The 63,668-nt window shown below is 42.6% G+C and overlaps 3 protein-coding genes across 3 annotated transcripts; all 3 read right to left on the reverse strand.

Annotated features, from left to right (window-relative positions):
- Positions 1-8,271: 8,271 nt before the first annotated feature.
- Positions 8,272-18,776, reverse strand: LOC134405497 (vomeronasal type-2 receptor 26-like). The gene is made up of 6 exons (XM_063136741.1): positions 18,631-18,776; positions 16,056-16,347; positions 12,686-13,546; positions 11,506-11,733; positions 10,435-10,561; positions 8,272-9,173 (listed from the first exon to the last, which is right to left on the reverse strand). Exons 1-6 carry the CDS (start codon positions 18,774-18,776, stop codon positions 8,272-8,274), a joined length of 2,556 nt encoding a protein of 851 aa, XP_062992811.1.
- A 9,985-nt stretch (positions 18,777-28,761) lies between these two features.
- Positions 28,762-41,612, reverse strand: LOC134405498 (vomeronasal type-2 receptor 26-like). Its single transcript, XM_063136742.1, has 6 exons — positions 41,443-41,612; positions 39,876-40,167; positions 36,555-37,412; positions 35,282-35,509; positions 34,703-34,829; positions 28,762-29,660 (listed from the first exon to the last, which is right to left on the reverse strand). Exons 1-6 carry the CDS (start codon positions 41,610-41,612, stop codon positions 28,762-28,764), a joined length of 2,574 nt encoding a protein of 857 aa, XP_062992812.1.
- Positions 41,613-45,275: 3,663 nt separating this feature from the next.
- LOC134405499 (vomeronasal type-2 receptor 26-like) lies at positions 45,276-60,535 on the reverse strand. The gene is made up of 6 exons (XM_063136744.1): positions 60,369-60,535; positions 58,663-58,954; positions 55,858-56,652; positions 54,863-55,090; positions 53,554-53,680; positions 45,276-46,204 (listed from the first exon to the last, which is right to left on the reverse strand). Exons 1-6 carry the CDS (start codon positions 60,533-60,535, stop codon positions 45,276-45,278), a joined length of 2,538 nt encoding a protein of 845 aa, XP_062992814.1.
- Between the last annotated feature and the right edge of the window lie 3,133 nt (positions 60,536-63,668).

Genomic DNA, 63,668 nt, shown 5'->3' on the forward strand with positions numbered 1-63,668 from the left:
ACTGCAGGAAGCATTTAAATGATCCTCTATGTAGTCCATGGGTCTATTTTTCCTATAGTAGATGGTAGAACTTGGATTATATTCCCCACCAGGTACCAATCAATTTGTATTGTGAAGAGCTGAACTGTTTTAACAGGGACACAATGTTGTCAGTCAACTGGACACACACTGTCCAAAATGTTGTTCGTTGAAGTGTTTAAAGGGAGAGGCCATTGCACACCATCAGATTTTCTGATTGTATTGTACACCAGATTCTACTTATTTATTACATTTCTATTCCACCCAATAGCCAAAGCTCCCTGGGTATTGTACACATTCTGTTTCCATTGAGCAAAGTTAGAATTGCCAAAGGTGACTTCCACCCTCCCAAGAACTAATTTCCCAGAAAGATCCTGGGGTGGGGTGGGGTGGGGGATCAGTTCCCCTGTATTCAAAGGTTGCCTTGTCATCTTTGGACTCTGCGACTCCAGCCATGAGGGCACTTGCATGCCACAGTCACTCACACATCATCACAACTTTAAACTGCTAAAACAGGCCAAGCCCCTTTAATAAATAAAGGATACTGTTGTTTTTATGCTTCTTATGTTTTCAAATTTTGTATATTTGTTTTTAATGTTTACTGTTTTTAACTTTTGTAAATTGCCTTTTTAAACATTACAAAACTTAGAAGTTATATACACAGCATAAGTGTATATAACTTATAGTGCCTAAAGAGGAAAAAAAGACACATAGTTATGGGACTCAGCCACTTAGCAAAATGCTGACTTCCTCTTTATTCCTTCTCCATCTTTTAGGCAGGCTATGCATGTTTTTTCTTTTCCAAAACATTTTACAAATGTTTCTGATTGAAAACCAGGAGAACGGGGGCTGATTTTGTGTTTTCACAAGACTCTGCTGACTGACAGAAATATTCTTCTGGGGGGGTGTTCTAAGAAATCAAACAGAGGCAATTGTCAATGGTGCAGTGATAAATTGTGAAGTGCAAATGATCACTACCATAGTCAAAGGGAGTTCAAAAAGGCAATCATTTGTGTTGATCCATAGCTTATGTGTGTGTATGTACATACATACACCTCCCTCCACTCCATGTGCATGAAAAAAAAAAGCAGTACATGGAAAAACACCCAATTTATTAAGATCAGCAGACAGTCATAGAAAGGCGGGTTGGTCAATGGCAGCATGTTGAATTTTGGTTGGAGAGACCTGAAGTTGCATGAGAAAGGGAAATAGAGGGGCACAATTTGTCGTCAGAGAGTATAAGACAGGAGTAAAGACAACTTGGTGCCCTCTATATGTTTTGGATTACACCTCCCATATACCCACACCAGCAGGGCCAATGGTCAGGGATTATGGGATATTACAGAAGGGAAAGGAGCTACCCAAGGTGCTGAACCTAGTTTAGTGGTGGGGTTCAGCACTTTGGATAGCTCTTGGAGTTCTGGCTGTTTCTAACTGAAATCCAGAATAGATTCACAGCCCCACCGAAGTTGGAACCACCAGCTTCAACTGGTTGTGGGCCAGGTCAAGGTAGCAGGTGGTGCTTCTGGTGACAATGGTCCTCTCCCCTTTCCCATTCCAGTTCCCCCCGCCCTAAACTGCAGGATACGTTAACAACACCACTACTACAGCTAGCATCTCATTCCATCAGAAATAATGGGAATTGGCATGATCTCTACACCCCTCCTATGATAACTAGCCAGGGTGTGTTTTTCACCAATGGGGGTCATAGACATTGTAGTTCAAGCTCATGGTCTCTGATGGAAGCATCTCTTGCAGTTTAGAAAAGTCCTGGAAAAAGGCAGAGGCCTCTGATGTCTTTCAAGTAGCTATGAGTGAAGCTGCCACCTGCTATCCTGCCCTCGACCCCAAAGGAAGCTTCGTTGCCTTGACCAGGATGGGGAAGGGGATCAGGACCAGACAGTGTCAGGCAGGGAGGAAAGTGGGAGAGAGGGATCTGGCCCCTCGAGCAGTCTGTTGAACATCATCCTTGGGAGTTTCATTATTTGATTGGAGTTCTCAAGGGAGGAGGTCAATTTATTGGGGGATGTTGACAAGCAACTTCCTGTCCATCTATCTCTACCTTCTTCCAAGCTCTCTTTGCATATTACTTGTATGAATAGGGTGAGTGTTCTGAAAGGGGCAGTGGGGATATATGTTTAGACCCAGGCCCACTTTTTCCACCTGCGCTGTCGCTCCTGCAGGTAGGAAGGTGGGCTCCATGGAGGCTCCATGTGCAATTTATTCCTCTGATTATGCTGAATTCTAACATGAGTGCAGGAGGGGGCCCGCTGGAGAAGTTATCCGGAATACAGTGACCTGGTTCACACACAATGAGACCCATGGGTTACTTAATTGTTGCCTTACCAAGAGTTAACCCATGATTTGGCTGCAAGTCGATTGAGGAAACTCCAGGTAGGTTTTTTTTCAATCCCTGTGTTGTTGTTGTTGTTGTTGTTGTTGTTATTATTATTATTATTATTATTATTATTATTATTATTATTATTTATTTATTTATTTATTTATATAGCACCATCAATGTACATGGTGCTGTACAGAGTAAAACAATAAAATAGCAAAACCCTGCCGCATAGGCTTACATTCTAATAAAATCATAATAAAACAATAAGAAGGGGAAGAGAATGCACCAAACAGGCACAGTGTTGTTTCCCTCTTCCTTCACCCACTCCCTACTTGTATCCCCGATACCCTTGCAGCACTGTAGTACTGACACATAGAGCAGCTGTTTTTTTTTTTTTTTTTACTATTCTTGTCTTCCACGTAGCCTGTCAAAACACCTAACAGCAACTCATCATTGCTGTTCCACTCTCCCTCATATTCTGTTTTTCTTTTTGAATTAACATTTTACATTCTATCATTACTGAGCATGCTCAGTTCCCATTGGGCCTTTTTGTTTTGTTTTTCCCTTGTTGTTTTTTAACTGTTTGTATTCTGCAAACTTTGGGGTTTTCCTGTGCTGGAATACAGGCCTAACGTTTATAAAATCGAAAATGTTTCAACAATCGTGCTGAAATTTACATGTGCTAGAAAGAAATGTTGGTTTTACATACATTTCCAGCCCTCCCTCATGGCCCCTTACCTCTTTTTTCACCCTTCCCATGGCCTCTTCCTTTCCATTTTTTTTTATCCATTGCCAAATTTCTGGTTTCCATGTTTCCCCCCATGGTCTCATCTATTTCATTTCCCATCCTTCCCCTACCTTCGCTTTTTCACTCCACAACACACAGGCACAGCTCAGTTACTGCTGGGCATTCTCTGTCCCTACCAACTGACCCAATCAGGATGGATTTGGATATGCACAGTAAAGGCCCAGCAAGCAACACCAAGGAGCAGAGGAGCAGTACAGGCTAGGGCAGGAATGGCCAACTTGTGGGCCTCCAGATGTTTTAGCCTACAACTCCCATTAGATTAAAAATAAAATAAAATAAAATAAAAGCAAGCAATCTCTGGTAGATGGGACTAGATAGCATGGTGGGTGCCATGACAAGTCCCGGGGAGGGGGGGGCATAGATAAAGCTAAAGAACAAGTAGAAGGAAGAGGTGGGCCTTGAAGATGTCCACCACCAGCAGTTGGACAACAGACAGAGCAAGGCAATGAGTCTCTTGTTCACAATCTTCCTCGATTATGAGATGTACCATTTTTCTATTTAAATTATAATTATTATTTCTAAATTTGCTTCTATATAAAATATAAATCAAAACCAGTTCGGAACTGGAAAGTATTGAAATACCATGACAATGTAGAGGTTATTTGTACCTGTCTAGGGAGGGATTTCCATAAACATGGGGCCACCACTGAAAAGGCCCTTGGTTGGATCCAAACATAGTCATATATAGAGTAGGCGCATTAAAATCAGTGGAATTTTAGTTAGTTCTTCCTAACTTAAATCTGGCTGATTTCAATGGGTCTACTCTAAACATGAATGAATGTGGATCTAGCCACATTCTAGCTGGCAATACCTTTCTGGGATGTGACATTAGCCTGAAGGCTTCGTGGCTCTGAACTTTCCCCTCCTACCTGTGCATTTAATTGGACTAGTGCCTGCCAATCTGTAACTAACCCCAACCTTGGCCTCATCTACACCAAGCAGGATATAGTACCATGAAAGCAGTCAGAAAGTGGTATATAAAAGGCAGGACCCGCAGTACTGCTTTATAACAGTATTGAAGTGCACTGACAACTGTTGGGGGCCATTGACACATACCATACACCACTTTCATACTACTATATTCTGCTTAGTGTGGCTCCTGCCTTTTATATACTGCTTCCATACCACTTTCATAGTGCAACATCCTCCTTGGTGTAGATGAGGCCCATGGTTAATTGACCTGTGTAGCTTAATTGATGTGTGTACATTATGATGCTGTCCATTATGGAGTTCAGTTCCTGCTCCTGCTTTGATACTTCTATACGCACCTTTGCTGCTCTTCAGCTATATATTTCACCATTCTGCCTGGATGGCTGCTGTACTTTCTAGAACATTTACTCTTTCCCCTCAGTACAGAGGCACCATTTCTCCTCAAAATGGTTGCTACTTTCCCACTACAACTGTCTTACCACCGAAGATCTGTGCTTTTCCCTGTCACCTATCCATGTCTTGACGGAGCTGAGAAAGAATCCAAATAGACACCCCAAGGTGTGTGTTGATAATGCTTTGGAGAGCACGTTCCCAATTAGAGTTACAGAAAGGGCCAGGATGAACAAATAGAAAGAAAGATGACTGGTCATTTCATGGGCCTCCTTTACACATGGTTGTTTCTGGGGTTTTTCTTTCAGGACAAGTTCTATATGTTTCATTCTACAGCCAGCAGATGGTGCTGCGATACCAGGAATTCCAAAATTCATCAAAAATCTCTTGTCACATTTTCCTGCTGAGGATTACAAGGCTATTAAAGCAAGAAAGCTCAGGAGGAGCACTGGAAGTTGATGATGTCACATAAAAAAAGGTTGGGAAAAAAACCCTGAGTGACAAATCACAAGCGCACAATAAATGCATTGTTGAGAAATGCCCTATGTCAACATGAGGGAACAGCCATGTGTCACCATTGCACCAAACCACACTCCTGTAGCAGTGTTACTTGGTCATGTTCAAGTCTCACGTCATTATCAATCTGCATGTGCTCGTTCCTTAATAGCACTGTTGGAGTTGATGTAGACAAGGTTGGGTGAGAGTTTTCGGGGAGAGCAGAGTTGGATGGGGCCAGTTATGCTGAAGGATAGAACCTCTCTGAAGCTGGAGGTGAGAACTGAACAGACATCCCAAGGATGTGGAAAAGGAAACTCAAAACATGTGCTTTGGTGGCAAGCCACAAGGAGGACAGGCATGCTGAACATAATGGGTTGGTTTGGGTCCAGATTCAGCAATACTTTGGGTAGAACCATTGAAATCCATGGGGCTTCAGTTAATCATGACACACTAAAGACCCATTGATTTCAAAAGGGCTATTCTATTCCAACCTTCTCTGTTATAGCCTTCCTCTACATTCCCAAAGCCCTTTTTTTGGCTTTAACTTTTAAGAATTTGTGCTCTTGACCAATGGAGAACCCTTGCTCAGAATTCCTGTTACCGAATTCTATGGAAACATTCCTGCAGAAAACAAAATTATTTTTGCAACCCACAGATTTCTTGGCACCATATCTGTGTGTCTTCTTTGGGAACCTCCTGTTCTCTGGCTTGCTTAATTCTACCTGTTTTTTCTTTGGCTACCTTTGACCTTTTCATTTTAGTAAATAATGAATTTTAACCCCATAATATCCAAACCAAACTATACATAAAATTATATTACATTTCTGTTCGTTCACCTCCCCCTGCCCCCAATCCTGCAACGGGATAACAAAAACCACAGCAGGCTTGGGGGTGTGAATGCACATTTTGATGAGCATCACCATTCTTATGTAAATTCTCATCCATACCACCCCTCCCCTGCCACATACACACTGGGGGGAGGAAGCACTGGGGGAGGGAAAGACCCATAGGAATTATGTGTTTTTATCTGGTTGAGCTTTAATATTGTATTTTATATTATGGTTTTATACTGTTGTTTTATACTTTGAATGTTTTTAATTTTTGTGAACCGCCCAGAGAGCTCCGGCTATTGGGCGGTATAGAAATGTAATAAATAAATAAATAAATAAATATGTGAGAAAAAGGTACAAGGAACAAAATCTATATTGCATACAATAATGAAACAGTCACAAAGCAGTTTCAACTAGTTCCAGTCCAACTCAATATTCTTTTATGGTGTTCCGCAAGGAGTTTTAAGCATTATAGTTTTTTGGCGGCTGCCATTTCCCCCTCACTCCATTAGCTAATGATCTACAAACATCCAACTGGTAACTGAGCAGAAATCAGGTTCTTTGAGTGTTTAACGGGAGTGTTGAGAAAGCCCAATTCCCTCTCATGCCTGCTGCACAGCCTGCATCCCTAGAGGGAATCTACACGTCGTACTGAAGGTGCCTGCGTGCGCCTCCAGTGCGCCCTCAAAACGATGGTGTAGATGGAGAAAGGAGATGGAGGAAGAGGCGGAGGAGGCGGCGGCTGGGGAACTGGCCGCGTCCTTGCCGCTGGTGCCGCCCCACCGGCCTCCTGCTGCCGGGGTAAGAGCCATCCAGGTCGGAGAGCTCGGCGGATGCAGAAGCCAAGCTCTCCGACCCGGGTGGCTCTTACCCTGGCAGCAGGAGGCCGGCGGGGATGTGGCAGAGGCGGCGGCAAGGATGCGGCCGGTTCCCCAGCCTCCTCCTCCTCCGCCTCTTCCTCCGTCTCTTCTTTCTCCGTCTACACCTTCGTTTTGAGGGCGCACTGGAGGCTGTATGACGTGTAGATTCCCTCCTAGAGGAAAAACAAAACAAAACCTCATCCTGGAGGGCAAGAATGGATCAGGAGGCAGAAGCAACAGCTCTTTGCCTCCAGTTGTTTGTTAACATGAAGAGGATGCTGCCAACATCTTTTCCCTCAGTGATCTTGGGAGTTGAATTTAGAGATGTGAAAATCAGCAAAATTCAAGCTCAGTGAAGTTATCTGAATTTCATCTAAAAGCTCATTCCTACTTGACTTCATATCAGATTGCAAGTTTTTCAGCACTGCATGAAACTGTGTATTTTTGTGTTTCATTTCCATATGTATGCATCAACTGTGTGCACCTTTGAAGTCAACACATTCATCTCTCATGGATTAAAGCTTGTTTGTGTGCATTTTTTTTTAAAAAAAGTATGCACATTTTTGAAATGTACACATTTGTAACACTTTTTGTTTTGGTCTCCTAACTTACAAATGTATGAACCACAGACTTAGGCCTTAGCTAGACCTAAGGTTTATCCCGGGGTCGTCCCTGCCTGCTCCCGGGATATCCTGCGTGTCATTTACATGAACAGGGATGACCCCGGGACGATCCCAGGATAAACCTTGGTTCTAGCTGAGGCCTATGTCCCTTTCTACACCTCCCAGCATTCTGGGAGGGAGGGGAAGGCTCTTGCGATATCTTGATCATGAGAGCCTCCCCCAGCCTGCACATGAGGCACACAATGTCCTGGGAGGAAGCAGGGATGTTGCGGGTGCCTGTTCCTGATCCACCAAAAATGTAAGTTTTTTAAAAACAACCACAACCCTCAAATGGCCCTCCCAACTCTCCCTGCCATCCCAGGGGTGGCAAAATTTCTGCCACCATCTCCCCTGATGGGCATGTAGCTGCACCGTGTGGCTCCTGCCCATTTTTGGTGGCGGGATGTGCGCCCACACCTCCTGCTGTCTTGGGATGATCCTGAGACCATGGGAAGAATCAGGTTTTCCCAGGGTTTATTTATCCCTGGGAAAACCTGTGCCCATCCCCCCTGCCCCCGGGAGTCCCTATGCATCATTTGGATCCACAGGGACTCAGCCACGACCAGCTTGGACTATCGGGCTGGTGTAGAAATGCTCTTAGTTTAAGTCCATGTTGAGCCCGGATGGTGCAAACAGGGCAATTCCAGATTAAAAAAAAGAAATTGAAACAAATTTCTTACACATCCCTAGTTGAATTACACACCTCATAATCCCTGGTTAAAAAAGACACCAGAGCATTATGCTGTCAGCATCTTCACTAACAGCTGAAGGAGAAGGAGGCAACAACATCTCCCATTTTGTCAGCCCCCCCCCCAATGATGGGATTCTCCCCCATGTGGAATAGGGCAGTAAGGTTCTTCACCTAGGAAGCACCCATCTTTCAAGACTTCTGACATCCCTACCACCAGCTTTTCCTGAGGGAGAACGTATTCTTTCATCTTAGTGTTCTTATTAGGCAACCCCTTTTGTTCAGCTCAGGCCTCAGTACAATAATGTAGCATTTAGGGAAAAAGATGAAACCCAATAATCCAGCACTGGAGGAAAAAATGGCAAAGATCTCCACGGCCACCACATATTTCCCTTTGGTGCTCAGGTAGGCTGGAACAAAGGATAACCACACACTGCAAAACACGAACATGCTGAAAGTGATGAATTTAGCTTCATTGAAACTGTCCGGTAACTTCCTGGCTAAGAAAGCTACCGTGAAACTGACAATTGCTAGGAAGACCAAATATCCCAAGACACAGTAAAACAGGGAAACAGAGCCCTCATTGCATTCCAGTACAATTTCCCCATCCAATGAATGCATGTCTACATCTGGGAATGGAGGAGATATACTGAGCCAAACTGTACAAATGCCTGCTTGAATCAAGGAGCCGGAAAGGGCAATAGAATTGGCCAGGCCTTTCCCCACCTTTTTCCTCATCTTGGACCCTGGTTTGGTAGCCATGAATGCCACAAGCACAGTGATGGTTTTGGCCAAAATGCTGGAAAGGGCCACAGAGAAGACAATGCCAAAAGCCATTTGTCGAAGAAGGCAGGCCGCCTTTCCAGGCTGTCCTATGAACAGCAATGTGGAGAGGAAGCAAAGAAAGAGGGAGATGAGGAGGATGTAGGTGAAGCTCCGGTTGTTGGCTTTGACTATGGGGGTGTCCTTGTGCTTCAGAAAGATTCCAAGCACCAAAGCTGTGATCAAAGAGAAAGAAATAGCCAAGATCGTCAAGGTGATGCCTAAAGATTCTTCATAAGAGAGGTAGCTTAGAACCCTGGGAATGCATTGATTCTGGTCCTTGTTGGGATACTGATCTTCTGGACAATTGACACAGGCATCCATGTCTGAAAGAAAAGAAAAGGAACACTGAGTATTTATTTCAGGATACTGGCCAGCATTTTCCTAATAATGTCTATTGGTACAGTGAGAACACATTCCCCCCCACCCCAACCAGTCTTCAAAAAAGGAGACTGGTATTCTGAGCTGGTATTCTGTAGTTGCTATTTTTCTTCTTCTTCCTTTGAGGAAGGAGAATCCGTATTCACATCCCATCTCAAGTTATGAACACAGTAGTCAGACTGTGGCAAAAACCACTTTTTCTCCATCTCAGGCCATGTTTGTAATGCGGAAGTATTAACGATATTAACCTTCAAAGGCCTTAGCTAGACCTAAGGTTTATCCCGGGATAGTCCCAGGATCGTCCCTGCCTGCTCCCGGGATATCCTGTGTGTTATTTACATGAACAGGGATGAGCCCGGGATGATCTCGGGATAAACCTTGGGTCTAGCTAAGGCCCCAGTCTTGTTGTAAAAGTTATTGTTTATGCAGCACTTTTCGCTTGTATGGTTGTTGTGATGGTGATGGTTGTATTGTATTATTATTTTTCAATAACGTGCTGCCATCCTAGATTGGAAAGCACTTTAATACCAGGGAATATTCTAAAGGCACGTAATACCTTCCCCCACACCAAGCTCTTGAAGCTAAAGAAATCTGGGTCTGATTACTTAACATAAGAAAGGCCATGTGGGATCAAACCAAAGGTCTATCTGCTACAGCAGTCTGCTCTCACAATTGCCAACCAGGTAGCTCTTGTTCCCACAGAATGGACAGGGTGCATTTGTGTTCCAGTTACTCATATTCAGCATCATACGGCTTCTGATACTGGACATCCTATAAAGTCACCATGATTTCTAGCCATTTATAGCCTTGTTTTCTATGAATTTCCTTTAAACCTTATGTACACTGCCTAGAGTTCAATTATGGAAGAAAAGCAGGATATCTATCTAATCTACCCCAACATAAAGGTCTCTTGAAGATGGTCTCATTGAAATTCTAGTTCCAGAGCTATGATTGATTGACATCTGGGCAAAGACCTTCACAATGGCTGGGAGGCCAACTCCTCTCCCTCTATATTTCAATAGGCATTTGGCCTATAGAGTGCCTGATACTCTTTTATGTTATCTAAGCTTTTAGGAAACTTCACTGTCCACACCTCTTACTTTTAAACTGTTTTTAAAAAGCATGGTTAGATATATACATTAGAGGGATACACATTCTTGAAGTGAATAAATAAATAAGGATCTCTCTGTCTATTATGCCTCTTACCTTTCTGGTGAGTGATCATCCCTTCTGGACATGGAGCACAGTCATAGCAGCAAAATTTCTTTCCTTCCTTCTTTTTCTTGTGAGAGCCAGGATAGCAGTTGTCATTGCATGCAGAAAGAGGTGGCACCTGCACAGAAGCATGGAGGGCTAAAGTGTTGGACTGGGAGTTGGGAGATCCAGCTCTAGTCCCCACTCAGCCATGGAAACCCACTGGGTAACTTTGGGCAGTCATAGGCCTTAGTTAGACCTAAGGATTATCCCAGGCAAATGGAGGGGTCGTCCCTGCCTGCTCCTGGGATCCCCTGTGTGTCATTTGGATGCACAGGGATGATCCCGGGACAATCCCGGGATATAGGCCTGGTTTAGCCATGGCCACAGACTCTCAGCCCAACCCACCTCACAGGATTGCTGTTGAGAGGATCAAATGGAGAAGAGGAGGAGGAGGAGGAGGAGGAGGAAGACTACGTATGATGCCTTTTGTTCCTTCGTGGGTAAAAGGCAGGATATAAATGCAATAATAAATAAGTAAAATAACAGAATGTGCGATCTGCAAATAGTAGACTGTTGACAGTGATTAAATGGTGACGTTACAGATTTGAAGCAAATTTCTCTGAGCTTTGTTGGGAAATTTGGGGGTTCATTGAAAGCTGCTGCAAACCTGAGCAGAGCTGTACAAATAGCGGAATTCTCTTCCTGCTCTGACTGAGGGAGAAGGATCAACACTTTCTTTGGTGGATAAATGCTCTCCTCTAGTCTTTTTTTTTCCAGCCAGGGATCATTGAGCACAATCTCAGGAGGTTCACTCCACTCAACTGTTTTGGCAGGCAAAGATCACATGATTGAAGAGATCTGCCTGTGCATACTATACCCATGGATTTAAGTGTAACTGAAGTAACACACACTAACATTTAAAGAGCATTCTTGTCCCCATAAGAACATAATGTCCAGAGCCTAAAATTACCTAACTGTACCACTGCATAGATAACAAGGTTTGGTCATAAAATCTTTTCTATATGAGGTTTCAATGAATGGGCAAATTTAAATATTGAAGCATCTGCCATTGTGGCTCACCTGATTAAAGCTTTTATGCCACACAATTTGGTCTTCATTAATGGTTAACTTTTTGCCCGGAGGAGCCTGGGGATCCAGTCTTCCAACTTTCACTCTAACCATCGTCGCATTGGAAAACATCAACCAGTTTGTAACATCAAACCATGAAATGAATTCTCCATTTTCATCAAAGTGCACAGTGTCTCCAGCATCGTTATTGAATGAGGTGCTGCTTAGAAAGTGATGGAGCTATATTGAAAGAAAATATGAACAAAGCGGTCTTGAAATTACTGCAATGAACTTCAAAAAGGCCTGTATCAACTGACATATGGAGTCTTCTTCTTTAGGAAACCATGTGTGCAATTTCATATTTTTAGGGACAGATGTACAACTTGTATTGAATCAGTACAAATGTGGAATAAAAAGCAGGAAATAACAGTATAAAAGCTGTAAATGGAATGTGGAATGTGCCCCAACAATTATAAGTGCACTGCAAGACTCTTATAAAGCAGTAGTGTAGATCTAGCCTAGCTGTCACTTACCTACCATTTGCTTCATGTGGATGGCTGATTAGAACTAATAATAAACTTTAAAAACTCATTCTTTAATACTGGGTTGATTCCAGACTATGTTATGCTTACAGAAGACCCTACTGATTATAGAGGGTCTAATCTAAGCATGACTAAATCTGAATCCAAACCAATTGGTGCTGGCAGTATTAATTCAAAAGGATTTGCAAAAGAAAACCCTTTGTTATCTAGGGTTTTACAGACTCAGTGTTTTTTGCGGGCAATGAGGGTGTGGTTGCAGCAGCAAAAGTCCATTCCTTGGCTTAGCACAAGTACATTCGTTCAACTCACTGACTCAGCAAGCTGGGGAGAACTGCCTCACCCTGCTCTTTCGTCAGCAGGACCGCCCCCAACAAAGCAACATAGCGCAAGGAGAGAATGGTGCTTTTATTTTATGTGGAAAAAATAAATCACACTTTCCCTGCCCGGAAAAGGAAAAAATGGAGGGGAAGAGGCAAGGTGACTGCATGACAGGCACAACGTCATCTTAGTATCTTGTTTCAAAATGGCAAACAAGGCAGTATGAGAATGTAATAAAACACTGGTGTGATGGAGCCCTTCCACCGAATTAGAAGTCCCTTTACCTCCAGATATTAACTAACTTTGCAAAAAAAGTGTTGAGGTGCAATTACCTGCCATGGTTGCACATTCTGAAGTGCCAATTTCCCTTCTTCTAGCCTTGTTCTGCTATGTTTGGAGCCGAATTTGTACATGGCATGCAAAGCATGTGCCACAGCATAGACAGCATTGTAGACATTGTAGCTGTGGCCGGTCATGTTCATTTCAAACCAAATTCCAGGAAGAGTCTCCAACTTCTCCTCCTTTGTACAAGTTTTCTTGCTCTCATCAACGACACCAGACATTCTTAGTGAACAGATGAATGCCTGTTCCCAGAAGTCCTGGATGAAACCGTCTCCTTTGTCCCAGCCAGGCCTTATCATCTGGACAAATCTTTGGAATCCTAGTGGCTGGTTTGAGTAAACAGTGAAGGAGATGGAACCATGGAAAATTTGCATATCACAAATCGTTTGAAGACTTAATGTCGCAAAATCCCAGTGGGATGTAACAATCCACACCTTATCCTGTATTGGTAACTCAAATAAAGGTGCTGAAAATAGCAACACACTCAAAAACTGAAAGGATGGAGGTTCTCCATATACAAAGTATACATCGGCTCTGCTCTCTGAGATAATTTTATAATTTCCCCACTGCTGTGGAATTATGTCTATCAAGTCATCCACATAATCCCATTTTGGTATTTTGAATATGAAGGCACAACAGATGTGATTCTGGGAAAGCATTGGCTCCATGGTCTGTAAAAACATGTTCCCTCTCTCATTATCCACAGCAGAGAGCCCAATCCATGTCCATCGGAAATGCTGAAGTAGCTGCACCACTCCCATGTACTGTTGGGCTTCATTTGGGACCATCTGGTACAAAAATGGGAACAAGGTTTTGGCACCTTGTGATGGCAAAAATGACCCATACGTGATCTGAATAAAAGTATTTTTCAGATAGATTATAACTGAATGTTAAATGGGGAAATGTATATACTGAATCATCTGTAGCTATGGCTCACATGATTAGAGCTTTTATATCTCACAACTTCATCATTGTTATTGGTTAACTTGAGGTGCAGGGAAGAACTCACTGTCCTCTTCTAAGTGACTTCCATTCTGGTAGAGCAAATGCTTTGAATGCGGACTTTTCAATCTTGATTTTTCCAGGTAGGAAAGAATCCAGCTTGAAACTCTTGAGAGCCTCTGCCAGTGAGTGCTGACAATACTGAGCCTGATGGGCCATTGGTCAGACTGTATAAGACACTTTCTTAATAACATAAGAAGTGTCATGCTTGATCAGACTCAGGACCCAAGGCTCTGGAACTCCCTTCACAGGGAGGCTAGGCTGGCTCTCTCTGTGCTACAGTTTCAGAGGCAGGCAAAAACTTGTTTTTGTTTCAGTAAGCTTTTGCAGATGCAAGGTGAAATAATGAGACGAGACAAGAAATTGGTTTTAAAAAGGGCTGCATTTATTTATGAATTTCTGCAAAAGAAGATGGAGGCCTAGGCGGGCATCCTATGTTGGCCAACATCTTGGCCATAACTGGGATCAAGTGAGCCATTCATATCCTGACCAGTGACGTGTGTCTATCGCCACCCATCAGGATGGTAGGCCTTCTGATGTCACTCCTCCTCAGGTTGCAAACTCTGATTGAGTGAGTAAGGTTGGCCTAAGAGGTAACCCTTATCCCGTCATCTGGTGCTGCAGGACTCCCAGCTGAGGGCCTCAGGGATTACCAATCACCTCAATGGTGCCTAAAAATGCTCTCCAACCTTGCTCCCGATGCCTGCACGCCTGCCCCCATCAAAATGCGACCAAATTCAACTAATTAACCTAGTTAATAGTCCCCTGTTGTCTTACAGTGTGAAGTAGGTGAAAAAACCTCCCAAAAGAAATGATTGAGAGCAAAAAAAATCCTACTTGGCCACCCTAGGGGCAACCGAAGAACTCACACTGTCTACAGGGAGGGAGGCAGGGAGCCACAAAAGATGAAGAGCAGGCTGGGGAGGAAGAGCGCTCCTTAAATAAGGGCTTCCAGTCCCCTCCCCACGTCCATGGTGCCAAAACGGAGGCAGTCAATGGCAAGCCTCCCTCGTCTCTCTGACCTCCCCCGCAATTGCCTCCCCACGCCCGGGTTGTAAGGCCTTTGGAACTATGCTGGACCCGTGTTAATGTATTGGATCCCCCCTTTTTAACCTGCTAGTTTTTTTAAATTTTTTTTTGCATGTTTTTAAGTTTACTGTAGGTTTATTCTATTTTAACTTTTGTAATTTATATTTATATGTTTTAATTGTACATGTTTTAATCTTGCAAACTGCCCTGAGTCCCAGTACTGGAAAAAAGGTGGGATATTATTATTATTATTATTATTATTATTATTATTATTATTATTATTATTATTATTATTAATCATCATCATCATCATCATCATCTAGTCCAGCACTTTGTTCACACAGTGAGTAACCAGCTGTTGACCAGGAACATACAAGCAGAACACTGTGCAACAGCACCCTTTCAATTATTATTATTATTTATTTATATAGCACCATCAATGTACATGGTGCTGTACAGAGTAAAACAGTAAATAGCAAGACCCTGCCGCATAGGCTTACATCTCAAACATCTCCCCCAGCAACTAGTATATACAGGCTTGTTGCCTCTGGTCCTTTCCTAATAGGACTTGTGTTTTTTTTATCCCCTTCACCATTGCTCTCCTTTGAATCCATTCCAATCTGTGTATAGCCGTAGAGTTTGTCACCCCGAACTTGAATCTGTAGGCCGTGTTTACACAGAAGTAAACTTCATCGAGCTCCTTGGGGTTTACTCCCAGAAAAGTGTCTATATGGTTGCAGCATAAGCCTTTTGTTATTTCAAAGCTCCATTACACTACTGACATTAATCTTGAGAACCTTATCTTCCATAGTACTGCCAAGCCATGTTTTAACACATCTTATTGCTGTGCAGGACTTCTCTTTCATTTTGTTGTTTTTGTCTAAATTCAGAACTTTGCATCCATCTCTGTTGCACATCACTTTGTAAATTTCTGCCCAATTTCCCATTCTATCATGTTAATTTTGAGTTGACCCCTATTCTCTCAGATGTTAGCTACCCCTCCTCTTTTGTATCATCTGAAGCTTTGATGAGGGTTCCTTTCACACCTTCATCTGGGTCATTGTTTAAAATATTGAAGAGCAAGAGCCCAGGAGAAACCCCATGAGCACCCCACCCAAAGTGTTCTTCCACTTTGATAATGGGCCATTTTATGGGCAACTTTTTCTAATGAGTGGTGTGAATCCACTGCACAGCATTATCTGCTTGCCTGCATTTAACTGTTTTTTTAGCCAAATGATCCCCGAGGTCTTTGTCGGATGCCTTGTTGAAATAAAAAAAGATGGTGTGCCACATTTGTGAAAGCTCCAGATCAACATGCATACAGCTTACCTGTGGGGTCTTATAGGTCGCTGAAAAGATGGCCATATTGGCAGAGACTTCAGAGCTGCATCCTCCAATGAGAGCTATCAGATTGTTGTGGTTGTGACACTTGAAGTTGGGGACAAACCTACCCTTTGTGGAAAGCATGTTAAGGGTGGCCTTAAAGGTCATCCTTGCTGTATCGTAGCTATTGAGGATGTGGAACCCCAGAGTGATATTGGGTAAGATTTGAGGATTCTCATTGATCTCTTTGACAGCAAATGCCAAAGCCAGGACATGTTGGTAGTTCTTAGGCACTGAACTGGAATAAGAGGTACAGGCTGTTAAAACCCAGAACAGCAGCACCACCACCACCATGCATTTATAGCCTATGCAATGAGAGAGGGCATTGCAAGTGGAAAGTGTGAAGGGGAGTGTAACATAATCATAGTCCTGTAAATGTTTGTGTCGAGTTGTAAGATTTTTTCCAGGTATGGCAGAGTTAATGGAATGCTGGTGTGTGAGTGATAGTTGGGAGGGGTGCATGAATGAGAGGAATTTAAAGTGTTCACAGTTCAATGGTCAGACAGGGTTTAGGGTGTCAACTAATATACATCTAGTGAGAGTGGTTTTGGGTTTAGAAGGGTTAGGTATATTGGATAGGACTATGTATAAGATGCTTAAATAATAACCTCTGTATAAACCTTTTTGTATATAATATGATATATTTTTTATAATTTATATAATTCTGTGTGTCAGCTTGATTTGTTAACACTACCAAATTAAAAACACACACACTATTTTCTTGTTCCTACTCCTACATAAGTTGAAAGAAATCAATTAAACTATTGGGTGTCTCATTGACACAAGATAAAAGGGCTGAAGTTTTGAGATTTATTTATTATTTGTTAAAACATTTTTATCCTGCCCTATTTAATTGGGATCTCAGGGTGGCGTTCAGGTAAAATCAATTCAAACAGCATAAAACCATAAACAATGTATGCAACTAAAAACATATTAAACCATTAACAAGCTAAAACCAGTAGAAAATTTAAAAGCAATAAAAACAATTAAAACTACGCAGCGTTAGGTAAATTTAGCCCTCATTTTAACTTAGCCACATTTTATCTTTGGCAGGATTTACACTACTGCTTTAAAACGGTTTAAACAGTAGTGACAACTGTTAGGGCCCAGGACACACAGCATATACAGTTTTCAAACCATTTTCAAAGTGAAGTATCCTGCTTGGTGTAGATCTGGCCTTGGTGCTGAAAGAAAGCCAGCATTGGCACCAATCGGGATTCCATGGGGATGGCATTCCACAACTGGGGTGTCACAACAGAGAAAGCTCTCTCCCATGTCCCACCATAATGTATGTATCGCATTGGTGGGACACAGAGGGAGGCTCCTTCAGCATATCTCACACATATTTGTGTTTTTGTGTACTGATTCCAGCATGTGGAAACTGGTGGGAGAATAACAGGAACATCACATGGGCCACTATAAGGTTCCATAAACCCATCTACATTTGAAGGAAGTAGCCAGATTTGTCATAACAGTGAATGGCGCCTTATGGCTAATCCACAAATTACTTAAAAACACATAGAGCATGCCCTGTTCACTCTGAAATGCATTAGTACAAGAACATAAGAACATAAGAAGTTCCATGCTGGATCAGACCGAGGGTCCATCTAGATCAGCATTCTGTTCACACAGTGGCCAAGCAGCTTTGGACTAGAAACCCACAAGCAGGAGCACCCTCCCACCCATGTTCCCCAGGAACTGGTGCACACAGGCTTACTGCCTCGGATAAACAACAAATGGGGACAAATCTGTGCCTGCAAATGCCTATATCATACACATTCTCTGGTGAGGGAGTCAGATATGATTGTGGGTTCCTCTCAAATGTGATTTAAGATTCAGCAATGACCCAGGCTTGACCCTGTGCAATGTAGAAATAACCCAGGCAAATTACAGGGATAAAAATAATAGGAAGAATGAAAGATGATGATAGTTATAAAATATACCAATATGAAATGACAAATTTTAAAAATGACAAGGCTGAAGGTGCATGAGAGGGCCCCGAGATGGAGACAACTCTGATAGGGAATGAGGAGAAATATGACAAAAATTAAATATGGGCATATCAAAAATACCTGGTTATTCTGCAGAAATCCTAGAGAAGCATTTCCCTACATTGTATCCTCTAGATATTTTGGCCTTCAATTCCCATCATCCTCAGCCTTTGTAGCTAATGGTCAGGGATACTGGGGGTTGTAGTCCAAAACATCTGAAGGGCACCTGGACAGGAGAGGCTACCCTAGAGAAATGAGAATGATCCATTCATTCCAATGGGCCCTGCAGAGGAAAACTCACTAGTAGTTTGTATCTAGCAAGATAAAGTAGAATGCCTCTTTTCTCACACCATTAAGTAAATAAATTGTTACTAAAACACAGTGATGCATTCTCAGTTATTATTGTCTGAATTTATTACAATGAGAGGAAGAGAGGAGGAGGAGGAGGAGAAGAAGAAGAAGAAGAAGAAGAAGAAGAAGAAGAAGAAGAAGAAGAAGAAGAAGAAGAAGAAGAAGAAATTATGCCTTACTTAGTTTCATCATGCAACACCTGTGTGGGCTGTTCTGTGAATGAGAGGATATCATAGAAGAAGATGACCTGAGAAACAATCTCACCAATGACAAGGTCACCAGGCTGATAAAATTCGTGAGGGATAGGGAGGGGATCCTCAGGCATGGTGCAATCAATAGAATGGGTCTTGCATGTTGTATGACATAGCAGTAGAAGCAGCAACACCAGCACCAACATGATCCAGTTGACAAAATGTCCTCTCCAAAATTCATTTCTCATCTTTCCGTCAACAGCTTTTTATGTATGTATATTATCAGTTTTGCTATGGCTTCCCATGAATTGGAGATGATTTACACTGATTTATTGATTGGCCTGTTCTGCAATATATTTACTAGTATCATGTTCTTACTGTCTCTTCATCCATCATTGCCCTTGAAGAGTATATTCTGCTTATCTGCTCAAACCGAGTGAGAATTATAAGCATCTTTTTCTTTTTAGAATTATCTTATATAGCTTTCCATCTAAATAGGTTACAATAAGTTTGCATAGTTGCAGAAAAGAAGTGTAAATTCCAGGACTGATACATTTTTACCTTTTTTTAAAAAAGGTGATGATAACGGTGGTAAGATAATGGCCAAGATGAAGAGGATATAAAGGATTGCTAAAAAAATGAAATAAAGAAAAAGCAAGCTACATTACAGCACTGTAAAGGAGATAATGAATAACTCATTAATCATATCCAGTTCTTCGGAGTAAGAAACCAGCAAGTGAATAGATAACTATACAAGGAGAGGGGATGATGAAGAAGGGGAACTCACAGTATGCCTGTTGATGAGATTAAAAATCATGATAGAGTCAGGTATTGGAAATAGACCTGAAGTTAATATAAAAAGGAATTGCTCATACAGATGAATGACAGATCCTTGTCTATGCCCAGATTGGATTCTGAACAACATGTGGAGTTTTATAGCCCATCCACCCCCGATGATGATTGTTGATCTCGCTGGGAGGCTTTGGAATTCCATTGTGTAACAGAATGAAAACAGCAATTTACCCAATACAGAGGCAAATTATCACTTCCCAAATGTGTTGTGATTTTTTGAAATTGCATCATGGATGGATATTTCCTTGAATCCTGCACTTAGTATTTTCTTTTTTAGGGATAGCAAGGAGTAAGTGGCAAAGAGACAAGAGCTATGTTCAGCCACAGCTCAGTCATAGATAGCATAACCTGAAGGCCCAGGGCTGGATCTGCACAATTCTTTTATAGTGGAATTGAAGTGCACTGATAGCTGTTGGGGCACATTGTACATTCCGCAGTCCAGACATTACACTCACCGCTTTCATTGTGTTATATCCTGATTTTTATTCCACATCATCCAAAATTCTGCAACAAATGTCATTGTGTGTCACATGAGGTATAAGTGCACAGGAAGAATATAGCATTACCGTGATGGCATTGTAATGCCTTGAGAGATTTACACTACTGCTTTATAGAGGTACTGAAGTGCACTGATAACTTTAGGGGAACAATCCACATTCCATATTTCACTTTCTTTGTGATATTTCCTGCTTTTTATTCACATCCGTAATGATTTGATGCAAGCTGTAGAGCTGGCCACAGTATAGATGAGGCCTAGGTTGTAATACAGAATCCCAGTCTGGGTAATTTGTGCCTGTGCCTTACCAGTTTGAAGTGCAGCTCATTCAACAAATAATTTCCAATTATTTTTTGTCTCATCTATGCTTGTGTACAGTATTGTATTTTTTTTAAAAAAGTCATATATTCATGAATGTTTACACTTTACAGATAAGCATAAGCAAAAAGAAAAGGTCTCTGCCCCAAAGAGCATCCTGTCTCAAATTTAACATGATGTGTGTGTATGGTATGCATGGGGAAGCAGGTTTGCCAATAGGATTCCCTGGGCCCATGGCTTCTAGGCCTGTGTCATTTAATATTGTGTTAAACTGTTGCTCTACTAGGTTTTTAGGCCGAATCCTCTCTAGCTCCATTGCTTAAGAACCATTTGAATGCAAATGAACTTGTGGAGATCCAGACAACCCATTGGGCATGCATGGTGGGCACATGCAAATGTACACACACTCATACACACTCTCTCTGCCATTCCCTCTCTTTCTTTCACTTCCTGTCCTCCTAGTGAACTAAGAAAAGGGCTCCTCAGTGCACAGACAGAAACTCAAGGAAGCTGGGGGTGCAGGAAGAGAACTCCAACTCACAATGGCCAGACCTACCCCAAGCAGGGTATAGCACTCTGAAAGCAGTTTGGAAACAGTATATGCCACGTTAGGGTGACCAACTGTCAGGATTTCCCCGGATTTGTCCTGGTTTTTGTTCTTTCCATGGTGTCAGGGGGGATTTTCTATAATTTTCAATAATGTCCTGGAATGACACACCTTCCCCTTTAAGGCTGCCATTAGCATGGCAGGAGGGAATGACATGCTTTCTTGAGGCACGTCGTTCCCCCACCCCGAGCTCCAATTGAGGTCTTAAAGGGGAAAGTGGGTCATTCGTGGACATTATAGAAAAGGCCCCAATTGGAGTGGATGGTGGTGGTGCCGAATGAAATCCTTTCCCCTCTTCCACTCCAATCGGGTTCTTTAAGGTGGCGGGGGAATAACATACTTTCTGCAAGACTCAGAAAGCTGCTTCCACACACACACACACTAGGTGTCCTCTTTTTTGGTTTCCCAAATATGGTCACCCTAGCTTATCTGCAGAAGGAAATGGCTCCCAATAAATGAGCCAGGCGGCCATCTTATTTCAGCCAGGCAGCCATCTTATTTCCAACATTCCAATCTATTTGAGACAGGAGTGAGGGGGGAGGGTGACGCTACTGAGCATGCCCCATTTAGGAGTTATGAGTCTGTACTTACACTTTAATGGGGCAAAGAAAAACAATGGAAGCGAATTTTGAAAAAAGAAAAGCCATTCCACCAACTAGAAGGACAGGGGGACAAGATCCCACCACTGGTTTGAAGGGTAAGGGTTCCAATTTGGAGCTTTTAGTGAGCAAAAAAAGTGTCGCCACCCGGAAATAGTAGGTCATTTGGATCAAGAGAGGTTTTTCCCATTTTCGTACTTTGAACTGCCATCCTGCCCTCAATATTTCACAAATCTTCTTGAAACACGCAGGGTATATAAAACCAGCATTTCTTTCTGGCAGGTCTCTGTTTCAGAAAGATTGGTGAAACATTTTCCATTTTATGAATGTCAGAATGACCCACCTCCAATTTTGGCCTTAACATGATGGAATGCTCTTTTCACTGATCGCATATAACACAGGGAAACACTCCTGTGTTTCCCTGTATTAAATTGCTACTGAAACACAGTGATGCATTCTCAGTTATTATTGTCTGAATGTATTACAATGAGAGAAAGAGAGGAGGAGGAAGAGGAGGAGGGGGGAAGAAGAAGAAGAAGAAGAAGAAGAAGAAGAAGAAGAAGAAGAAGAAGAAGAAGAAGAAGAAGAAGAAGAAGAAGAAGAAGAAATTGTGCCTTACTTAGTTTCATCATGCAACATCTGTGTGGGCTGTTTTGTGAATGAGAGGATATCATAGAAGAAGATGACCTGAGAAACAATCTCACCAATGACAAGGTCACCAGGCTGATAAAATTCATGAGGAATAGGGAGGGGATCCTCAAGCATGGTGCAATTAATAGAATATGTCTTGCATGTTGTATGACATAGCAGTAGAAGCAGCAATACCAGCACCAACACGATCCAGTTGACAAAACGTTCTCTCCAAAATCCATTTCCCATCTTTTCATCGACAGCTTTTTATGTATGTATATTATCAGTTTTACTATGGCTTCCCATGAATTGGAGATGATTTACACTAGGGGTGTGCACGGACCCCCCGCTCCACTTCACTTGCAGATCCGCCATTTTCCGGATCGGGCCGCTCTGCCCCGCCCCCGCTCCGCCCACTTCCGCTCCGCTCCGCTCGGAGCTCCGGATCCGGATCCGGAGCTCCGTTTTCCCTCCCCCATAGGCTTGCATTGAAAGCTAAAAAATTATACAACTTTTTTTCTGTTCAAGTTAGAAACCTCACGTTTGGCACCATGACACCTCATGGGGGTATACACACGCACGCCAAGTTTCAAAGCAATCCCATCATCCCCTGATTTTTGGGGAATTTTTGAAAATCGGGCACCCCATTCACACCCCTTTCCATAGCTCCGTCAATTTGCACGTTAGAAACCTCAAACACGCCACCATGAAAGCTTATCCAGGGATACATACGCACGCCGAGACTCAAGGCAGTCCCATCATCCCCTGATTTTTGGGGAATTTATGAAAATTCAACACCCCTTTCCATAGCTCCGTCAATTTTGCACGTTAAAAAACCCCCTCAAACTCACCACCATGACAGCTTATCCAGGGATACATACTCACGCCGAGACTCAAGGCAGTCCCATCATCCCCTGTTTTTTGGCGGGGCTTAAACCTGCAAAATTTGGAACTTCCAAAACTCCAAGTGAGCGCAGGAAGGACTTCTCCCCTGAGTCAAAGCCACACACACACAACATCCCTGCGAGGTGGGCAGGGGAGGAGGGAGGGAAGGCAGGCAGGCATGCAGCTGGCATTTCTGGGGGCATAAGGAAGTGAGCCAAGGATAAGCCAGTAATGCATATAAAATGGAATAAATCAATAAATAAACAAAGGAGGGGTGGAATTAAAAGCAGCAGTGTTGCTCAATAAACAGCAAGAATAATTTTTTAAAAAAGGCTATATCTGTCTTTTACCAGCAATAGGGGGACGTGCCCGGGGGAGGGGGAAGCAGCTGCCAGTTCAACTCAAGACAGCCACCAACAGCTCTGAGATTAAGAAGTAAACGCTCACTTCAACTCATAATAGGCATCGCTCCACCACTAAGAAATGAACGCTCACTTCGACTCATGATAGGCATTGCTCCACCGTTTTACTCTCTTTGGAAGGCTCTAATGGCCTTCCAGTGCAGGAGAGAGTGGGGGCACGTCCACGATGAGATGCCCTAGGGGAGCTCATCCCCTTGCACCACATCTTTTCAGTTGTTCCCCAAAGTTAGGGTGGGTAGCAGTGCTGTGTTTCTATCTCTTATTCTTGGCTTAGTATATGATTTCAGGTTGTGTTTGTGCATTTGGTGGGGCTACTGTTTTAAAAAACACTGGGAAAAGCCCGTTCAGATGAAGAAAGAGAAGTTTCCCAGAATCCCAAGTTACCCGTTTTGCCTATGCCCTCCTCTAACTTTGGGATCATGTGATCATGACCGGGAGCTGACTCTGCCCCTCAACCCTTTGAAAAAGGTATTTTTCCCGCCGATTTTTTAAAAACTTCTAGCGCGCGACCCGCACGACGCAGAAAGTTGAGAGTAGTCTCAAAATGACCCCCATCCACGACTCTCTGTGCACAAGAATTTTCAGAACGATAGCTTAAAAACCAACCCAGTTATGCCCGAGTCTTTCCCTCAATGCAATCCTATGGGCGAAAAGCCGAAAACGCCGTTTGAGCCGCGCGGTTGACCCGATTTTCAAAAAAATATAGCACGCGACCCGCACGACGCAGAGAGGTGAGAGTGGTCTCAAAATGACCCCCATCCACGACTCTCTGAGCACAAGAATTTCCAGAATGATAGCTTCAAAAAGAACGTAGTTATCCGCGATTATTTGCCGCAATGCAATCCTATGGCGAAATGTTTTCAAGTTGGCGACCGGAGCGCTCCGCCTGAACTAGGAGCTCCGAAAAATGGTCGCTTCTCTTCGCCTTGCTTCTAGGGGTCCGCGGTCCGCTCCTACTCCGCCTCTGGGTAAGGCAGAGCAGGCCAATCCGCTACTGCTTCTACGCTCCTAATCGGAGCGGATCACACCCCTAATTTACACTGATTTACTGATTTGCCTGCAATTTAATTGCTAGTATCATGTTCTTAGTGTCTCTTTGTCCATCATTGTCCTTGAAGAGTATATTCCACTTATCTGCTCAAACCGAGTGAGAATTATAAGCAACTTTTTCTTTTTAGAATCATCTTATATAGCCATTCAGCTAAATAGGTTACAATAAGTTTGCATAGTTGTAGAATTCAGGACTCCTCATCAATTTTTACCAATTTTGTACATTTTTTTTAATATGGTGACAATAGATGTAAGATAATTACCAAGAACATTTGCTCAAAAAAAAAAGAAAAGAAAAAGAAAAAGAAAATTGCATTGTAATTAATAACTCATTAATCATGTCCAGTTCTTCAGAGTATGAAACCAGCAAGTGAATAGCTAAATACACAAGGAGAGGGAATGATGAAGAAGGGGGTATTCACACAATGCCTGCTGATGGGATTAAAAATCATAATAGAGTCAGGTATTGGAAATAGACCTAAAATTAATATAAAAAGGAATTGATCAAACAGATAAATGACAGAGCCCTGCCTATGCCCAGATTGGATTCTCAGCAACGTGGAGTTTTATAGCTCCCCCCATCCCTGATGACGATTGTTGATCTCACTGGCAGGCTCTGTAACAGAATGAAACCAGTAATTTAGCCAATAGAGAGGGAAATTATCACTTCCCAAATGTGTTGTTAGCATTTGAAATTGCATCATGGATGGATATTTCCTTGAATCTTGCACTTAATATTTTCTTTTTTAGGGATAGCAAGGAGTAAGTGGCACAGAGACAAGAGCTATGTTCCGCCATAGCTCAGTCATATTTAGCATAACCTGAAGGTCCAGGGCTAGATCTGCACCACTGTTTCACAGTGTCATTTCCTGCTTTTTATTCCACATTCGTAACGATTTGTCACAAGGTGTAGAGCTGGCCATGGAGTAGATGTGGTCCAGGTTTAAATACAGAATCACAGACTGGGTAATTTGTGCCTGTGCCTTACCACTTTGAAATGCAGTTCATTCAACAAATCATTTCCGTTTAGTTTTTGTCTCATTTATGCTTACTTGCTGTTTTTTTTTTAAAAAGGTATATATTCATGATCACACTTTACAGATGAACATAAGTAAAAAGAAAAAGTCTCTGCCCCAAAGACCATCCAGTCTCAAATTTGACACTGTGTGTGTATTGCATGGGTAGGGAAGCAGAGTTAGTAATAGGATCCCCTGGGCCCGTGGCTTCTGGTCCTATGTAGTTTAATATTGTGCTCAGCAGTTGCTCTACTAGGTTTTTAGGCCGAATCCTCTTTAGCTGCATTGCCTAAGATCCATTTGACTGAAAATGCAGGAGACCTCAATGCACTTGTTAAAGTCCAAACAACCCATCGGGCCTACATGGTGGGCACATGCAAATGAATACACATTCATATACTCTCTCTTCCCCTTCCCCCTCTCTCCTTCACTTCATCCCATGTACCTGTTTCCCTCGAATTAACTCCATAGCGTAAAGGTGTTGTTATTGTTGTTGTTAGCTAAATCACACCCTGGGCGGCAGAGCTCCTAAGATCCTTTGCATATCAGGAAAAGGGTTTAAGGGGGGGGGGGAGAATGTAAAAAATAAAAAAAAATCAACGGATGACCCAATCCAATTCAAATTTGGTATGCTTAAAGCTCTCCTTAATATCTATTACTGTGCCAATGTTGATGTCTTTATCTTTAAAACTTATGCAGATGTAAGCATCTGTTTAATTTGAAGTTTAAAAATCATCCTTCTGTGCCCCCAGAGGCCACACTGAGAAGGACAAAGAAGTATGTTAAAATTAGCCTTGGGATTGTGGGGGAGTAAGAAGAGTCGCCCTTTCTGCGATTCTATTTTTGGCGCTTCTTTTAGGGAAGCAGCGCAATCACAGCAGGATGCATGGGAGTACTTCACAATAAAAGCAGATTATAAAGTCGAAAATGTCTGAGTCCTTTGCATGTAATTCGCAGTGAATGCACAGTATAACGCGGGTGTGATGAAGCTCTTCCTGTCTTCCTTGTGAACTGAGAAAATAACTCCTCAGTGCACAGATAGAAACTCAAGGAAGCTGGGGATGCAGGAAGAGAGTTCCCCCTTCCTGCATCTCCAACAACTCACAATATTTACTCTCTGTGCACTGAGAGGAATCCTTTGGAAGCTCCTCTTTCTCAAGTGCACAGTGTCTTTGCTGGTGCTCAGCTGTCTCTTGATCATCTGAACAGTGCTAATGGTGGGGAGATCACCGCTAGCTTCTCCTCTACCTCTTCTTGTCTGGAGACTGTAGCTCCAAAAGGAGCACACATTCCCTTGCTTTGGTCAAGGCTGGGGCTCAGGGACTGCACAAGCCCTTTGTCATGTTCCTCATGAAGACCAGCTAGCAATGGCTGATATCCTCAACGTCCTGGCTCGCATGACACAACTGCTCCATCGTGCCTTACTATACTGTGCTGGATGGCTTGTCGTGTGCAAACTGAAGCAGCAGGGGTTGTTTGAGGCAAGTTGTTTTAGAGTTTTTAGAGGGCTGTCTAACCCTCAAACAACCTCTATGGTTTGTTTGAGGGTAAGAGGGAAGGGGGAGCAGAGGAAGAAGGGGAATGGGTGGTTGCCTGGAGCAGTAAACAGAAGAAGTATTGTCCAGATATTATAGGCTGTGAGTGTTTATTCTTCCATTGCTGTAATATCAGTCTTTTAGCTGTCAAAAGTTGTGGCTGATCATTTATGCTGACCATTTATTCATTTCCATGAAGCAGGAAGATAACTTAAATGCGCATGTATACCAGTGAACATTAAAGATTGTTCCAGTACAATTGTGGTTTTTTTTAATTTTATTTATTTATTTATTTATTTATTTATTTATTACATTTCTATACTGCCCAATAGCCGGAGCTCTCTGGGCGGTTCACAAAAATTAAAACCTAAAATTAATAACATAACCAAATACAGGACACTGACAAAATACACATTTAAAAGAAGCATTAGCTGTATTGCACCGCATGTTGTGGTGTCCAACTGACATGAAACAAGCATTTTTGCTAAATAAGGTGCAGCCTAACATCCATAGATGCAAAACCAGGTAGATGCCATAGTGGCAATCCACTGATCAGTCATTTTGTGGTGGTGTCCACAATATTTTCTCAATTCCCAAATGAATTGGGGCTTTTCTTGTCCAAAAAGGTTGGGGACCTTTTTGGACCCATGGGCACATTTGGGAATTCCTGTTCTAAAGTATTACCATTTTGGCTGAAACTGGCTAGCACACATACCCACACATGATTAAACCTCGACATTGACAACCCCGAACTTAATAGTTCATGGAGGACAGATGTGTTTCTTCACCAATTGGCATCCACATTACTATGTCACTTCTTATCCATGACTGCCCCCACCAGGGCCTGGCCAAAATATTGTTTGATACATACCCTTCTCAGGGACATAGTGTGATAAATACAAGGAACAAAAACTGCATTTCACCCAATAAAGAAATGGCTACAGCACAGTTTCATCTAGCCCCAAGCCAATTCAATATCTTTTTGAGCTCAAACAAGGCATCATGTGAATTATATATTTTGAGTGTGTCATCTTTTCCTTTTTCCATTTGCTGGATATGGTCACTCTCAGCAGGAATGAGAATGTTTCATTTCAATGCTCAAAGGACCCTAATTTCTCTCATGTCTGCTGAACATTCCTCATTCCCATGAGATTATATCTATCTATCTATCTATCTATCTATCTATCTATCTCTTACATTGGAGGTCAAGATACGGTAGTAACCATCATCAAGGGCACCTTTAAAAATTAAACAGGCCTGCTGGGCCTCTCTTCCATCCCTTCCTGCTTGTAAAGTGAAGGAGATGCTGCCATCTTGTTTTCCATCAATGATCATGGGAGCTAAACTACAAAGCCCATGATCCTGGTAGAAAAAGACATAGAGGATTATGCTCACAGCATCTTCGCTTTACTAATAAGTCACAGGGGAATGAGGACATGCTCAGCGGGCACCTGCCGTTTTGTCAACACTCCAACATGTGTTTCCCCCAACTGGGAAAAGGCAGCCTTAAGGTAGTGTGTGTGTGTGTGTGTGTGTGTGTGTGTGTGTGTGTGTGTGTGCCAGTTGACTTCAGATTGGGGCTCATTTGATGTTGGGAATGACCGCTTACATGTAACTGCTCAAAAGAATGCAATCATGTGTTCACCTATGCAAGCACTCATTTTTGAGTTCTTATGATGTTATTACCACTTTCAGAAAAATACATCTTTTCACTTTTTTCTTATTAGCTGCTTCCTGTTGTTCAGTTCAGGTCTCAATATAATAATGTAGCATTTAGGGAAAAAGATGAAAATGAGTAACCCAGCACTGGAGGACAAGATGGCGAAGATCTCCACAGCCACCACATATTTCCCTTTGTTACTGAGGTGTGATGGAATGAAGGACAACCAGACACTGCAAAACACCAACATGCTGAAAGTGATGAATTTGGCTTCATTGAAACTGTCAGGTAACTTCCTGGCTAAGAAAGCCACAATGAAACTGACAATTGCCAGAGAACCCAAATAGCCCAAGACAAAGTAAAACATGGAAGCAGAGCCCTCATTACATTCCAGTATTATTTTCCCATCCAATGAGTGCATGTCTACATCTGGGAATGGAGGAGATATAATGAGCCAAACTATACAAATGCCTGCTTGAATCAAGGAGCCGGAAAAGGCAATCGAATTGGCCAGTCTTTTCCCTATCTTTTTCCTCATCATGGACCCTGGTTTGGTAGCCAAGAATGCCAGAACTACAGTGATGGTTTTGGCCAAAATGCTGGAAAGGGCCACAGAGAAGACAATGCCAAAAACTATTTGTCGGATAAGGCACGCCATGTTTCCTGGTTGTCCAATGAAGAGCAAGGTACAGAGGAAGCAAAGGGAGAGAGAGATGAGGAGGATGTAGGTGAAGTTCCGGTTGTTGGCTTTGACTATGGGAGTGTCTTTGTGCTTCAGAAAGGTTCCAAGCACCATAGCTGTGATCAAAGAGAAGGAAATAGCCAAGACAGTCAAGATGATTCCTAAAGTTTCTTCATAAGTAAGGTAGCTTAGAACCCTGGGAATGCATTGTGTTTGGTCCTTGTTGGGATACTGATCTTCTGGACATTTGATGCAAGCATCCATGTCTGAAAAAAAGAGAGGAATGGCTGATTAATTATTAGAAGATAGTGAAGGAGTCAGTTAGAGCAGCGAGAATGCATCTTTCTGTGGTCTTCTGCCTTCAAAAAAAGTTTGTCAATTATTGTCTTAAGCTCCACAGTTTTAATACGCAAAATGTTCTTTGTTGGTTCATGGTGGTATTTTAAAAAGTATTGTCATTCTAGAACGGGGAAGACTTTAATCCCAGTGCATGTTCTGAAGGCACATCGTACAGCCAAACTGCTCAAGGTATAGAGACTTGTATCTCATAATTTAATATAAGAAGAGCTGTACTACATCAATCCAAGGGCTTACATATTCCAGTAAACTACTTCCACAATAGCCAACCAGGTGAATATGTGAAGCTCACAGGCAGGACATCAACGCAATAGCACACTTTCCAGTCATCGAGCTTCTTTGAATGGATGTTTTATAGCATGCTCATGTTTGGCCACTCATGGATGTTCATGAATTATTTTGACGATGCCTTCAGCCTCTTGTGCATCTTCTGCTCCATCTCCCAGTTTTAGCATTATAAATTAAGCTGCAGAAAAACCGATTCTTCTGAAGTAAGTCGGTATTTGTCAGGATTTCCTGCCATGTGCAGGCAAAGTTGTACTATAAAATGCCTACTAGAGGATGGTGTTCCCATTGAACCATGTGGTCACTGCTCTGTTGCCTGTGCAATTCCAGCTCGTTGCAAATGTGGAAAAGAAGCAAGAAGCAGAGCCATGGCAAGGAAATACTATTTCCCTCCATCTTAAGGAGTCTATCTCCTCTAGAAACTGGTACTTAGAATCACACTGTTTTGTTTCAATTGTAAATTCTATCTATCCGTCTATAGCCACCCATCCACCAACATACACACATATTGGAAAAGAAGATATCTGCTGGATGAGACCAAAGGATTATCTAGTCCAGAGTTCTGCTTCCATAGTGGCCAACCAGATGCCTATGGACATGAATGCAATAGCACCATTTCGCTTGTATTTCCTTATGACTCAAATTCAGAGGCACACTGTCTTTGATATTACAGGTAAGAATATAGCTGTTACGTTGTTCCATTCCAACTGGGACTTTATCCGCCTCCAACCCTGTCTTCCAGATCTAAACTCTGGGAAGTGTTTTGAAAGTAGTTCATATGAAGAGAACCTATGTCCCTTTGGCCAAGAACCTCAAATTACATGACACAAAGGCAGAATAACAGACAAATTTAATTTTTAAAATTACTGGAATGAATTTAATTTCAAAGATTAGGCAAGTAAGCAAGCAGTGGATAAAATAAAACAATAAACAAACCTACAAGCTGTCCATTTAGCTGCACTGTGCCTCTGTAAATAACATTGCTGACAAAACTTCAAGGAGGGTCCCTTGCACCTTCCATTTCTCCAAGGAATCGATCTCTGATCCAGAGCAATACAGCATCCAACCTTGACCAGATCTTCAAATCCCCCTTATAAGGGTAGCTGGCCAAGGGCAATGACCTATTGACCATATGCCCAGCTCATGCACCTGAGACTTGTTTAGCAAAGGCTGTGGAAAATCCAACTTGGCCCATGTCCCACAGGCTACAAACTCTTAAAGAAGAAGAGTCAAATTTTAGGTGTCAAAGGCAGCTTCATGCCACAACAGCTGCCATGACTAATAGTATCATTTTTAATTGTTTGGGTAGAAAGGTGGGTTACAAATGAAATCAAATAAATCAATCTTAGACTTATTCTTCATGCACTTCTCAGAAGCCTCAGGTTCAGTTATGGAAGAAAACCAGAATCTAGCACACAATTGGATTAATTTCACTACATTTCGTTATATTATTTTACTAGTTTTGCTCCTAGTTGACCAGATGTCATCTCACCAAGGGTGCGATGCATTTGGCTATTTCCAGCTTTGACTGTTGGCAAAGAAGGTGGATCTGGTCATGGTGATATATGCTGACATATGATTCAAGATGCCATTACTGCAATATGCTCTATGTTGGGCTGCTTTCGAAGAGTGTTAGGAAACTTCAGCTGGTCAAAAATGAGACAGCGGTACATTAACTGGAGGTAATAATTGGAGAGAATGTGCCAGTATTACTGAATGAGCTTCATTGGCTTCCAAGAAATTTCTGATCCCAATTTCTACGTGATAACTTCTAAAAACTTAATTGACTGAGGACTAGTTATGTAAACCCCACCTACTCACCTTTGTATTAAGATGTGTTATACAGGCTCTCATTGGGCTTCCAATTCCAGAGTTATAATTTGCTAAGTTCTAGGAGGGTGCCTTATTATTTTTATTTATATATGTCAATTTATTTGATTTGTACCCCACCATTAAGGAGATGATGGTGGTGGTGGTGGTGGTGGTGGTGGTGGTGGTGGTGTGTGTGTGTGTGTGTGTGTGTGTGTGTGTGTGTATACACTTCTGCAGTATCCCAGCAACGAAGCTGCCCCTCACAGTGGTGCCTGGACCCCTCACCAGCTGCTGCACCTGCTTGTCCTCATTTTCCTCTGGACGGCCCTTGGCCTCCCACTGATCCTGCAGCGGCTGCTCAGCCTGCCAGCTGACCCCCATTCTCCACCATGGGCTCCCTTTGACTGGCAATAATGTCATCAGCATGTGCCCAGAACCACAGACCCTGTTGCCTGTTGCCTTGGCAATAGAGGGAGGGCCGTTGCAGTTGGCTGTTTCCAAATGCTCTTCTGGCTTCAGTGGCTTCCGTTCCAACTGGGACATGAGGAGTTTCTGGGCATGCGCAGAGTGCCTTCCCTTCCTCTATCAGGGGCAGATTCTGAGAAAATCAGCGCTATCAGGATGGGATGCCTTTGATGTGGAATTGGGTTCACTGCTGAAGACTGACATTAGGAGACTGGCTTGTGAAAGTCACACAGTGCCCACCTGGCCACATACTCACTAAGGCCACCTATCAGCAGGATATAATATGGAAATTTCAGGTTTCTTACTCATGTGGAAGTGGGTTAACATTTCCTGATGTACATCGCACACACATACTTTCAGCTCTATAGGTAGTGACTAGCTGATATACCCAGTGATGCTTGGCCCCCCTAAGATACATGTCTGTGAGGTAATCGTCTTAAGATATATATTTGCGAGGTAATCATCTCAAACTAGTAGGCCAGTGCTAGGCCTGTGAGTTTAGTTTTAAATGAATTAAGTTTGTATCTTTTTTGCCTCTCTCACCCTCACAACAACCCTGCAAGGTAGGCCAGTGCTAGACCTGCAATGTAACTTAAAAACAAATAAAAATTTCTTTCTTTCTCTCCCTCACCCTCAACACATGGAGTTATCAGGGTGCCACCATGATTTTACTTGTCCCCACAGAAAACAAAAACTACAACTCCCAGTATGCCTTTTGCCACAGTGCCGACTTGCCCAATGCGAGTCCTGCCACTGAGGATCACAGGAAGTAAAGTCTGGCTGAGCCAGTACATGCAGCACCATAGGTAGGACATGAGGGAGCCAGCTGGCTGGCTGGCTGGCTGACAGTTAACTTGGTCATTGCTGTCTTCCTCCCCTACTAGTGACATGTAACCAAGGATGGAGAGTCATTTCCAGATTATGGCTGCTGAAGTCTGATAAGTCTTTCCTCCTGGGAATTGTAGGTATAAGCCAAAGTCACTGAATAATGTGTTAATCTTTGAATGCCATCTGAGGAGTGGTGGGAGACAATGGAGAGCGGGCCTTCTTATTTGTGGCACTCTGCTTGTGGGTTTCTTTTCCCCAGGCAGGCTTGCCTAGTGTCTGCATTAATGGCTTTTAAATGCCAAGTGAGTTTTCTTTTAAAATTATTACTATTTTCCAAGGCCTTTTAACTTGATGAGATTTTTTATGCTGTGTTCCCCACCCCCCGTCATAACTAGACAACAACATTTCAAGACAGATGCAGGGATTACTGACTAAAGTTTATGATTTTTATGTAAAAGCCTGATTATAACATTGAAACAGAAGAGGGAATGGAGGAATGACTGACAGCTGAGGCTACAATGGAATGGTGGGCAGGGTGAGTGGCAGTTGGAGAAAGTCAGGTAGAATGAGAACTAAGACTGTTAGTAAGAGGTTATTTAAAATTAGCCAGTCTACATGCCACTACTACACCTCCCAGGATGCTTTTGGAAGCCTGCAGGTGCTCACATCCTCTGAGACATAGAGTAGCAGCATCACTGAGGAGGGAAAGTAAGCAGCTGCCAGTGGACATGCCCAGCTCTGGCTTATGCTGCTGGGATTGCCTTGACCTGCACTTTTCATCAACTAAGTGCTCCATCAGGAGCCTGTACTGCAGGGCTGGGCACTTTCCCCACTTTATCGGCTCTGTTTCTGGGCATATGCAGAGTGCCTCCCCTTCCTCTCTCCCTCTTAAGGGTGAAGACTGTACACTTGCTTCCCGCAGATTCAAAGAAAACAGAGTGCCTTTGAGCATGTTTGGCCCCTCAAAGTCACACTGTTGTATCTAGTTACAATTTTAAAACCACGCAGAGGGTGGAAGTTGGCACTGCAAATGGATGCAGACCATTAATGTGCATTGCTTCCTTTTATGTGGAATTGTGTTGACTGCTCAAGACCAACCTTAGGAGTTGGGATTGTGAAAGACACACAGCGGAAACCCGCCCATGCACTCACAATGGCCACCAAAGGCCAGAAAGTCTGCCCTTCTGCCCAAGGCATGCTGGGAGTTCTGCCCAAAGGCATGACGTGTGTGTGTGTTGGCATCAGCCTTGGTATTTTTAAATTATTTAAAAATACTTTAAACCCAAATTATGTGATTTAAAATTTTTCTGGTACACTGTACAGCCAGACCTATTAGCATCCCAAATTTCAAATTTCTAACTAATCTGGAACTGGGTAAACATTTCTGGATATATATCACAAACATACTTTCTGCTTTATAGATAGAGATGTTTATTTATTTGAATCTTTTAAAATAAAGTTGTTTTGAGAATTGCCTTCATATACAGATAAGAGGGACATATTCTTCTAATAAAAAAATGAATATGTTTTATTATGCGGTTATCTCTGTAATACTTCCTACCTTTCTGGTAAGAAATCATCCCATTTGAACATGAAGCACAGTCATAGCAGCAAAATTTCTCTCCTTCCCTCTTTTTCTTGCTGTAGCCAGGATAGCAGTTGTCATTGCACACAGAAAGGGGCAGCACCTGTACAGAAGCATGGAGGAAGACTCACAATATGTCTTGAGAATGTCAGTGCTGCAAAAAGTGGGCTGTTGACAGTGATTGAATGGTGACATTACAGATGGCCAGCAAATTTCTCCTGATAAGGGTCTTTGTGAACTTTCATCAGAATTGGAACTTTCTTATATGCAGTGATGTCATGAGGGCAGAACTTTGGGGAAGATGTCCAAGACCCCACTCACAACAAGGCGCATGATGGTTTGCAAATGCAGCAGTATTGACAGACCACTTTTTGAAGTAAGTGAACTAACACACATGGCCATCTCAAGAGCACTCTACCCTGATAATACCATTTTGACAAGAGTTAAAATTATTGAAATTGCACTACATATATGGAAACAATGGTTCACAAAATGTCTTCAATTTGACATCTCAGTGAATATTGATATACTCAAACATCTGTAGCTTTGACTCACCTGATTAAAGCTTGTATGCCACACAATTTCGTCATCATTAATGGTTAACATTTTGCCTGGAGAAGCCTGGGGATCCCATCTTCCCACTTTTACTCTAACCACTGAGCCATTGGGGAACATCAACCAGTTTGTAACATCAAAGCCTGCAACTAATTCCCCATTTACATCGAAATGCACAGCGTCTCCAGCATTGTTATTAAATGAGGTGCTTCTTAGAAAGGGATGGAGCTAGATTGAAAGAGAATATGAACAAAGAGGTCTTCAAAGTACTGCAAAGAAGTTCCAAAAGGATTGTATCAGCCAACACCATTATTATTATTATTATTATTATTATTATTATTATTATTATTGGGACATCATGTATGAACATAAGAAGAGCCATGTTGGATCAGAGCAAAGGTCCATTTAGTCTAGCGTTCTGTTCACCCAGTGGCCAATCCTCTGGACATGGGAAATCAAGAAACAGAGCATTAATTTTTCCTCAATGTCCTGCTTGTATTCCTTGCAAACTGGTCTTCATAAAACATAGTGTCATGCTCCTCTTTGAAGGGTCCTGCTCAGAGGAGGAGCTAGAAGCTCTGGAAGTCCAGGGCACCCTAGTCCAGGGGTTGCCATCAGACCAACAGCAACATAAGCTCTCAGTGGTGGTGGTTGCTGGGCAATCACTGTCGGAGAAAGGGATTCATGTGGGAGGCTAGTAGGGCTCTTGTGTGGTGGATTGTTCACCTGCAGAAAAGTTTTCCTCAGGAGAAAGTTACTCCTCACAAGTAGGGCTCTGAAAGGAGAGCTCTGATGACTACAGCTGAGCTCTGGGTGGGGCCCAGCAGGTTTGGGCTTAAAAGTCTTCATTAGAAACCAGCCGCTATTAGAACAACTTGGTCCATCTTGCTTCCTGAGCCATTCTTGATACCCTGTTTCCTGGCCGTTTGCGTTGCCTAATGACTCTGCTTCTGGACTGTGTAATGTACCTGACTGATTCATGATGTTTGACCTCTTGCCTGTTACTGTGACTACTCCTGTTGTTGCCTGATCCTCTTGTCAGACTGCTTGCCTGTGGTCTGACCTCTGCTTGGACTTAAATCCCCTCAGTTACAATCTCATCTGCACTGCATCTTGGCCAGCTACAGCCAATGCACCAATGGGGTGGTACTAATAATTCAAATGTATTTCCAAAGAGGGAATATTTTGCAGGTGTTGCTTTAAGCACAATTAGAGTTCTCTTTACGTCTCAATTACCAATTATGTTTTAAAAAAAGTGTTCAGGTGCTAATACCTGCCATGGTTGCACATTCCAAAATGCAGGTTTCTCCCTTTCTGCCAATCTTTTGGGTTTAGATCTGGATTTGTATATGGCATGCAAAGCATGTGCCACAGCATAGACAGCATTGTAGACATTGTAGCTGTGGCCGGTCATGTTCATTTCAAACAAAGTTCCAGGAAGTGTCTTCAGCTCCTCCTTCCCAGAGCACGTTTTCTTGTCTTCCTCCTTTACATCAGACATTTTTAGTGAACAGTTGAATGTCTGTTCCCAGAAGTCCTGAATGAAACCATCTCCTTTGGCCCAGGAAGGTCTTATCATCTGGAGAAATGTTTGGAATCTTAATGGCTGATTTGAGTGAACACTGAAGGTTATGGAACCATGAAAGGTTTGCATATCCCAAATCTTTCGATCAGGTATTGATGCAAAATCCCATTGGGATGTAACAATCCACACTTTCCCCAGCGGTGGCAGTGCCCAGAAGGTGATAATAAACAGCAAGATTCCCAATACCTGAAAGGATGGAGGTTCTCCATATACGAAGGATACACTGGCTTTGCTGTTAATAGCAGTATTATAGATTTCCAACTGCTGTAAAACCACACCTCCCATTTCATCCAAATAATCCCTTTTTGGTATTCTGACTATATAGGCATAACAGATGCCATTTTGGGAAAGCATTGGCACCATGGTCTGTAAGAACCTGTTCCCCCTGTCATCATCCACAGCTGTTAGCCCAATCCATATCCATCTGAAATGCTGAAGTAGACGCACCACACCCATGTACTGTTGGGCTTCGTTTGGGACCATCTGGTACAAAAATGGGAAGAGGGATTTGGCACCTTGTGCTGGCAAAAATGACCCATAGGTGAGCTGCATAGAATGATTTTTAGATGGTTAGAGGGGGATGCTAAATTACAGAAACATGGAGTAGTTGGGTTTCCTGATACAACTCAAACCTGTGAGATGCAGGAAATCCAGAACTGAAGGTCCCCTGACAAACAACAGCACAGCCTCTGCTTGGAATACTTCCAGTTGGGGAGAGCCCTGTCTTCTAGGGCTCAGAGAACAAGCCTTTGCCCTCTTCTATGTGACAGGCAGTCTGGAATTGGAATAGTGCTCTGATGTCTGGCCCATTTTTCTCCAGGCTAAACATAACCAGTTTGTTAAGCTTTCCAAAGAGGACTTGTTTTCTGTAGTGTTGACCATCTTTATTTGACTATAGTTTTAAAGTTTGGCACCCATGACTGGACTCAGTATGCTACATGTGGTGTGGTTAGTTGTACCTGTGAAACTGTGGACAGCGTCATAGGTAAAATCTAGGGGTGTGCATGGACCCCCCACTCCGCTTCACTTCCAGATCCGCTATTTTTCGGATCGGGCCGCTCCGCCCCGCCCCCACTCCGCCTATGCCCGCTCCGCTCGGAGCTCCGGATCCGGATCGGAGCTCCGTTTCCCCCCCCCATGGGGGGGGTTACCGGGCCCTGCTGCCATCGCCGCCCATCGCCGCAAGCGGCCCAGACTTCCTGCTGGAACCATGGGCTCAATTGAAGACGCTGACGGACCGCGGACAGAGGCAGGTAAGGGAGAGGAGGGCGGGGGGGGTTACCGGGCCCTGCCGCGACAGCGACAGTGGCAGGGTCCGGTAAACCCCACTTACCTTTCCGGTGGAGCTCCAGATCGAGGCGAAGGATCCACCTTCACCTCGATCCTCTTCGCCACGCTCCGCCGGCCCCCCAATCCTCTTCGCCTCCGCCTTAAGGGCAGGCGAAGCCCCCCGCTCCGCTTCTAATTCGCCGGTCCGATTAGAAGCGGAGCACATCCCTAGTAAAATCCACCAATTTCAATGGGACTTGTAGGAAAATGTGTTCCAGGTTTTAGTTTTAGCCTTTTTTGAACTACTGCATTACAGATCGACTAATCTTGAAACCCATTTCTCCTGCATTACTGCCAAACCAGGCATCCTTCATCTTACAGCAGTGCATGGTTTAGTTTTGTTTTTAGCTCAATTATCCTGTTTAGATAACACCCTAAACCACCATGTTTAAGGATTTTGAGCTAAACATTACAGCAAAGCTTGTTGTGTGAACCGTGACTTTGTGCGAACCATTCTTAACCATTGTGGCTACATAACTATGGTTTAAACATGCTCACTCATTGTTTGGTGCAAAAGGGTTAGCGGCCCAACCTTGGCTTAGTGTGTTGTCTGAACAATCCCAATGAGAAGTTTGCATTTATCTCTGTTGAGTTCACTTTTGATATTTTCAGAGTTTCCATGGCCATTTTGAGTTTTACGCCTGTTTTGTGAATTGTTAGCCTTTCTGGTATCACCTGTATGTTTCTTAAAGATTCCCTTGATCCCTAATCATTACTGAAAATATTGAAGTGCAGGGTGCCAGTACAGAGCAGTGTGGAACCCAACTGAAAAATCTCCTTCCAATTTCAAAAGGAATGATTCTTTGGTTATGGTTATCTAGCAAGTGTTGAATCCCAAGCGGGATATTGTAGTATGAAAGCAGTATATAAAAGGCAGGAGGCACACCAAGCAGGATATAGCACTATGAAAGTGGTATATGGTCTGTGTCAATGGGCCCCAACAGTTGTCAGTGCATTTCAATTCCACTATAAAGCAGTAGTGTGGCTCCTGCCTTTTATATACCACTTTCATACTGCAATATCCTGCTTGGTGTAGATGAAGCCCTTGTCTTCATTTAACTGGTTTGCTAACCAAAAGATCATGGAACACTGTGACAATACCAAAATTCTTGCCATGTTGCGTTTGCATTATTGTCTATATATTAATGTGTTTGCTGTGTTAAATGGAACTCAGGTAAGTTAGGATTAATTGTACGGTAGAGAGTGAATGAAAGATGGGAGGGCTTGTGTATGTTTTCATGTGTGTGTGAGAGAGGTTATGTAAGGGAGGGTAGATAGACTGCCTTAGGTACGGGTGAACTACATCTAGTTAGTGGAAGCTAGAAGAGGTAGAATAGGCAGGGTAAGACAAGAACTGTGTAATTAATAATATAACATTTCCTGTATTAAATAAATATTAATTTGTTTGTTTTTAAAACACAATATCCCTCATGGTGTTCATCTCTCTCTGCTACCAATAGGGTATGTATTTCCTGCGTTCATCTCCTGTTTGGGGTAAAGGGAACAAATATGTAACATTGAGTATCTCGTTGACCTAGAGTATATACAGGCTGAAGCTTGTGGGTCAGTGAGGACAGTTGACTCAAAGCAGAGGCAGTTTGCTTCACAAGTGCTGTAACAAATGAAGAAGATGGTTTGTCATTCATGTGAAGTCTCCATACCCCCAGGCATACAGCTTACCTGTGCAATTTTACGGTTTGCAGAAATGATGTCCATATTGGTAGAAGTTTCAGAGATACATCCTCCAATGAGAGCCACCATGTTGTTCTGGTTGTGACATTTGAAGTTGGGGACAAACTTATGCTGTGTGGAAAGCAGGTTCAGGGTGGCCTTAGTGGTTATCCTTGCCGCATAGTAGCTATTGAGGATGTGGAACCCCAGAGAGATATTGTGTAAGATGTTGGGATCCTCATTGATCTCTTTGACAGCAAATGCCAAAGCTAGGATATGTTGGTAGTTCTTAGGTACTGAACTGGAATAAGAGTTACAGGCTGTTTAACCAACAAACAACAAGAATATGTATTTGTGTACTTAATCATCCATCACCTGCATTCCTTCAAGATTGAGGTATAGCTTTAAATTAGTGAACAATATAAGAGAGAGAAGTAAAAAATAGGTCTTTTAAACAGATGCTGCAAAATCTAAATGACTGCACAGTCGACTATGTGGTTATTCTGCAGAAGCCTTCAAGCAGCCTTCATCCACCTTATTTCATCTAGAGGTTTTGGATTCCAACTCCTAGCAACTCTAGCTAGCATGGCCAGTGGAGGGAGTTGAAGTACAAAATATTTGGAGGGTATCTGGACAGGGAATGCTGCCTGGGAAATGCATGGAATCCATATCTTCCAATAGACCCTGGCCAGATCTACACGTCGTTGCGAAGACGCTTCCGTGCGCCTTTTTTTAAAGACGTACCTAAAAGAAGCGCCTCTTTCTTTACTGTGTGTACTGTGAGCTAGGCAGCGCTGCCTGCGGAAGAATCTCTACCCCATTCAAAGACGCTGCTCGGGCCGCTTCCCCCTCGCGTGTTCTTCCATTCGAATAATCCCCCCTCCCACCCAGCGGCACTTCTGGCGCATCCCAGCGGTGGCAGCTCCTCCTGCAAAACACTTTTCTCCCTCGGTGTGTTTGTATTTGCGTTTGCGTGCGCGTGTGCGAGCACACACCGAAGAGAGTCCCGGGGAGATGACACCGTGGGGAGAGCGAGAGGCAGAAGCTGAACTCGTCTGCAGCGCACACGCAAACGCAAATACAAACACACCGAGGGAGAAAAGTGTTTTGCAGGAGGAGCCGCCGCCGCCGGGACACGCCAGAAGAGCTGCCGGGTGGGAGGGGGGGATTATTCGAATGGAAGAACACGCGAGGGGGAAGCAGCCCGAGCAGTGTCTTTGAATGGGGTAGAGATTCTTCCGCAGGCGGCGCTGCCTAGCTCACAGTAGACATCGTAAAGAAAGAGGCGCTTCTTTTAGGTACGTCTTTAAAAAAGGCGCACGGAAGCATCTTCGCAATGATGTGTAGATCTGGTCCTGGTAGAGAAAAACTCACCAGTAGTACACAGTGTAGAAAGCGGGGGGGTGGGGGAAGGGAGAACATTAGCAAGCCCTAACATTGCTAGAATGGAAGTTTTCTCACATTGATAAGTAAATAAATATAATAACTTATTTACTGAAGTGCAATTACCTGTTCTGTGTTATTATGATCTGAACACGTTACACAAAGAAACAGAGGGGAAAAAATCATGTCTTACAAAAGTTCATCATGTAACATTTGTGCAGGCTGTTCCATAAAAGAGAGGATATCATAGAGGAAGAATATCTGAGAAACAATCCCACCAATGACAAGATCGCCTGGCTGGTAAAATTGATGAGGAATAGGAAGCAGATCATCAGCTGTGGTGCAATTAATGGAATGCGCCATATTTACAGTATGACATAGTAGTAGATAAATCAACAGCAACATGAGCATCCTGCTTGCAAAGCGTTTTCACCTAAAATCTGATGTTTACATCAACAATTTAATGTGTCTAGATGATCAGGTTTTCAAGGATGTTCCTTGCTTTGGAGATGATTCTTTTACTACAGTGATTGCCTGTCCTCTTGAACAAAATATTTGTTAGCACCATGGACTTAGAGTTAATAACATTTTCTTGATCTCCTCACTTTATCCATTTAGGCTGAGTCACAGTTAAAAGCCTCTTTTTCTTTTTAAAATCATCCTATGTAGCTGTACAGCTATAGCAGAGAATAACTTTGCATGGGTGTTCAAAGACAGAAGTGTAAGTTTGGGAACCCACGTTAATTATTTTTCGTTCTCTCCATTAGAATGTTTAAAAAGCAGTGATGATGAATGAGGCAAGAAAATCACAAATATCAAGAATTATATCAAATAAATAAATGGCCAGAAAAAATGTAAGGTATGTTACAGCATGGAAAGGCAGTTCATACATGAGATCCGATATTTCAGAGTAAGAAACCTGGAAGAAAATGATGTGTTGAATGTACAGTAAAGAAGGCTACTCACAGTATACCTGTTTGATCAAAAATCATGGTAGAATCAGTTGCTGGAAACATATAAAGGGAATGGATAATGAATGACAGATGCCTTCCTATGCCTAAATTTAGATTTGAAGATCATATGGAGTATTATAGTTTGTTTTTCCAGATGCCAATTGTTGATCTTGCCAATGGGATCTGGAAATATATTATTAACAGAATGGAAAGTGGTAATTTAGATAACGATATAGGAGATGATCAATTCTCTTGTGTGGTGTTAGCCTTCAAAATTGCATCATGCATGACAAAACTGCAAGAGATATTTTTTATTTTCCTGTATCCTACACTTATTTTCTTTTTCTTTGAGGGATAAAATGAAGTAAATAGCTCAGAGACTAGGATGCCTAAGCTCAGACTTAGGCCTTAGTTAGACCTACCTGCTATCCTGCGATGGAGGAGGGAAGATCTCGTGTTGTGTTTAACACGAGATCCCTCCTCTGTCTACATGTGACACGCGATGACCTCAGCAGGAGAGGCGTCACATCCGCCATTTTTAATTTTTTTTAAAGGAACAGCAGCGCACGAACGCTTGTGCGCTAAAGGTAAGGTTTTTTTAAAAAAGTTTAACTCTCTTTTTTGCTCCCCCCCCACTACTCCCGATGGGCGCAGTGCTCTTGAGGAGTGCTGCATCCTGTGCTTGCCTCCCAGCTCCGAGGCACCTGGCCACACATTCCATGGTCTCGGGCTCAGCACAGGACCACGGAAAAACCGGGGCCAAAGGCAAGGGTTATATCTCAGGGCAAGGGAGGGATCATCCCTCCCTGATCCCGGGATCTGCTATGTGTCATGTGTCATGTGGACACACAGGAATGATCCCGGGGTTCGCTCCGGGATAAAGCCCCATCTAGCTATGGCCTTAGACTTTAGTTCAGCCATAGTTCACACTTTAAAAATCAAACTTGAAATGCAAACTCTTAGCATGGGACTTTGATGCTTAGCCTTATGTTGATGTACAACTCCATCATGAGATCACTTCCAGTTAGGTGTTCCCCCCCCCCCCCTGTTTATGGTTATTAGGAGCATTTAACGCTTTGAAAAGTAACCCTAACCCCAAAGAGTTTGTAATCTGTGTGGCTGGGGCATTGGTGGGGGAAAGGATGTTTCACCAACATGATTTTCTGGGCTAGGTTTTCATGGCCACTGTAGCTTAGTAATGTGATATGTATGTACTCCATCATTGATGCCACTGATCAATGGCTGATTTAGGGCTACTCTATACAAAGGCTTTTTATACCAAAACTTTGTTGGAGGTTCTGTTTCCATATTCTTTGCAGGATTAAGATCATCCTTTTTCACACTCTTCCGTTCCCTCCCCCCTTCAGGGGAGTTCCTATTTCTGCAAGCTGCAGGTGCCCTGCCCTCTTTTAAATCTGGTCACTCTAGTATAGTGCCTGCACCTTTAACTGTTGTGATGAAGAGGGAATTTCACCAGGTTCTCCATATATGCAAATGACACATGCTGAAATTCCCTTTTCTATGCAACTGTTAAAGATACAGGAGCCCTGCTTTTCATATGGTCACCCTACCCTGCTCCTCGCCAGTGCAGTGCCACCTCAGTGTGCCCAATGGCCAGGAAAGCCCTCTCCTTGCAGGCACCACCAGGGCAGGTGGCCACATAATGTGATCCCTGGAGCTGAGCTCTGCCAAATAGCCCACAGTCCCTGCCCCCCACCTGCCATGCATGGAGCTGCTCACTCGCTCCCTATGCTTTGCTGGAGAGGAAGGCTGCAGCTTTATTTGTATGGTGGGCAGTAGAGGTGCGTGCTGTGAAAGAAAATGAACCTGAAAAATAACAACAACAAAATATATAAAATTAATTCAAACGTTTAAAACCAGTGCATCATGAAAGAAGAAAATGAAAGAAGCGGCGGTGCCAGGTGGACTGCCAGTGGGAGATGCAGTGTTTTGTAAGGTGAACTGATTAATAATGTAATATCCTCCTGTCCAAAATAATGCATGCCTCATGAGAGCCAACGTTTTTGCTCAGAGAAAGCCCACTGGCTGAATTGCTCTGTGTTTCACAGGGCCTTGCTAGACGAAGCGTTAGCGCGCTGTGAGGCCCAGTTTCTCTGCTGTGCATCCAGATGATGCACAGGGGAATCCGGGCCCAGGCCGCACTGAAGCCTCCCCTAACGCTCCATAAGTGAATTCGCTTATGGCGCACCTTTTCCACAGCCCTGGCCTGAGGATGGGTGAAACCATGGTATTGCAAGATCGCAGTACCGCAATACAGTGCAAAGTGAAATTAACAGTGGAGAAGTGTTATATATCCAAAGCACAGAATAGCAAAGTGGTGAGAGAGTGAAACATCACCATTTTGCAATAGTCCTACTGTTATACATCACAGTGCCAAACTAAAGAGCAGAGAAGGAATGGAGAGTGGCAAGAGATAGCACCAAGTCCTCAATTTCAAAAGCATGGAACTGCATAGTGGTGAAAGAGTGAAACTGTAATATTGTGAGATTGCACCACTGTGAAATAGTGCAAAGTAAGGACAAACAATGAAGAAGGCAAAGGGAGCAGTAATAGTGAAACGAGTAAAACAGTACTATTGCAAAATAGCATCACTCCAAATTAGCGCTAACCAGTGGGAAAAGAAGCCTAAGCCTGTGTCCAAAAAGTGTGCTACTGCTAATGGTGGAAGAAAAGGAATCTGGGGGGAAAGGGATGGCCCCAATTCTTGACCAAGTCACAGTCAGTTCACACTCACCCACACCCAGGCACACCCAGTATGCAGAATTTAATCTGGGGGAATGGCGTACTTTGCACATTTAACTGCACAGGAGCTGCATTAAGACAAATGATGTGGAGTGGGCACCTTTCATTTTTTTTAGGCTACATAGATGAAACACCCCTCCCCCCTACTGGGGATAGGATATCAGGCAGGAAAAGCTGACTTGAGAAGGGGAGTTATTTGAGTGGACTATGTTTGCTAAGTTCTGCTCAAAATGTTAGTGAACAGGTAGCAAGAACTTTTTTTGGAATTTTTATAATGTCCCTATCACCAGGATTTCCAGGAAAGTAAACCTCAGAATATAAAGAAAAACATGATTTTTTCATTTTTCCTTCTTATGAGCAGCTGCCTGTTGTTCAGCTCAGGCCTGAGGACAATAATGTAGCATTTAGGGAAAAAGATGAAAACCAGTAATCCAGTACTGGAAGACAGGATGGCAAAGATCTCCACGGCCACCACATACTTTCCCCTGGTGCTCAGGTAAGATGGAACAAAGGACAACCACACACTGCAAAACACCAACATGCTGAAAGTGATGAATTTGGCCTCATTGAAACTGTCAGGTAACTTCCTGGCTAAGAAAGCCACCATGAAACTGACCATTGCCAGGGAACCCAAATAGCCCAAAACACAGTAAAACATGCAAGCAGAGCCCTCACTACATTCCAGTATTATTTTCCCATCCAATGAGTGCATGTCCACATCTGGGAATGGAGGAAATGTACTTAGCCAAACTGTACAAATGCCTGCTTGAATCAAGGAGCCGGAAAGTGCAATAGAATTTGCCAGTCCTTTCCCCAGCCTTTTCCTCAACCTGGAGCCTGGCTTGGTAGCCATGAAAGCCACAAGTACAGTAATGGTTTTAGCCAAAATGCTGGATAGAGCCACAGAAAAGACAACGCCAAAAACCATTTGTCGGATAAGGCAGACCACATTTCCTGGTTGTCCAATGAAGAGCAAGGTGCAGAGGAAGCAGAGAAAGAGAGAGATGAGGAGGATGTAGGTGAAGCTCCGGTTGTTGGCTTTGACTATGGGAGTGTCTTTGTGCTTCAGAAAGGTTCCAAGCACCAAAATTGTGATTAAAAAGAGAGAAATAGCCAAGATAGTCAAGCTGATCCCTAAAGATTCTTCATAAGAGAGGTAGCTTAGAACCCTGGGAATGCATTGAGTTTGTTCCTTGTTGGGATACTGATCTTCTGGACAATTGACACAGGCATCCATGTCTGAAAAAAGAAAAGGCTCATTAAGTATTTGAAGATGCTGAAGGAGTCAGTTATAACAGCAAGAATGCCTCTTTTTGTGTTCTTCTGCTTTCAAAAGTGTTTGTAGATCATTCTGACCTTATGTAGTGGCTAAGGTTTATTTCTTTGAGATAATCCCAAACTATGAATTTAGTAGCATTCCTTTGGCAAAACTAATTCTTTCTTAACCATAGGCTTCATTTGCAATGTGAACGTTATAATAATACTTGCCTTCCTAGGCCATTGTTGGAGTTATTGGTAATTGATGTGCCAGACATTTAATATGCCAAGTGTCATTTTTCTTGTGTGGTGTATTTTTATTTTTAATGGTCTTGTCATTCTAGAATGGGGGGCACTTTACTCCCAAGGCGTGTTCTTAAAACACATAGTTCAGTCATCGTGCTGAAGATGGTAATGTATGTGCAGGGTTTTTCACATTGCTGAAGGTACAGAGACTTGGGTCTCATCCTTTAACATAAGAAGAGCTGTAGCAGATTAGACGAAGGTCCTACATCATCCAGCATTCTGCCCCCACAGTGGCCAACCAGGTGGATATGGGAAGTTGACAGACAGGACATGAGCACAACAGCACACTTTCCAGTCATGTTCCCCAGCAACCAGTACTTAGAGTTATACTGTTTTGTTTTGTTATAATTGTAAATTTTGTTATAATTGTAAATTTTATGTGCACACATACACACTGAAAAAGAAGAGCTCTGATGGATGAGACCAAAGAATTATCTAGCTCACAATTCTCCTTTTACAGTGGGTGATTGGATGTGTAAGGACATGAGTGTGTTACCTTTGAAGTCTGGTTTGTTCAGCTTGTTCTGAGATGCAAAGTGTGTTTTATTCCTAGCATAATAGGAGTGTCATAATAATGGCTTGGCTGAGTGGAAAGTATGCATGGAATTCTGCCAGAAGTCAAGACGGGAAAGATGGACGATTTCCGAGATGATAGGGAATAACTAATCAGAGAAAGGAACAACAACTCGTTTGTCAAGAAGTCTTTATATGGACGTTAAACCATCGAAGTGTCTTCATGATCCCAAGTGAGATTGATAACTGAAGAATGGAGCCATGATGAGGATGGCTGAGATGAAGGGTGAACTGAATTTATGGACTCAGCGCTTTCTCCGCTGTGACACCCCGGCTGTGGAATGAGCTCCCCAGAGAGGTCCGCCTGGCGCCTACACTGTACTCCTTTCGTTGCCAGCTGAAGACCTTTTTATTCTCTCAGTATTTTAACACTTAATTTTAACTTAAATTTAAATTTTACTGTTCTAACTCTGTATTTTAATCTTATATCATTTTTTTTCTGTGTGGTTTTTATCCTGGTTGTGTTTTTTATACTGTATTTTGTATTTGTGGTTTTTAACCTGTTTGTTGTTTTAGTATGGTTTGAATTTTTCTGAACTGCCCAGAGAGCTTCGGCTATTGGGCGGTATAGAAATGTAATAAATAAACAAATAAATAAATATAAGAAGCCCTTTACCTCTGAAGGGAACTTTGAGAAGATTTGCGACATAAGAAAACCAAAAACTTTCCACAGGCCTGCAAAATTTTTCTCTGTGCCACCCAGCACCCACAGCTGGGACATGATCATCCTGTTCTTAGTGTAGAGTGAGTCTGAATGAGGCTTTTCATGCAATAGGGATGGATGTTATTGATCTATCTGCATTTGCTTTGCTATAGCATGTATTATTCTATTTTAACCAAGAAAAGTTCCCAAGTAGTGAAATACCTCAAATGTGTTTGTAGTATCATATTTTCATATATAAGGACCTGATTTCGTGTTTCCAAGTACTTAGGCCACTTGGGAAGAACTCCAACCTTTTGGTCAGAAACCTCAAATTACAGGACACAGAGGCCTTAGATAGACAGGGCTTTATCCCAGGTTAACCCTGGGATCGTCCCTGTGAGTCCACATAATGCACAGGGGATCCCGGGATCAGGGAGGGATCATCCCTCCCTTGATCTAGGATCGTGCCCTCGCCTTTGGCCCTGGTTTTTCTGCGGTCCCAAGCTGATCCTGAGACTGTGGAACGTGTGGCCAGGTGCTGCGGGTTGACCCGGCTCCATGCGATTCCTCGTGAGGAGCCAGAAGTTGGGGCCATGCATGGTGCGCAGCGCTCCTCAGCAGTAGGGGTGGAGGGAGCGGGGAAGATAATTTAAATTTTAAAAAAATACCTTTAGCGCACAAGCGTTCATGCGCTGCTATCTCTTTCAAAATAAAAAATGGCGAGTGCGATGCCTCTCCTTCTGAGGTCGTCGCTTGTCATGTGTAGACAGAGGAGAGATCTCATGATAAATACATCGCGGGATCTTCCCTCCTCTGTTGTGGGCTAAACTTTAGGTCTAACTAAGGTCAAAGACAGATGAATAGACACATGTAGTTTCAAACATTAAGGGAAGGAATTCAATTTCAAAAATTAGGTGAGGAAGAAAGCAGCAGATAAAATACAATAAACAAACCTACAAGCTGACCTCTTGGCTACTCTGTGCCTCTGTAACTTACATTGCAGACTAAACCACTGGCACGTTCCACTTCTCTAAGGCATCAATCTCTGGTCCAGAGCAATACAGGCCTTAGCTAGATGGGGCTTTATCACAGGGGGAACCCCGGGATCGTCCTTGTGCGTCCACATGATCCACAGGGGATCCCGGGATCAGGGAGGGATGATCCCTCCCTTGCCCCGGGATAGAGCCCTCCACTTTGGGCTTGCCTTTTCTGCAGTCTCGGGCTCAGCCTGAGACACTGGAATATGTGGCCCGTTGCCGCAGTTTGACCCAGGTCCACGCGATTCCTCGTGCGGAACTGGGAGCCATTCATGGGGTGCAGGGCTCCTCAGGAGCCCTGCACCCATTGGGGGTAGGGTGGGGGGGAGCGGGGAAATTAAGTTAAATTAAAAAAAACCTACCTTCAGCGCATGAGCATTCATGTAAACCCACTTTCATTCACAATAATTCACTTGCTTTCCTACCTGAGGTCGTGGTGCCTCACGTGTAAACGGAGAAGGGATCTTGCGTTAAACACAATGCAAGATCTTCCCTCCTCCGTCCTGGATTAAATGGTAGGTCTAACTAAGGCCACAGTCTCCATGGTCTCACCGCTGCCCAGTCCCTTGACAGGGGTTTCTAATCCCCCTTATAAGGGCTAGCTGGCCAAGAACAACAAGCTATGCAGCATTTACCAAACCCAGCACCTGAGCCTTGTTAGGAAGGGCTCTGAATAGTCCAAAGGGAGTACTTGGCCCAAGTCCCACAAGGTGCAAACTCTTAAAGAAAGAGAGTGAAAATTTAAGAATGAAGGACAGCTTCATGCCACAATAGCCACCATGACCAGTATTGTCATTTTTCTTGGTAGAAAGGTGGGAAATCAAATCAATCAATATTAGACCTACTCTTCATGAATTTCCAGGAGTCCTCATGTACACTGCCTAGAGTTCAATTATGACCCATGAAACGTCTACACCGAGCAGGATATAACACTATGAAAGCAGTATGAAAGTATGAATGAATGAATGAATGAATAAGTTTATTACGGTATGACAACCAGCACTCCAATCAAACACCATACAATTTAACACATTTAACACATTACATTACATTACAGATGTGGTACGTGAATATTATTATTGTCTCGCCACCTTACGGCGTGAGATGGCTGCAGCACAAAATCTTGCGACTTTTACAGTAACTTGAGTGTTCATGCCTGAGAAAAGATAATCTAAACACACTTTGTCTGTTCTACCTGGGAATTTTTTTATAAGTGGAGTTATTAAGGAGACTCTGAGGTCTTTATACAGGTGGCAGTAAAGTAAAACATGGGCTATTGTCTCAACATCCCCCGACCCACATGGACATTGCCGTTCACTGTAAGGGATTTTTTTAAATCTACCCTCCAGCAATGCTGAAGGTAGAACATTAAATCTGGCTAACTTAAAAGCTCTTCTGAGCCTCGGAACGGTCAAGTTTATCAGGTACATGGCAATTGTTGGAGAACTACTATTTTCCCTGAATCCCGGGTTCAGGCTAGCTCGACTCAATTGGTCTTGAAAGTCTATATCTTGAATTCTTTGGGCAATATCCATTTTCACTTTCTCATATCCTAGGTTCAGGACTGCATCCATGGAGTAGCCCAGGGATTGCAACTTCCTATTCAAAGTATCCTTCCACCTTGAATTGAAAGTGTCTGTTAGAGTAAGCGGAGCTAAACCCACAGGGACAAACAGTAATTTTAACCAGAGATGGAACTTACGTATCCATATACGAGCCTCTAATGAGATCTGGCCTGCCTCCAGCCTTACAATTGCATTTTGAAGGCAGGACGGGACCGCAAGTATTGCCCTCAGAAACTTAGTTTGTACAGCCTCCAGAGGGGCCAGGTTTTCATAGACACAAATCTCTGAACCATACAGCATTTGAGCTAAAACCTTAGCAACAAAAACTTGGAGAACAGAGGGAATATGCTGCCCACCTTTGTTGTAGAAAAAGGAGAGGAGTGCCTTAATGCTCCTCTGCACATTAGCGATTGCATTTTTAGATTGAACCCTCCACGTTCCTGATGAATGAAATATTATTCCCAGATATTTGTACAAAGCCACCTGTTCGATTTGGTGTTCATTTAGTTGCCATTTATATTTTAATCTTCTTCTGGAAAAAACGACAACCTTTGTTTTGTCATAATTGATCTGCAGTAGTTCACTTTCACAGTAACCCTTCAAGGCCCTCAGCAATCTCCTCAAACCTGACTTGGTCAATGACAACAGCACCGCATCGTCCGCATAGAGCAAAATCGATAAGGGTCTATTTGATATACTAGGAGGTTGTGCTCTTTGCTCCACTAGACATTCTACCAGGGAATTAATGTAAAAATTAAACAGAGTGGGAGCTAATACACAGCCCTGTTTCACACCCATCGTGGTAGTGATAGACCGGGACATAAGACCAGCACTGTTACATCTCACCTGGAGCCTAGTGTTTTCATATAGACTGCGAATAAGAATCAGCAGTCGACGGTCAATGTTAGTACCCTCTAACTTTTCCCACAGTCTGTCCCTAGATATCAGATCGAATGCAGATCTAAAATCAATAAAGGCAGTATAAAGTGCACCCCCCGGGGGAGTTGAGTATTTGCCTACTAAATGCTGAAGAATAAGTCCCTGATCTACCGTGGAGCGCCCACCCCTAAACCCAGCCTGTTCACTCTTTATTATATTTTCCTGTTCCAGTCAATCACTCAACTTTTCCAGTAAATGGCTAGCATACAACTTGCTTATAACACTTAGGAGGCTAATAGGTCTATAATTCCCAGGGTCTTCTCTTCTCCCTTTTTAGTATGAAAGTAGTATACAGCATGTGTCCTAATAATGATGATGATAATAATAATAATAATAATAATAATAATAATAATAATAATAATAATTTATTTCTTACCAGCCTCTCCACTTAGATCAAGGCGGGGAGCAACAGCGAATATTAAACACATAAAACTGATTAAAAACATAGTATACATGATTAAAATATCCTTAAAACATCCTAAACACATTCTAAAATTCCACTGGATAGGCCTGCTGGAATAGATCAGTCTTTATTGCTTTTTTTAAATGCTAAAAGACTGTTGAGTTGACAAATCTCCTCCAGCAGGCCATTCTACAGTCTAGGAGCAGCAGAAGAGAAGATCCCCTGGGTAATACCCGCCAGCCTAGGTTTGGCTGACTGAATTAGATTCTTCCCAGAGGACCTGAGTGTGCGGGGCAGATTCTACGGGAGAAGGTGATCCTGCAGGTAGCCTGGACCCAAACCATGTAGGGCTTTAAAGGTGATAACCAACACTTTATACTTCACCTGGAAACTAATTGGTAGCCAGTGAAGAGATTTTAAAACTGGTGTAATGTGGTCACCCTTAGGTGTTCCAGTGACCCGCCTGGCTGCCATAGTTTGGACTAGTTGAAGTTTCCGGACTAAGCACAAAGGTAGCCCTATGTAGAGTGCATTGCAGAAGTCAAGCCTCAAAGTTACCAGTGCATGCACTACCATCTTTAGGTCTTCCGACTTTAGGAAGCGGCGCAGCTGGCGAATCAGCCGAAGCTGATAGTAGGCACTCCTGGCCACCGCATCTATCTGGGCTGTCATTTGGAGCGTCGGATCCAGAAGCACCCCCAAGCTGTGAACACAATTTTTCAGGGGGAGTGTAACCCCATCCAGAACCTGTTGACACAACAGCTGTCAGTGCACTTCAATAAAGCAGTACTATAGATCCTGCCTCCATATACTGCTTTCATACCACTTTCATAGTGTATACCCTGCTTGGTGTAGATCTGCCCAAATATAATATGGAATAAATAGGATGAATTGAAACCAAATCATAATTTGATTCATTCCACCACATTTCTTTATACTACATTTTACTAGTTTTTCTCCTAGATGACCAGGTGTTATCTATCCAAGGTTGTGATGCATTTGCCCACTATTGGCTGGTGCTCCAGCTTTGTCTGTTGGCAGATAAAGTAGATCTGGTCATGGTGACATATGCTGACATTGTATGAGTCAAGATGTCATTATTGCTCTAGGTTGGGCTGTTTTGGAAAAGCGCTTGGAAACTTCAAGTGATCCAAAATGTGACAGGTCGTATTTTTAGGGATATAACAAGAGTCCTGTTGGGGCTTTAGGCTTGGTGATTTCTCACAGGCCCAGGCCCCAGACACAAAGCCAGGGATCCTTGCACTTGCCTGATTCAGCAGCAATTCCCGCTTGTCCATGAGCTTGTCCATTTAAAATTTAAATGATTGAGGGACTGGTTATATAAAGGATCCCCTCCTGACATGTGAATTCACCCTTGGATTAAGAGCTATTGTACAAGGCCTCATTGGGCTTCTGATTCTAGCGTTACGATTTTCTGAAACTTAGGAGAATGCTTCGTTACTTATATTTATATATTTCTACTTGTTTGATTTATCCCCTCTCCCTTTCTACCATGTAAAGGAAGCCTGAAATAATAGATAAAAACTTGAATTAGCTGTGAAAATTCCTGTCGTGTCCCCTCTTTATCCCTTTTTTATTCTGAGAGTTATTGGGTAGCTAATGCTATTTCATGATTCCTAAGTCTCTTAGGAAATTTTACCCATCATCCCTCAGCTTTTTAAAATACACAAACACACATGCATCTATATTTAGTCTTCCTCCGTGTGTGTGTGTTAATATAATTCTTTTTTAAAAAAATCTGTGTTGAGAACTGCCTTCATAATCAGAAAAGAGGTACACATTCTTCCAATAAGTAATTAATAGGTTTTATAATGGGGGTTGTCTCTAAACATTATGTCTCCTACCCTTCTGGTGAGAAATCATCCCTTTTGGACATGGAGCACAGTCATAGCAGCAAAATTTCTCTCCTTCCCTCTTTTTCTTGCTGTAGCCAGGATAGCAGTTCTCATTGCACACAGAAAAGGGCAGCACCTGTACAGTAGCATGGGGGAAAACTAAAAATAAGAGCCCGTGTCTTGAGAATGTCTGTGCTGCAAAAAGTGGGCTGTTGACAGTGAGCTTCTCAAACCAAAGACTACACTTCCAGATGAAATTGAGAGCAACAAATGACACCTTTCCTGGCTGATAAATGCAAGAAATGTTTTAGGCTAGCCATAGCTTCTTTACATTAAGTAAAATTCCCACACCCTTGCCAGGCTTTCTTCTTCCGGTGTCTTTCCAGGTTTACAATGTTCTCCTATAGGTGGCAAATGTGATTTGTTATTGAAAAATCCCCTTTTTGGCAATTCTCTATATATTGAACAAACAGTGCCATCTAGAGGCCCTTGCATTACACACTGCCGATATAGTGCTGTAGGTGTGCAATAAATTGCACATTTAGAGAAGTTCAAAGTCTTTTTTCTGCCAGCCCAGTTTCAAGAGACTCTCTTCCACCAGGGGCATGTGAGTCTAAGATGCTTTGGCAACCAGGGATCACATGGTCAAAGAACAGTGGAGATTATTTGTTCCAATTTAGGTGTGGCTATCTAACATGCTGAATCTTATATTCTTATCCAGTTTGGGAACAGAGTGCCACACTTCATTGAGCTCTGTTAGAGCTCTGGCTTGTCCTTCCTGAACCCCAGAATAGATCCACAGCCCCAATGAAATGGGAGCCCAAAGGTTCCACTGTCTATGAGAACTGCCCAAGCATGTTGTCCCCATGGACAGTGGTGGTAGGAAGATCTTCAGTAATCATGCCAGCGGAAGGAGCAAGAGGGCCCCCAAATGCAGGGTTGGTTTAGGAATTTTCATTTACAGTTCACAATATAAAAAGGGATTTTGAGAACTTTCAGCAGCATTGGAACTTTCTTTTATGCAGTGATGCCATGAAGACAGGGCTTTGGGGAAGATGTCCAAGACCCCACTCATGGAAAGGACCATGATGGTTCACAAGTGCAGCAGGGCTGGCATAACACATTTTGAAATAAGTGAAGCAACACACATGGCCATCTAAAGAGCACCCTACCCCAATAATACCATTTTGACAAGAGTTTAAAATTATTGGAAACTGATGTTACATGTATGGAAACATTAGTTCACAAAACGTCTTCAACTTGAGATCTCAGTGAACATGCATGTTTACAGACTCAAGCACCTGTAATTGTGACTCACCTGATTAAAGCTTGTATGCCACACAATTTCATCATCATTAATGGTTAACTCTTTGCCTGGAGAAGCCTGGAGATCCCATCTTCCCACTTTTACTCTAACCACCGAGCCATTGGGGAACATCAACCAGTTTGTAACATCAAAGCCTGCAACCAATTCCCCATTTACATTGAAGTGCACAGTGTCACCAGCGCTATTATTGAATGAGGTGCTACTTAGAAAGTGATGGAGCTAGATTGAAAGAGAGTATGAACAAAGAGGTCTTGAAAGTACTGCAAAGATGTTCAAAAAGGCCTGTATCAACCAACATCTGAATTATTCTCTCTCTCTCTCTCTTTTTTTTAGAAACCATGTAAGAACATAAGAAGAGCCATGCTGGATCAGAGCAAGGGTTCATGTGGTCTAGCATTCTGTTCACACAGTGGCCACCCAGTTGTCCACAGGAAACCCTCAAGTAGGACATAAATTTAACAGCACTCATCTGTTTATGTTCCCCACCAACTGATGTACATAAAACATACTGTCACTGATAATGGTGGCATTGATTTCACATTGATTTATAGTTTCTCCCTTCTAACTGGACCCTTTTTGGTGGCTAATTATGATTAATATATGTTTTCTTAAAAATTAATGTTAAATGAAATTGATCCACATTTATTGATGCATAAAGAAATGGGTTGGATTAATGTTTAGTCATGTCTAGAGTAGACCTACTGGAAACTACAATCCCATTGATTTCAGTGGCTCTACTGTAAGCATGGCTAAAACTGGAGCCAACCCAAAGGGGGTGGTACTACTAATCCAAATGTATTTCTGGGAGCTTCGGCTATTAGGCGGTATAAAAATGCAATAAATAATAATAATAATAATAATAATAATAATAATAATAATAATAATGTCTAAATAGGAAATATTATGCTGGCATTGTTTAGTGCAGAATTAGAGTTCCCTTTACTCTTGGATTACTTACTGTAAAAAAAGTGTTCAGGTTCAATTACCTGCCATGGTTGCACGTTCTGGAATGCTAGTCTCTGTCTTTCTGCTAATCTTTTGTGTTTGGATCTGGATTTGTATATGGCATGCAAAGCATGTGCCACAGCATAGACAGCATTGTAGACATTGTAGCTGTGGCCGGTCATCTTCATTTCAAATAAAGCTCCAGGAAGTGTCTCTAGCTCCTCCTTCCCAGTGCACGTTTCCTTGTCTTCCTCCATCACATCAGATATTTTTAGTGAACAGCTGAATGCCTGTTCCCAGAAGTCCTGGATGAAACCATCTCCTTTAGACCAGAACGGTCTTATCCTCTTGACAAATGTTTGGAATCCTAATGGCTGATTTAAGTGAACAGTGAAGGAGATGGAACCATGGAAGGTTTGCATGTCCCAAATCTTTTGAATAGATAGGGATGCAAAATCCCAGTGGGATGTCACAATCCACACTTTACCCAGCGGTGGCAAGGCCAGGAAGGGTGCTAGAAACAGCAACACTCTCAATGCCTGAAAGGATGGAGGTTCTCCATATACAAATATTACATTGGCTTTACTCTGAATGACAATTCCATAGCTTTCCCAATGCTTTAAATACACATCAATCATCTTATCCACATAATCCCATTTTGTTATTCTGACTATGAAGGCATAACAGATGCCATTCTGGGAAAGCATTGGCACCATTGTCTGTAAAAACCTGTCCCCCCTGTCATCATCCACAGCACCTAGCCCAATCCACGTCCATTGAAAATGCTGAAGTAGCCGCACCACTCCCATGTACTGTTGGGCTTCATTTGGGACCATCTGGTACAAAAATTGGAATAGAGGTTTGGTCCCTTCTGGTAGTAAAAACGATCCATAGGTGAGCTGCATAGAATGATGTTTTTAGATGGGTTATAGGAGAATACTAAATTACAGAAACATGGAGAGTAGTGGTTCCTAATACAACTCCACCCTGTGCAGTGCAGGAAATTCAGAACTTAAGATCCCACAACAAGCAACAATACAGCCTCCACTTGAATGACCTCTAGTAGAATCATAGAATAGTAGAGTTGGAAGAGGCCTATAAGGCCATCGAGTCCAACCCTCCCACTCAATGCAGGAATGCACCCTAAAGCATATCTGACAGATGGTTGTCCAACTGCTTCTTGAATGCCTCCAGTGTGGGAGAGCCTACAACCTCCCTAGGTAACTGGTTCCATTATCGTACTGCTCTAACAGTCAGGAAGTTTTTCCTAATGTCCAGCCAGAATCTGGCTTCCTGTAACTTGAGCCTTGTCCTCTAGGGAGCAGAGAACAAGCCTTTGCCCTCTTGTATGTGATGGTCAATTAGTGCAGCCTAAAATTGCAGTAGTGTGCTATCAGATGCATGTCTAATCAGAAGTATAATCCACTGATTTCCATGGGACTTAATTCTATGAAACTGTGCTCCAGATTGCAGCCTTAAATCCTCATCACATCTAGGTAGAAACCTGCAGCTCTCGTTGCTTCTCTGTCATTGCTCTGATGTCACTTCCTGATAACAGGAAGTAACGAGGCCCATTCAGTCTGGCAGGAGACAGCAGGAACCGGACTTTTTCTGGGTTTTTTTGCAGCACAAGGCAGGCCAGAAGGGGCAGAAGATGCGAGAGAGGCAGATGACATCATGTGAGTAATCCGTTAGTGCCCAGTAATGAGCATGCAGTAAATGCTCGTCAGATGGAGCTTTTAGCCTTTTGTAGAAAAACTACTGCTTTACAGTACCAACTGTAATCATGAAACCCTTTTCTCCTGTATTACTGTCAAACTGGCCATCCTTCATCCCACAGCAGTGTATTGCTGCTTTTTTAAAAATCTCAATACAGAACTTTGTATTTCTCTTTGTTGAGTTAAATTTTTGTTATTTTCCAGCCTGGTTTCCATGGTCATTTGTAATTTTACTCATTTTTCGAATTGTGTCACCTGCAAATTTGTTAAGGATTCCCCTTGTTCATTTAATCATTACTGAAAATATTGAAGTGCATAGGTCCAGGACAAAACATTGTGGACGCTACTGAAAATCACCTTCCAATTTCAAGAGGAACCATTCTTTGGTTACTGTATGGTTTTCCAGGAAGCGGTTAATCCCACAAATTGCATTATTTCGTTGCCTGGATTTAACCAGTTAGCTAACCAAAACATCATGCAGCACTGTGATAAAATGTCAATGCTTGCCATTTTGAGTTGTTACTAATGTTTATATGTGTTTGCTGTGTTAAATGTAAGTTAGGCTTAATTGTATGGTAGAGGGCAAATGAAAGGTGGGAGGGGCTTGTGTGTGTGCATGTATGTCTGTGTGTGTGAGAGAGAGGGAGGGAGAGAGAGTGGGGAGAGAGAGAGGAAGCTGAGTTTATATAAGACCAGACCAGGAAGTTAGTTGGAGAGATAGAGCCCTTACGGATTGATGAAGCTACATCTAGGCTGGATCCACACTACTGCTTTAAAATGGTTTATACTAGTATTTACAACTGTTGGGGTTTAAAAAAGTATAAAATATAAAATATTTTCTTTTTAAAAATATAAAACCCTGCATTTTGTTTATCTTTCTGTGCTATCAAAATGGAACATATTTCCTAGGAAATAACCCTAAAGGGAATCAATTGGGCACATTTGGTATCTCTTTTATCTAGAGGATATAAGAGCTGAAGCTTGTGGGTCAGTGAGGACTGCTGACCCAAAATGGAGGCGATGAAACTGAGGACAGGTTGTGTTGCAAGCACTTTAACAAATGATTGCTGAATGAAGAAGATGGTGTCATAAAAGTGAAGTCTCCATACCCCCAGGCATACAGCTTACCTGTGCTGTTTTACGGCTTGCTGAAATGATGACCATATTGGCAGAAGTTTCAGAGATGCATCCTCCAATGAGAGCTACCATGTTGTTCTGGTTGTGACACTTGAAGTTGGGGACAAACCTATGTTGTGTAGAGAGCAGGTTCATGGTGGCCTTAGAGGTCATCCTTGCCTCATAGTAGCTGTTGAGGATGTGGAATCCTAGAGAGATATTGGTTAAGATGTTGGGATTCTCATTGATCTCTTTGACAGCAAATGCCAGGGCCAGGATATGTTGGTAGTTCTTAGGCACTGAACTGAATAAGAGTTAGAGGTTGTTTAAACAAGAAATAACAACATGGATTTGTATGCTTCAGCATCCATCACCTGCATGATTTTAACACTGAGGTATAGCTTTAAATAAGATAAACAGTGAAGAAAATAGAGGGAAGTACAAAATAGTAGGGTCTTTAAAAAGATATTTCTCCCACTAAGAGCTAAGCGCTCAGAATGTGTAGAAATCGCTGTAGTGCTTAATAAACTGTGGCATGCTTTTAAGGGGATCAGTTTCTTGGCATAAGAACATAAGACGTGCCATGCTGGATCAGACCAAGGGTCCATCTAGTCCAGCACTCTGTTCACACAGTGGCGAACCAGCCATCGGCCAGGGATGAACAGGCAGGACATGGTGCAACAGCACCCACACACCCACCCATGTTCCCCAGCAACTAGTGCACAAAGGCTTATTGCCTTGAATACTGGAGATAGCACACAACCATCAGGGCTAGTAGCCATTGATAGCCTTTGCCTCCAGGAGTTTATCCAACCCCCTTTTAAAGCCATCCAGATTGGTGGCCATCACTACATCCTGTGGTAGTGAGTTCCATAACTTAACTATGCACTGTGTGAAGAAGTACTTCCTTTTATTTGTCCTGGATCTCCCACCAATCAGTTTCATGGGATGACCCTGGGTTCTAGTATTTTGAGAGAGGGAGAAAAGTGTCTCCCTATCCACATTCTCCATACCGGGCATAATTTTGTACACCTCTATCATGTCTCCCCTTAGTCTCTTTTTTCCCCAAGCTAAACAATCCCAGTTGATGTAACCTTCCCTTGTAGGGGAGATGCTCCAGTCCCTTCATCATTTTAGTTGCCCTTTTCTGCACTTTTTCCAGCTCTATAGAACCAGCAATAATGAAAAACAACCAATACAACCAAATAGCCTATATTTTTTTTATTTATTACTATCCCAACTCCCTCCTCTCCATTTTATCCTCACAACAACAACTCGGGGAGGTAGGTTGGCTGAAGGACTGGCCCAAAGTCATCTAGTGATCTTTTATGGCTCAGTGGATCTCTTTTACTCACTGCCCAACACATATGTAAGCTATAATGTTCTTATTATTTTTTTAAAAATCAAAGTCTAAGAAATTACAGCCTTTAGACTGAGACTGAATACATGCTTATAAAGGAGAATTTGTGTACCAACAATTTCAGTGAAACAAGATATATACAATGGGCCCTGCAGCAGAAAACTCACTAGTGGCATGTACACAATGTTGAAGTTGGGGGTGGGGAACATTAACATTGCTAGAATGGGACTTTTCTAACTTCAATAAGGAAGTAAATGTAATAATTTCTTTACTGAATCACAGGGATACATTCTCTGTTATTATGATCTGAACTTGCTGCATGCAGAAACAGAGACAGAGAAAAGAAATTGTGCCTTACAGAGGTTCATCGTGCAACATTTGTGCAGGCTGTTCCATGAAAGAGAGGATATTATAGAGGAAGAAGACTTGTGAAACAATCCCACCGATGACAAGATCGCCTGGCTGGTAAAATTGATGAGGAATAGGGAGAGGATCATCAGATGTGGTGCACTTCAAAGAGTGCATCTTGTTTACAGTATGACATAGTAGTAGATACAGGAGCATCAACATGAGCATCTTGCTGACAAGACAGCTTCTCCTAAAACCCATGTCTACATAGACAGCATTTAATGTATCTAGATCATCAGGTTTTGGAGAGGATTCTCTTGCTACAATGATTACTTGTTCCTTAGACAAAATGTTTGCCAGCACCACCGTTGTGGAATTAATAAAGTCTCCATGTCCATCAGTGCCCCTGAACAGTACATTCTCTTGATCGCTTCACTTTATCCATTAAGGCTGTGTGAGAATTAAAAGCCTCTTTTTCTTTTGGAAATCATCCTTTGTAGCTGTACAGCTGTAGCAGAGAATTAGTTCACATGAGCATTCAAAGGCAAAAGTGTAAGTTTGGGAACCCACATTATTTTTTAAATATATATATATATATATATATATATATATATATATATATATATATACAATTTAAAAAGTCAATTGAGGAGACCTAATTTTTCAGAGTAAGAAACCTAGAAGTAAATGATGTGGGGAAAGTATGGGAAAGAAGGGTACTCACAGCATACATTTTTGGATTAAAAAATCATGGTAGAATCAGTTGATGGAAACATACTTAAGATTTGAAAGGGAATGGATCACAACAATGAATGACAGAACCCTTCCTATGCCTGAATTGAGATTTTTGAACAATATGTGGAGTATTATAGCTTTCTTCCAGATCATGATTGTTGATCTTGCCACTGGGCTCTGGAAATGTATTCTCAATGGAATGGAAACTGGTAATTTAGAAAATGATATAGGAGATGGTGTCTTCTCTAGTGTGCTGTTAGCTTTTGAAGTTGCATCATTCATGACAAAACTGTCAGAGGTATTTTCCTGTATATTACAAATATTATTTTCTTCTTTGTGTGATAAAATGAAGTAAATAGCACAGAGACTGGTGTGCCTCAGTCCCAGGGTTCGATTGAAGTTCAGCCACAACTCCCTCTTTGAAGGCCAAAGTTGAAATGCAGACTCCAAGCATGGGGATTTGATTCTTAGACTTATAATGTTGATGTACAGCTTCTTCATGAGATCACTTCCAATTAGTTTTTGTCCAGTTTATGGTTATTATGAGTATTTATGAATGAAGTAAAATGAACATTGCCCCAGAGGAAAGATCTCCGCCTCAAAGAGCTTACAATCTAAATTATGAGTGACACTGGGCATGTCTAGATGGGGCAATATCCCGGGGATCACCCCAGGATCATCCCTGTGCGTCCACAAGATTGGCCACTGTGGTTGGTTGGCCACTGTGTGAACAGAGTGCTGGACTAGATGGACCTTTGGTCTGATCCAGCAGGGCACTTCTTATATCCTTATGCTGTGGAGGACACATTCCCAATTAGAGTTGCAGTTCAGTTCAGGATGACTGCATAGAGAGAAATGTGTGTGGATATTTTCGGTGAAGATGACTTAACAGCCATGTTTTTTGAACATGAGTTAATGCTTGTAGCAGTGCTCCTTGGACATGTCCAACGTCATCATCAATGTATATGTACTCCTTTCTTGATGCCACTGTTGGGGCTGATTAAAATTAATCATTTTCACACACTTCCCCTCCCCCCCTGCCCCGGAGTTCCTTTATTTGCAAGCTCTCCAAATTTCATTTTACAGCCACTTGGTGCTGTGTAATAGCACCAATTCTTTACGTGGAGAAATTCAACTCATGATATTAAAATAGTTCATTATCAGTGACCTTAGAAGATCTGGGATGAACATGAGGAAGCATCAGAGAGGCCCTGGAGCTTGACAATGTCATGTAAAGGCCCCCTCAAACTTCCATGAGTAACCAATCCCAATAACAGGATAAAAGCGGAGAATCTCCTAGCCAATGTTGGGCAAGAGTAAGAAAGAACAGAAAGACAACCAAGGTAGATGGTGCCAGTTAAGCTGAAGGATAGAACCTTTATTTTTTTATTTTTTTATTTTATTTATTTCATTTCTATACCGTCCAATAGCCGAAGCTCTCTGGGAGGTTCACAAAAATTAAAACCATGAAGAGCATAATAAAGCAACCAACAATTTAAAAACACAAATACAAAATATAATATAAAAAACACGACCAGGATAAAACCACACAGCAAAAATTGATATAGGTTAAAATATTTTATTTATTTATTTATTTATTTATTACATTTTTATACCGCCCAATAGCCGAAGCTCTCTGGGCGGTTCACAAAAATTAAAACCACAGTAAAACACCCAACAGGTTAAAACACAATTACGAAATACAGTATAAAAAGCGCAACCAGGATAAAACCACACAGCAAATATGAAATTAAAACAGCAGAGTTTAAATTTAAGTTAAATTAGGTGTTAAATTATTGAGAAAATAAAAAGGTTTTCAGCTGGCGACGAAAGGAAAACAATGTAGGCGCCATGCGAACCTCTCTGCGGAGCTCGTTCCACAGCCGTGGTGCCACAGCAGAGAAAGCCCTCTTCCTAGTAGCCGCCTGCCTCACTTCCTTCGGCAGGGGCTCATGGAGAAGGAACCCTGTGGATGATCTTAAGGTCCAGGCAGGCACATATGGGAGGAGGCATTCCTTCAAATAACCTGGCCCCAAGCCGTTTAGGGCTTTGAATGTTAATACCAGCACTTTGAATTGGGCCCGGACCTGGACTGGCAGCCAATGAAGTTGTAGAAGGACTGGCGTAATATGATCTTGTCGGCCAGTCCCTGTTAGTAGGCGGGCTGCCCTGTTTTGTACCAGCTGAAGTTTCCGGACCGTTTTCAAAGGCAGCCCCACGTATAACGCATTGCAGTAATCCAAACGAGAGGTTATCAAAGCATGGATAACTGTAGCTAGGCTATCTCTGTCCAGATAAGGGTGTAGTTGGTAAATCAGACTGAGCTGATAAAAGGTGCTCTTTGCCACTGAGTTCACCTGTGCCTAAAGTGACAGTTCTGGATCCAAGAGCACCTCCAAACTATGGACCTGATCCTTTAGGGAGAGTGCAACCCCGTCCAGGACAGGGCAAACATCACCTCGCCGGACAGATGGACCACCCGCTAACAGTACCTCCGTCTTGTCTGGATTGAGTCTCAGTTTGTTAGCCCTCATCCAGTCCATTACCGTGCCCAGGCACTGGTTCAGAACAGCCA

The sequence above is a fragment of the Elgaria multicarinata genome, chromosome 11, assembly GCF_023053635.1.
Source record: "Elgaria multicarinata webbii isolate HBS135686 ecotype San Diego chromosome 11, rElgMul1.1.pri, whole genome shotgun sequence".
NCBI lineage: Eukaryota > Metazoa > Chordata > Lepidosauria > Squamata > Anguidae > Elgaria > Elgaria multicarinata.

What these genes read in the sequence shown, in the direction of transcription:
- LOC134405497 (XM_063136741.1), bottom strand. Translation starts at nt 18,776, where the DNA reads ATGCCTGAGGATCCCCTCCCTATCCCTCACGAATTTTATCAGCCTGGT. An exon ending in GTGTTGCATGATGAAACTAA is followed by an intron (nt 16,348 to 18,630) that starts GTAAGGCATAAT and finishes CTCTTATTCCAG; the next exon opens with TTCAGTGCCTAAGAACTACC. An exon ending in AGAATGTGCAACCATGGCAG is followed by an intron (nt 11,734 to 12,685) that starts GTAATTGCACCT and finishes CTTTCAATATAG; the next exon opens with CTCCATCACTTTCTAAGCAG.
- LOC134405498 (XM_063136742.1), bottom strand. Translation starts at nt 41,612, where the DNA reads ATGGCGCATTCCATTAATTGCACCACAGCTGATGATCTGCTTCCTATT. An exon ending in CAAACCGTAAAATTGCACAG is followed by an intron (nt 37,413 to 39,875) that starts GTAAGCTGTATG and finishes CATTCTATGCAG; the next exon opens with CTCACCTATGGGTCATTTTT. An exon ending in GGAATGTGCAACCATGGCAG is followed by an intron (nt 35,510 to 36,554) that starts GTATTAGCACCT and finishes CTTTCAATCTAG; the next exon opens with CTCCATCCCTTTCTAAGAAG.
- LOC134405499 (XM_063136744.1), bottom strand. Translation starts at nt 60,535, where the DNA reads ATGCACTCTTTGAAGTGCACCACATCTGATGATCCTCTCCCTATTCCT. An exon ending in ATGTTGCACGATGAACCTCT is followed by an intron (nt 58,955 to 60,368) that starts GTAAGGCACAAT and finishes ACTCTTATTCAG; the next exon opens with TTCAGTGCCTAAGAACTACC. An exon ending in GATGATTTCTCACCAGAAGG is followed by an intron (nt 46,205 to 53,553) that starts GTAGGAGACATA and finishes TTCTTTTTTCAG; the next exon opens with ACATGGATGCCTGTGTCAAT.